Source organism: Euleptes europaea, chromosome 3, assembly GCF_029931775.1.
Source record: "Euleptes europaea isolate rEulEur1 chromosome 3, rEulEur1.hap1, whole genome shotgun sequence".
Lineage (NCBI taxonomy): Eukaryota > Metazoa > Chordata > Lepidosauria > Squamata > Sphaerodactylidae > Euleptes > Euleptes europaea.
This window is the reverse complement of record NC_079314.1, coordinates 5108342-5179067: the sequence shown is the minus strand read 5'-3', so window position 1 is coordinate 5179067 and position 70726 is coordinate 5108342. Positions and strand designations below refer to the sequence as shown.

General features: G+C 47.9%; 2 protein-coding genes and 1 non-coding gene across 3 annotated transcripts; all 3 read right to left on the bottom strand.

Moving 5' to 3' along the window:
* Window positions 1-19364: 19364 nt before the first annotated feature.
* On the bottom strand, window positions 19365-39436 carry KPTN (kaptin, actin binding protein). Its single transcript, XM_056845759.1, has 13 exons — window positions 39303-39436; window positions 39079-39203; window positions 37699-37781; window positions 36749-36833; window positions 33682-33736; window positions 31572-31647; window positions 28593-28666; window positions 27154-27263; window positions 26446-26559; window positions 25866-25938; window positions 25641-25776; window positions 22716-22877; window positions 19365-19502 (listed from the first exon to the last, which is right to left on the bottom strand). Exons 1-13 carry the CDS (start codon window positions 39428-39430, stop codon window positions 19365-19367), a joined length of 1359 nt encoding a protein of 452 aa, XP_056701737.1. The 5' UTR covers window positions 39431-39436.
* TRNAT-UGU (transfer RNA threonine (anticodon UGU)) lies at window positions 22286-22357 on the bottom strand. The gene has a single exon. It is a non-coding gene; the product is annotated as a tRNA-Thr (tRNA).
* A 3116-nt stretch (window positions 39437-42552) lies between the features above and the next one.
* NAPA (NSF attachment protein alpha) lies at window positions 42553-69184 on the bottom strand. Its single transcript, XM_056846283.1, has 11 exons — window positions 69075-69184; window positions 59522-59604; window positions 56705-56821; window positions 54147-54193; window positions 52256-52333; window positions 51362-51417; window positions 47901-47985; window positions 47462-47566; window positions 44105-44173; window positions 43635-43685; window positions 42553-42858 (listed from the first exon to the last, which is right to left on the bottom strand). The coding sequence occupies exons 1-11, from the start codon at window positions 69176-69178 to the stop codon at window positions 42757-42759; spliced, it is 897 nt and encodes a 298-aa protein (XP_056702261.1). The 5' UTR covers window positions 69179-69184; the 3' UTR covers window positions 42553-42756.
* Between the last annotated feature and the right edge of the window lie 1542 nt (window positions 69185-70726).

Sequence of the window (70726 nt, the reverse complement as noted above, 5' to 3'; positions counted from 1 at the left end):
GTAGAGGGAGCGATACCGCAGACCTCCTCAGGTGTTCCTGCGAAACCCGAGGCTCCTGTCATGGTGAGTGAAGTAGAAGAGACTGTGTATGTAGATGTGATATTACGACATTATAGAAAAAGTCCTCAATTACAAGTTAAAGCCTTAATAGACTCAGGGTGTGCCCGCTCGTTAATTAACGAAACCACCTTTAAGGCACTCCAAGTGAAGTCAGTCCCTTTATTGACACCTGTTCACTTTGCTCAAATGGGTGGCAGTGATTTCAGGGGGGGCAGTCGAACGTCGCACTGGGAATTGGCCACCATTGGGAACAAATCAACTTCACTATTGTGCCCAATGTTCGATATGCTGTGGTGTTAGGAGCAAATTGGCTCAAAGGACACAGCCCCACCATAGACTGGGAAGTTGAGACTTTAATGTTCAATAGCCTGCTATGTGAGTTACATATGAAGTGGCCGTTAAAACTGTAATCAAACCAACTCCTGCCCTGGCCTCGAATACCTCCAGTCCGACCCAATTGCCACCCGACTATCAGGACTTTGCAGACATATTTAATGTGCAGGAGTGTGATGTGTTACCCCCACCACCACCGCCGGACAGACTGTGCTATTGAGGTGGTGGGGGATGGAAAACTGCCAAAGAGTAAGATCTACCCAATGAGTCCTACGGAACGGACGGTGCTCCGTGAATTCTTAGACAAGAACTTGGCTCACGGTTTAATCCGACCCTCCACCGCACCCTATTCGGCACCGGCTTTCTTCGTGCGTAAGAAAACAGGAGATTTGCGTTTGTGTATTGACTTTCGAAAACTCAATGCTGTTACTCAAACAAATGCTTATCCCATCCCCCTCATTTCTGATCTCTTGGGACAATTGAAGGAGAGACACATTTTCACCAAATTGGACTTAGTCGAGGCTTATTACAGAGTCAGAATCCGGGAGGGGGATGAATCTCTGACAGCCTTTTCCAGTTGCTTTGGGATGTTCGAATTTATAGTGATGCCTTTTGGATTAAAAGGGGCCCCGAGGGTCTTCATGAAACTCACTAATGAGATCCTCCATGATCTACTGTTCAAAGGAGTGGTGGTTGATTTAGATGACATTCTCATTTAAAACCATGGATGAGCATGTTGCCTTGGTTCAAGAGGTGTTGCAACGTCTCAGAGACAATCAGCTGTATGCTAAAGTGTCTAAATGCGAGTTCCATAAGAAGCAATTGACTTTCCTAGGATATATTATCTCACACCAGGGACTGACTATGGATCCTGAAAAGGTGCAAGTGGTGCTCAGTTGAGAACCACCCTCTACTCGTAAACAGGTCCAAAGATTTCTTGTGTTCGCAAATTTTTACAGGGCGTTCCTCCCACATTTCGCTCAGATTGCGGTACCCATCATGAACCTCCTTAAGACTAAGGGAAAAGGGAATACCGCCACCTTACCCAATGCCCGGGTGGAGTGGACAAGTGTCAAGCCGCCTTCGATAGTCTTAAACAGCTTTTTACATCCGAGCCTGTTTTGCAGCACCCAGACTGCAATCAACCATTCATAGTGCACGTAGACACTTCCGATGTAGCTATGGGGGGTGCGCCCCTGCAGCAGCGGGAGGATGGACACCTGCATCCGTGTGCTTATTTTTCTAAAAAGTTCACTCAATCCGAACTCAATTGGGCCATTTGGGAAAAGGAAGCTGCCGTGGTAAAGCATGCCCTGACAGTGTGGAGGCAGTTTTTAGAAGGTTCCAAGGTGCCTTTTGAAGTGTGGTCCGATCACAAAAACCTAGAGACCTTAACGGGGGCTCGCAAGCTGTCCGCGAAGCACGTGCACTGTGCGGACTTCTTTGCCCAATTTCGATTCGTTCTGAAATATGTACCAGGGAAGCAAAACCTTCTGGCTGACGCTTTATCCAGACTTCCCCAATATCCCACCAAGGTTGATCAGCCCACAAAGTCGCTCTTCACCCCTGCCCGACGTCTATTGCCCACTTTGGCCATACAAACCCGTTCTCAGACCCGATCCCCACCACCGATCCCCGCTTTTGGTGGGAGGGGAAGCCCCACACCCGGCTGAGCCAGCAGCACCACCCACCTCACTTCCTCCTCCCCCTGAGCCACTGACAGCCACGGTTCCCGAGGTGCGGGGACCCGAGCGCCCCGTTCAGTCACTCCCTGCACCTGTGTCGGCTCCGTCCCTGGTCAAGCTGCCCGCCAGCACAACTTCGGAGGGGGTGGAAGGACTGACTGATTCCTTTAAGGAGACCCTCCTCCGCAGTTATCAAGTGGAACTTTCCTCGCAGGCTCTTCCAGCTACTCTAATTAAACGCGGGGAGTTTTGGTACAAAGATTCTAAATTGTATGTTCCAGAAGTGTTGCGGGGGGAGGTTTTGGGTTTGGTTCATGGTGCCAAGACCGCCGGACATTTCGGTTTTCTCAAGTCATTGCATTTTTCTATGGAGACAGTTCTGGTGGGCGGGCATGCAGTCAGATGTGGACTCCTTCATCCGCAGCTGCCCCATATGTGAAGCAGCCAAACAATCTCAGGGCAAGCCGCCCGGACTTTTACAACCATTAGAGACTCCCTTGAAACCATGGGAAGTAATTGCAATGGACTTAATGATGGACCTACCCCCTAGTGGGGGAAAGACAGTTCTTTGGGTGATTACTGATCTGTTTTCGAAACAGGTGCATCTTGTACCCTGTGCAGGTATCCCTTCTGCCCCCAAATTGGCCTGCCTCTTTGTGTCACATGTCTTCCGTCTCCATTCCTTTCCGCGCAAAATAGTCATGGACAGGGGTTCAAATTTCGTGGCCAAATTTTGGAAGGCTTTTCTCAGATTAGTCAGAGTAGAACAAGGACTGTCTAGTGCTTTCCATCCCCAAATGGATGGTCAAACCGAATGGGTGAATGTGGTGTTAGAATTCTATTTACGCTGTTACGTTAATTACCATCAAGATGATTGGGTAGACCTGTTGCCTTTTGCTGAATATGCTTATAATAATGTGGTTCACCAATCCACAGGGTTCAGTCTTTCCATGTTGTCCATGGTAAAGAGTTTGGCCCCGCTGGTCATGTTGATATTTCTGAGGAGGAGGGGGGAGCTGACATGGCCGGATGGGTCTGTTCAATTCAAACAGCCTGGCCATGGCTGGTTAAAAATCTGGAGCGAGCCAAACGGCGTTACAAGGCTCAGGCTGACAAACATTGTTCCCCCGGTAAGGAATGCAAAGTGGGGGACCTTGTCTATCTGTCCACCAAGAACCTACGATCCACCCGCCCATGCGACAAACTCAGTGCCAAGTATGTGGGTCCGTTCCCCATTTCCCGGATTATTAATCCAGTGGCTGTGGAACTCTCCTTGCCCAAGGCTCTACGAAGAATTCGTTCTGTGTTCCATGTCAGTCTTTTAAAACCGTATGTTCCTTCCCAAAAATTGCATCCTGAGCCACAACCCAAAGTGCCTGAAATGGTGGTGGTGGGGGGAGCATTTTGAAGTAGCTAAAATACTGGATTCTCGCATTCGCTATGGTTCCCTTCAGTACCTGGTCCGCTGGAAACATTTTAGTCCTGCCCAGGATGAATGGGTTCAAGCCTGTGATGTCTCCGCCCCCCGCTTAATACAAGAATTCCATGCAGCCTACCCTCACAAACCCACAGTGGGAGAGTGAAGGAGGGTCTTTAGGGGGGCAGAATGTAAGGAACAGGCCATGAGGATGGTATGCAGTAGTGCGATTGTGCTGCTTCCCGGTGCTGTTGTGCTATTCTGTCCAAGGCCAGTCTATGCCCCGTGTTTAGTCTTCATAGATTCCCATACTGTGGGAATTGCCAAGTACTCCTTCCTGCCTCCTGGAGTGGGGCGGGGGGTTGCCTGGGTAACCGGTTATCTCCTTTTGCTCTTCCATATATGCTGTATATCTTGCCTTTGATCCTTACTAGTGTCCTTTTGAATATGGCTTCTGAAACCTGTCGATTCTACCCAATAAAACTGCTTTAGTGGATTGGTTGTCTGCTGAAGTCTGTTTAATGGTGCCGCAGGACTAGAGCTTACACTCATGCAAGCTATTTACACACACAAGCAGTGTAGACTGGCACTGGTGTGAAACTGCAGCTCCTCTTTTGTGAACTGGCCAAAATCACACTATGTTGTGGCTTTCTGGATCATCGAGAAGAGGAACTGGTTGTGCTTAAGACCCCCATCCTTCTTTACTTGGAAGTAAGCCCCACTGAGTTGCAACAAGACCCACTTGTAAGTAATAGGATGGCTTAGAATTACTTAGTAAAAGAATTATATAGAACTACAGCTCTGCTCAGTCCAAAGTTGCATTGCTCGTGAAAGCAAACCATTTACATGAACAGATTCCTACCCCCCCCCCACCATTTTTTGAAATGGTAGAAGCCAGCCTCTTATTGAGCATGACCGGGGATGGACTTGGCCACTGAACTTAATGGGGAATTTCCTGGTGGGCTGCTGCTCCAGCAAGGAGCAAACACGGCCAAGGTCCCACAGCTCTGCCAGGGCCTGAGAGCCCGCTGGGCTCAGCAGCCATGATGCCGGGCAGATTCGCAGGAGGAAGCAGGGAGTGGGCGAGCCAAAGGCCGTGGCCAGCACCCCGGAGCTCAGGAGCCCCACAGTGTTGGTTGGTAGAGCGGCAAGAGCCACTGCTCTTGGCTCACTCCATTTTTACTTCCCAGTTTGCACCTGATCCCAAAGGGTTTCCTACCCTTTGCTTCTGTCTGGTCTTTTATGCCTGGCTGATTCACTCACCGTCACCCACCCACCCCCATGACTTAGGGTCTTTGTGCTGACTGCACGTGCCATTTCCGACCGTCAGAGGTCGCCTCGCTCTCCCCCTTCCTTTCCCCACATTTTGTCCATGTTTTCAAATTCGAGATAAAATAAGTTCCTGAAAACACAGGTAAAACATGGGGAAAGGCAGGCGGTCAGAAACAGCATGCATAATCGATCCAAATTCATCTGAGGGGTGACCGTATAAAAGGCCTCTCTCTCTGAACATAAGCTTCTTGGGACAGGGATCCATCTGTACTTGCTTAAGTAAAGCAACATTGATCACGAGGGTGGGTGGCCCTCAAATTCTCAACCTGTAATAGACACAAAAGAGGTGACATCCTTTGCTCGAGAGAGAGGTAAACTCAAAGCATTTCCCAGTTCCTTTAATCAACACAGGCAAGGGGCGAATTGCCTTGCAAGCCATGGGGCCACAAACCCTTCTCTGTGGCCCAGGGCCCCTCTGGTTTTGAGGTACCTTCTTAGCAGCAACCATGAGGCTGGCTGGAAGAAATTACCAAGGGGGGGATTTGAAGAGCGGTGCATTTGTGGTTTGAGGAGATGACCAGAGGAGGAGGGGCCTTGGGGTGTTGGCAATAATATAAAAGGATTGTAAAGCAGATAGAGGATCAACTTAATTTTTCGGCATGGAATTCATAGCAGACAAGGTGTAAAAAAAAAGCAATGCTCGAGGGAGGTTCTTTCTTACACACACACACACCTGCCATTCAGTAGCAGATTGGGACTTGTTACTAGGACATGCAGCATATCAGATTTGGATTTTGTTGGCAGAGAATTACACACACAATATGGCATCTATTCTGCAAAGCAACAGGCTGTACACCTGCGTATGTGTGAGTACAACTCCTGTAGCAAAACTTGCAAACCTGGTCCACTGTTATATATTCACCAACTCTGGTATACCCTCATCAGAGCCCCCTTGGAGCCTAAGAACGGCCAGGCTGACTCAGACCAAGGGCTGTCCAGTCTCTCATTTGGTCTGCCAACAGTGAGCAAGCCAAGGCCAATAATAAGCAGGACAAGAAAGCAATTTAGAGCAATCTCATAGACTGCTTCTGAACATGTAGGTTCTGTCTTGCATTCAAGCTGCTTGGACCTAATCCTGCCCATACATTTATCCAATCTTTTTCTTTCGCTCTCACCAGTATCTAAGCTGGTGGCCATGATCCCACCTTATGGGAGAGTATTCTGCAAGCTAATTAGACATTATGGGATGGGGGTACTCCCAAAAATCACAGTTGCTTTCCTGCTTTCCAAACAGCTCCTCCTTTCTTTTTTAAAGAAATCACAAGTTATCTTTCTTGAATGCATCCGCCTCTAACATGAACTCACAGATGGTTCTTTGTGTGATTTATTATCAGTCACATTGAGACTTTGAGACATTAGGCTAAAATTGCAATAAAAATTAAGTCTGGTTCTGATGCATTTTCCCTTACATTGGGGGTCTGGTGGTTGCATTGGGGAGGGGGTGAAGACCTTAATGGGTCCTTGATTATTTCAGTTACCTAGAGACTCACCCACTGGCAGAGTTGGGAGGCTAGAAAGGAAAGTGGAAAACGGCAGCACGCACTCACACACACACAACCGAGCGATGGAGCTAAAGTGGGGAAGAGAGCTTTTGCTGGTGCGTGAGCTAGCCGCAGCATGTGTGGGCAGGATGGTGGTGGAAGGAGAAGATGAAACTATGAATCCAGCATTGCTTTAACATCCTGCAGCCTTTGTGGCGCAGCAGTTAAGAGTGTCAGATTTGGATCTAGGAGACTTGAGTTCAAATCCCCTCTTTGACATAGTAGATCACCGGGCAGCCCTGAGCCAATCACCATATCTCCGCCTAACCTACCTCACTGGGTTGTTGTGAGGGCAAACTCGAGCAGGGGAGAACCACCCAGAGGTCTTAGGAAGAAGGACGGGAGACGATACCTGTGCAGACACAGCCTAGGAAAAACAGATTTCTGTCCTGGCACTATAAATACGCGAGTATTCTTAAGGTCTGCCAGAATTCCTCCCCCTAACTGGGAAAGGTGCGCATGAGGCAATGCCTATAGATAACAGGCAAATACTCCATTCTTCTTCGTGTGTGACTGATGCACAGCCTCCCTGAGTACCCTGAACATTCCACTGTTTTAAACACAGAGCTATGTTTGAAAATCTGGTTGTCCAAAAAGGGGGAGCAAAGAATCTGAATACAGCCATATGGGTAAGGTGGGTGGGTGGGTAGGGGTGGGGATACAGCACTTTATGGCTTCCAAGAGTTTTGACCCAGAAATTATTTTGAATAGCAGGATCCGGCCCTGGATTCAGTGGCATAAACGAACCATGTGCCTTACATGTGCAGATTTGTATAGCTTCTAATCCTGTATGCTTGGACTTAAATAACCCAAAATATCTGGCTTCCATTTCTCACCATTGCATAATATAAATACCACCTATGGAAGCAAAGCCCCTCTTCCGGTGACAGTTTGACACCTGTCATGTTCGCAAACATGATATGCAAATGGTACACAGCTAGAATTAGCTGAGACCCTCTGATTCATGGTCTATTTCTAACATGGCCTTTGGTGTTGAACATGACTCCTTCCTCCTCTCTCCCATCCCCATGCAATACACATCATATCGCATGCACCGTTCAGCACCACCAAGACTCTGAGCATGACTCCAAGCCCTGGATTTCTCCAAGAACCACACTCTCCGCCAGGGCAATTCTGCAACCACAAAACATGGACATCAATGTGTTTGGACTGTTACAGTACCCTTTAAAAGAGCATGGAAGAGAGAGCCAGCTAGAGATGCCACCTTTATTTTTCCTGTCAGGGCACTAGTAGTCACAGGCACAAATCCAAGAGGTACAGCACTTCTTCCCACACAGGAACTGCAATGTTGCCGGATCTGTGCCTGCTGAATGTCTGCTTATTGGTTGCTGTAACCACTTCAGTGTGCAAGAACTTTATTGTAACACATTTTTATGTTTTTAAAACACATCAACAACTGACATACTAGTTTCACCATCGCCCAATAGCCAACACATGGAGCTGCCTTAAAATGAATATGAGCATTGGTCCATCAAAGTCAGTATTGTCTACTCTGACTGGCAGCAGCTCTCCAGGGTCTTAGGCAGAGGTCTTTCCCATCACCTATTGCCTGGTCCTTCAACTCGAGATGCTGTGGATTGAATTCAGGACCTTCTGAATGCCAAGTGGATGCTCTGCCACTGAGCCACAGCCCCTCTCCTTAACATATATGCTATAATAAAACATTACATGGGCATCTTTAAAACTTCCTGCCCCCTTTCCCCTGGGCACCAAATGCTTGTCTAGACAAAAAAAGGGGGGCTTGACTGCACTCCTAGGAGACTATGCATTCATTCACACCCTGCCTTTCTTCCAAGAGAGTTTGCTGCAAAATAAATTAGGTTATCCCATTTTATCCTAACAACGAGCCTACAAAGTAGGCCTGTACCATCATCCCTATATTACAGCTCAAGAGACTTCTTAGTTTGCATCCTCACGACTTTCAGTTTAAGGGGCTTACTGAGGATGCCTTGTTTGAGGTTTCCCCCCCCCCTCAAAAAAATTGCAGAGCCAGCACCAAGACGTTTAAAGTGGTCTTCTCTAAACAGAGTTCTATCTTGACATCTCCACACTGAGTCCAAACTACACCCCTCCAGTCCCTTTTGAACTGGAATCTGTATTTCACACTTAAACCTACAAGACAAATTGCAGGCAGAAGATAACCCAATACAACAAGTTGTACTGCCTTCACTAATGCTGAGAGGACTGTGAATGGAGGGAGAGGAAAAGAGGGAAAACACTGAAATCAGAGAAGACAAAAATGTGGCACATTTTGAGAGATGCTCTGGAGACCACCCAGATCCAGCATTACTTCTAAAGTTCTTTTTATTTATTTATTTATTTATTTTTCTCCTTTGGAAAGATTTTTTAAAAGGTGTCAATTGGGAAGCCCTCTCCAGTTTTGGGCAATCCAATATTTTGCAGATACAAATTTGGGCGTATCCAAAAGCCCACTATGTGACATTTTGGTGAGGCATATTAAGAACTTCCCCACATTGGAGGGGGCACTCACCACAATTTCTGGGAAATCTAATATATTCTCCCAACTGCGTGTTTCAAAAAGTTGAAATGTGTAGGCATCTGGTAGGGAGTGGGGAGAACACTCTTAGAGCTCAACAGTGCTTTTACACTAAGGGAGTGGGAATTCATCCCTCTTGGCAATGCCCAAATTTTAAAAGTCTGTTATTATCATTAGTCAAAAAACAAACAAAAGACCTCAGACTTTTGCTGAATTCAGTTCTTGGCCAATTCCTTTTTTTTTTTTTTTTAAACCCAAACCTCTCCAATTTACTCCAACGGAATTAACCATGATCAGAAACTCAAATTTAGAGTGAATAATCAAACCAAATGATTTACTTTGGAGAAAGGCAAAGTGCACACCTTGGAGATGTTGTGTACCTTCAAAATGGGAACAGGTTCGGTCTATAGCAACTGTCCTGACTAGAAGAAGCATCTGTTAAATCTAGAAGGGGAAATTGGCAAGATGAAAAATGGCAGAATATAACTTTCCCCCTATATATCAGGGTGATTGTGAGACCATCTTGGCAGTACTGAGTTGTTCCATTTTTTTAAGTGAGTGGAGAATTCTGCCTCTCTATATTTATTGATTGTGGCTATACAAGCTTTAAATGGCAGATTTCTCAGGCAGGTTAAGCTGATCTCTTTCCCGGTGGATTTAACATGGCCCAGATTCCTGGTGGGTGGGGGGGAAATTGCCTCTGGGAGCCAGAAGCCAGACCCCCCCCCCCAAGGCGGTGTCGAGTGGCATCGCTCCGCTGGAGTGAACACTGACTGATGCGGGTTGGGGATCAAACCCTTAAATGCAAAGACCAAATAGCTAGTCAGATAACATAAGAGAGGCGAAAGGGAGCTCTGGTGGGAAGCCACAGGGAGGAAAGAGGTAAAGAGCACACACAGATCCACATGGCACAAGTGGCGACCATTCTGATCCGGATCAATGTGGAAGCTCACGTTCTCAGAATCTCACCCCCCCCCCCTTTCCCAGCTCTGTATCAATCCAAGCTGGAACGGGAGGAAAACAAGATCCTCAAGGGGGAACCACCAACGTACACCATCCGGAGTCAGCAGCCACACGAACCTGCACCCCATGAGGAGAAAAGGGCTCCAGCCCTCCTCAGCACTTACCTTTCACTGCGCCCCTCCGAGACCCCCTTCTCCGCGGCTGTGGGGAAGCCAAACAGTCACTTCCTAGCCATGGTCCCTTTGCTCAGCTGGGATCGAAGCTGGTGTGTGCGTGTGTGGGAAGGACCGGAGGAACAGCTAGAAAGGAGGCTTAGCAAGGGGGTAGAAGCCCAGGAGCCCCTGGATACCGCTCCAGCCTAAAGGCAGACAGCCCCCGACAGTCACCTCCCCTCCTTCCAGCCAGAGAGAGCTCGCCGCTGATGGGAGTGGGAGGGGACCACTGGAGAGGAGGGGCGGAGCGTGGGGGGGGGGAGAAAGGAAAGAGGAGGTCCGGACGGAGAGAAATGGGCTCTCGGGACCCACAGAAAGAAGCAGCTGGGGGTGGGGGGAGTGAAAGATTCAAGCGCTTCCAGCTTAGAGAAGCAATTCAAAAAAAGGGCCTGGCAAAGGAGTCTCGAGGCGTGGGGGAGGCCCGTTCCAGAATGCGGTCTCTGCCCCAGACTGTATACAGGTTTCCCGCTTCCCCCCCCCCCTTCCTTCGGCCAGCCCTCGGGAGAGGAAAGCTCGTCCATCTGATTCAGTCCCGCCGCCTGGCCAAATCCAGCCCTGCCTGATGGCCGGACAGCTCCCGCGGGCACAGTTCAGCACCCGGCGCCGCGGACAGCTCCCCGCGCACACGCCCGCCCGCCCGGCCGGGAAGAGCGGAGCCGCTTCAGCACCCCGGAGGAGAGGCCGGCGCCCTCAAACCTCAAACCTCAAACCAGGCATCCTCAGTAAGCCCCTTAAACTGAAAGTCGTGAGGATGCAAACTAAGAAGTCTCTTGAGCTGTAATATAGGGATGATGGTACAGGCCTACTTTGTAGGCTCGTTGTTAGGATAAAATGGGATAACCTAATTTATTTTGCAGCAAACTCTCTTGGAAGAAAGGCAGGGTGTGAATGAATGCATAGTCTCCTAGGAGTGCAGTCAAGCCCCCCTTTTTTTGTCTAGACAAGCATTTGGTGCCCAGGGGAAAGGGGGCAGGAAGTTTTAAAGATGCCCATGTAATGTTTTATTATAGCATGTATGTTAAGGAGAGGGGCTGTGGCTCAGTGGCAGAGCATCCACTTGGCATTCAGAAGGTCCTGAATTCAATCCACAGCATCTCGAGTTGAAGGACCAGGCAATAGGTGATGGGAAAGACCTCTGCCTAAGACCCTGGAGAGCTGCTGCCAGTCAGAGTAGACAATACTGACTTTGATGGACATTCAGGCTTGGTCATCGCGGCTGGTGTGGATTTGGGTTTTTATTCTGGCCTCTCAGCAGCCTTATTGGGTTCAGTTGGCTGGCATTTGACAGGGGAAACTGAAGAGGAAGAGCTGGTTTTTACACCCCACTTTTCTCTCCTGTAAGGAGTCTCAAAGCGGCTTACGATCACCTTCCCCACCCCCACAACAGGCACCTTGTGAGGTGGGTGGAACTGAGAGGGTTACGGAGAGAACTGTGACTAGCCCAAGGTCACCCAGCAGGCTTCATGTGGAGGAGTGCGGAATTGAACCCAGTTCTCCAGAGTAGAGTCCACCACTCTCAACCATGCTAGCTATAATTAAGAGTATTTCCACACTGTTATTTAATGTTCATTTAGAAAAGGGTAAGAGCAAAGGATCACAAAAAGCTATATTTTTTTTATTTTTAAAAGTGGTGCCCCGGCAGCTAAAGTGGACAGTTACATAAGAACCTGGGTCCAAGACCCAGTTTTGCCATGAGCTGAATAGTCTTGTTGGTGTGGAAGTGGAAGTAAGTACTATTTTCAGCCTCAGTTATTATCCCAGCTGTAAAATGAACACAATTAGCAGTGTATTTGCAATGGCAAATGACAAACATTTAGAATGTGCTAGACAACCAGATCTTTAAACAATTCAAGGGCCAACTATTTTATTTATTTATTTATTTATTTATTTATATTTCAATTTATACCCCACCCACAATCCCTGGCCAAAGCCGCGCTCAGGGCAGCTAACATCAACAAAAATACAGATAATAAAACCATAAGTATAACATTGTTAAAACAGTTCCTAATATCTAATCACTTAAACGGTTAAAAACAAGTGGCGTTCACCATAACACATAAAGCCACTGTGGCCTGAGGAAGGAGCTAGGGTGCCCCAATGTTAGTTGATGGCAAACATAGACAGAAGGGAGTGGGGGGTAGGGAGGCCAGCTTTGATGCCCTCAACTATAGGCCTGGCGGAATAACTCCATTTTAACTATTATATACCTGATTTCTTTATTCAAATACAACCCCTCCCCCAATAATTTAAGATCACCGGGGGCGGGGCTTGCTCAGAATGTCTCCTTCATGCAGCAGGGTTTACCTGAAGGGAGCCATTATGGTTTAGTGGTTAAGAATGGTGGACTCTAATTTGGAGAACCAGGTTTGATTCTCCACTCCTCCACATGAGTGACGGACGTGAACTGGGATGGTTTCCCCACTCCTACACATGAAGCCTACTGGGTGACTTTGGGCTAGTCACAGTTCTCTTTGAGCTCTCTCAGCCCCACCTACCTCACAAGGTGTCTGTTGTGGGGAGAGGAAGGGAAGGAGATTCTAAGCCACTGATTCTCCTTAAAAGGTAGAGAAAATCAGCATATAAAAACCAACTGTTCTTCTTCCTCCTCCACTGTGCATATGATACCTCCAGTCTCTTGATTGTTTTATGATTGCTGCCTGGGGGGTGGGAGTGGTGGAAAACATCCAGCAGGTTTTGGGGGAGGGGTGAGTCAATTGTTCTACAAAGAGTTACAACTTTCCCTTTCTTTGGCTTCTTATGGCATTTAAAATCTACCATCAAATGACAGGTAGCATTTCTACCTAACATATTTCACCTGCATGAAGATACAAGATTAATTCAGAGAGTCCTACAACAACATAAACAACTATAGGTAATGAGTCTTTGTGTACAACTACCACATTTTCTTGGGAGGGTAGAGGAGACGAGGATGGTTTTTAGCATCTCTACTGGAATGACTCTCCTTTCATTGTTTTCAATTAAGGCCAGTAAAGTCAGTGGTACAAGCAAAATTGAAATTGCATGCCCAGGTAAGCAAGTTTTGAGTAATGAAAACTGGGTTTCCGGAACCTGTATAAATTACACAAATTGAGCACATTCACTCTCTTTTGTTCTGCATAATTTATTCTGCCATTTTTTATTGTCCTGTATAATTTATTGTGGTTCTGCTCGCCCTGGGAGAAGCAAGGAGTTGCGCTCCAAACCAATTGCTAGAAATTGTACCCAGTCACTTCTCAGACTTGGAGATTTCAGCTCAGAAATCACCTGTGATTTTTCAACCACATGCCCACAATCTTAAGGAATAGAATAGGGGTCCCTAAACTTTTTGATCCTGCAGGCACCTTTGGAATTCAGACACAGGCTTGTGGACGCAACCACAGAATAGTTGCTGAAAGAGGTGGAGCCAACAACAACACATTAGGGATTAAGGTCTTGCATAACTCTAATATTAATTCTTTAACATTTCAGGCAAAAATGTTGGATTCCAGAGGGCTCTGCGGGATCCTATTGCCCCTGGTGATTCCCTTGATGTGCTTGTTGGAGACTGGCATGACCAGCTCTCCACCGCCATCGATGAAATTGCACCCCAGCGCCCTCTTCACCCCCGCCGAAATCGAGCCCCCTGGTATACCGAGGGGCTTCGAGTTATGAAGCGGGAGCTTAGATGGCTGGAGCGAGTTTGGCAGCAAACTCACGACAAAGCTATAAGAGCATCTTATAGGACGTTTATGAAAGCCTATGAGGTGGCAATGAAAGCTGCTAAGAAGGACTTCTACACAACCGAAATAGCGTCCGCTAGCTTTCACCTGGCACAATTGTTTAGAGTGATTCGGTCTTTAACGTCCCTTGATGGACATTCAAATGTAGGGATAAATTCGGCACATAGCTGTGAGGCATTTGCGAGGTATTTTGCGTATAAAGTCTTATCGCTCTGCCATGACCTTCCTGCCAATTCTGATACGGTAAATGAACTAGAGGCCCCTTGCCCGTCTTCTGGTTCAATTTTGGACCACTTCAGCCGGCTTTCAGATGCCGTTGTGGACAGGACCCTGTTGGCTGTAAGGCCTGTCACCTGCCTTCTAGACCCGTGCCCATCCTGGCTGGTTAAGGCCAGTCTGGATGTGGTACGGGCACCCCTGGGAGAGATCATCAATAGGTCCCTGTCTTCAGGGACATTCCCAGGGGATCTAAAGGAGGCAGTGGTAAGACCGCTCTTAAACAAACCATCTCTAGACCCAAAAGATCTTACCAACTACCACCCAGTATCGAACCTTCCATAGCTGGGAAAGGTAGTTGAGAGAGCGGTCATCGAGCAGCTACAGCGGTTCCTGGATGATACATCGGCTCTAGATCCCTTCCAGTCAGGCTTCCAACCCGGCCATGGGACGGAGATGGCTCTGGTTGCCCTGACAGACAATCTCCGGAGACAGCTGGATAAGGCGGGTCCGGGCTGCTGATTTTGTTAGATCTATCAGCAGCCTTTGACATGGTCGATCATGATCTTTTAGACCACCGCCTTGCCGACATGGGGATCCAGGGTACAGCCCATCAATGGCTGCGCTCCTTTCTCCAAGGTCAGGGACAGAGGGTGGCACTGGGGGAGGTGGTGTTGCAGCAGCACCCTTTGGTGTGTGGGGTGCCGCAAGGAGTGATCCGCTCCCCTATGTTATTTACATGCGTCCCCTTGCCCAGCTAGTTCGGAGTTTGGGGCTGGGGTGTCATCAATATGCTGATGACACCCAGCTTTACCTGCTCATGGACGGCCATCCGGACTCAGCCCCGGACACACTGACCGGGTGTTTGGACGCTGTGAATGGTTCTTTGAGAAAAAGCCGGCTGAAACTGAATCCAGCGAAGACGGAGGTCCTGTGGCTGGGCCGGGGTGGCTTGGGGTCAGGGTGCTGGCTCCCAGCTCTTGACGGTGTGCAACTAACATCTGCCCCCGCCGTCAAGAGTCTGGGTGTGATTCTGGATGCCTCCTTGTCTATGGAGGCCCAGGTCACAGCTGTGGTCAAGGTGGCTTTCTTCCATCTACTCCGGGCCCGGCAACTGGTGCCCTATCTTTCCCACCCTGACCTATGCGACGGTCACCTCTAGGCTAGACTACTGTAACTCACTCTACGTAGGGCTGCCCTCGAGACTGATCCGGCAGCTCCAGCTGGTACAGAATGCAGCGGCGAGACTCCTTACAGGGGTCTCGCCCCGAGAACACATAAAGTCACAAAATAAATAAATAAAAATAAACTAACACGTTGTTTTAAAATATTTTCTTGCATACATTCAGTTTATCTTAAGCCACTCAGGGAAGATCCTTCTGCTGTGGTGGCAGCTTCTGCCAAAGCGATGTGTTTTTGAACCTGCACAACTAATCAGATCTCCAATGGTCAATTGTCCCTGTGGACAAAAGCCCAACCTGGCCCTGCCCACTTTCTAAAAACACTTAACAGGTACCAGGAAAGGTGTCAGCGGGTACTGCAGTGCCACTGGGCACCACATTGGGGACCCCTGGGATATAAAACCTGTGGGGTTTTTTTTAATTGTACTAAGTTTTTTGTGTACAGTATCTTATTCTCTCTCTCCCCACACACACACTCCAGGCTCTAGTGGAATTTCAGCTGATGCAGTTTAAATGCTGTTGCTTCATCAACCTCACAAACAGGTCACTTGAATTACAGCTGCAAATCTATTCTAACACCGGCTGTTCAAGCGGCAGGCAGCAATTTCCAGCGGTGGTCTGCCTCATATTGGTGACCTGCTGCACAGCTGCAGATCATCCACCTCCACTTTAGCGTCACTAAGACAGAGGGAAGCAGAGAACGGACAGGCTGGTAAATAGGATTTTCCTGGAGGCCAGGAACTGTGAATGGGTGGGGAAACCTCCTCTTTTTTCTCCCCCAATCCTCCTGAATGGCTACCCTGAGAAAACTCCATTAAGGACCTGTGCTCTCATTAGGAGGGTGGGGGAAGAACCACCCTCTACCTAGGAGCAAATATTTATTGCTTTTCTGAGAAGCCAAGTGAGTTATTTCCTACTTATATCCCCCCCCCGGCCTTCCTCCCCCAGGTCAGATGATGAGTAACAGAATGTTCTTTTGATTCTTGGATTTAGCTTCCAAACCAACCCCTCCCTGCCAAAAACCCCTATGTCCAAGGCACCAGAAAGAATTTAAATGTCACTCTAAGTTATGTATTTCTCACACAGCAGTAGACCTTGGAAGATGTTATAAAGATGATAACACAGCTGTGAAATTAACCTGCTTTGGATAAGATGAAAAACCACCACTGCCACCCCACTAGGCCCCCCCTTTTTTTTGGAGAATTGAATTCCTCTGCTTCAGCCTTGCAATTCACAGGACTTAGCCAAGCAAAATTGTTTTTTTGGGGGGGAGGAATACAGAGAAAGGCTAAAGTAGAACCAGAGAGCACAGCACAATATCTCCTGTTGTTTTGTGGAATCAAACCGTGGTGCTTTGCTTTGGGCTTTTTACCATTAACAGTCTGGTTAAGCAGCTATTTTTTACAAGGGAGATAAAGGGGGAGGGGGGAGAGACACCCTCCAAAATAGCAGAATATGATCCCACTGTCACAGTTGCTGGTTGGTAACTTGGTTCGCAATATTATGTTTCTCAATGACGCAGCTGACTAGATTAGCAGGAAACAGGCAGGGCCCAGGAGTTGAAGTTAGAGAGGTTTTATACCCAGAACTTCTCTACCTTTAAGGAGTTTCAAACCGGCTTACAATCTCCTTCCCTTCCTCACCCCCCCCCCGACACCTTGTGAGGTAGATGGGGCTGGGGGCAGAGAACTGGAGAGGGCAGCAAATGAGTAGCCATCAACAGCAGGGGGGGGAGACGGACTGGGGGTCTTCCTCACCAGAATCTGCGGGGAACACCCACCTGAGCAAGCTGAGAGGGAAACAGGAGTCTCCCTCCGCACCGTTGCAATGGCAGGAAGGGACATGACGAAGAGGCAAGGACTGGCAGCCCCCTAGATGAGGGGGCTGAGGCCCCGTCGCAGTAAACCACGCTCACCCAGCATTACCCAGACAGCACATTTGGGCACCTGCAGCAACCCCTTTTGGAGCAGCTCTTTAGGTTTGATTGATCACACCGGTAGCAAGACATGGAGGAAATCTAATCTCTTTTTGGCCAGGCCTCCGTGCCTGCCCCAGGGAGAGAGGTGGTTCTTGAACGAGACGAGCAGGGACAGTCAACAAGGGAGGCTCCAAGCTCCTTCCAGTCATTTGCACAGTGGATTTGCAACACAAGCAGGGGGAGAGCCCGAGGCATGAGTCTGGTGAGGTGTTGGATTGGAGACTAAGGGGGAGGGCGTGGCAGCCCTACCCAGAGGGGTCAGCCTAGAGGAAGAGTCCAGTGCGAGACACGGTCTGATATCAAGAAGTCTGTCACAGCAGGAGCTGGAATACAGCAGCCAGGAAGACGGTGAAACAGTCCAGCCAAGACCGCAGAGGTGTCCAAACCCCAGGCCATGGGGCCATGCTGTCCAGGCAATGATCCGGGCAAAACGTATATACGGCCATGCTCAGAAGAACCAATGGGGTATGGGCGGGGTGTGGGTGTGTCTCATGCTGGGACCTGGGTGAAAAAGATTACCCATTTCTTCCTCCACTCCACATTCTCCAATAGCCTAACCCCACAGAGGGGGACCACAATGTTGACCAGAAAGATTCCAATTTGTCCTGGTGGATTCTGACCCTTTCCAAGCCAAACCGCCACCCCTCCCCCAACAGAGTGGGGTCCTTTGGCTCTCCTCCTGCAAAACGTACAATGCCTCTTCCTAAGCACTGACGCTCTTCCAGCATCCCCAGCAAAGAGGTCATAGACCTGTTCTCCTGCCATGAACAATCCCGAAATAGTCCTCCCTTCTAAACGGCCTAAGAGGCTGCTGTAGGTCCCAAGTGACTCTGCAGGAAAGGTGAGCCAGTTTCTCCTGAACTGCCAGATGCTGCCAATCTCTACCCCCCACCCCCCAGCACTATGGTACAGCTTGTGCTTCCTAATTATTACTGTCCACGTGGGCCATCTGCTGTGACCTGCCAGCAGCATCCAGCCTGACAAGAGGCCGTTTCGTCTTTCTGCATGCAGAGATGGAAGATACCTGCCTGGCATTGTGAGCACAAGAGCTAACTCTGTTCGTTCACCCTAGGGTGACAGACACAGCTGTCTGCTTCTCCCTCTTCAAACACCAGCCAGCTGACAGCTCAAGGCAGAATTCTTCAGAGGGGGTTCGGGGGTCGGAGCTGTGCAAAGAGCAAAGCCTCCTGGGTATTCTTCCAAGCTCCAGGTGGAGTCACGAAGTTGCCACCCAGAAATGCTGCCCAGACTTTTACAAGTTAAGCAGCTGTAGTTATATCCTAGCCTGTTCCTTCCCTTTCTGCTCTCTCTCTCTCTGGCTGCCATCGGGTAAAACTGGAGTCTAGGTTTGTACGGAGAGCTAGGGGAAGGGGAAACAAGGCAGGAGAGGTCCATGTTGCCTAACAAACCTGCTCAGGATGGAATCATGAGATTGGCTTTGGAGTGGGTGAAGGACACTCAACTTGGCTTTGCTCTGTATTTGTGCCTGACATAAACATGCATATGAAGCTGCCTTATACTAATTCAGACCCTTGGTCCATTCAGATCAGCATTGTCTACTCAGCTGCTCTCCAGGGTCTCAGGTATTGTCCACTCAGACTGACAGCAGCTGTCCAGGTCTCAGGCACAGGTCTTTCATACCACCTACTGCCTGATCTATTTAACAGGAGGTCCCGGGGATTGAACCTGGGACCTTCTGCATGTAAAGCAGAGGTTCTTCCACTGAACCACAGCCCCTTGTCTGATGGTTTTATTCCATTCACTTTAGTGTCCTGATATTAACCCTGCTGTAGCTGGGAAAGCAAACCGCAAAATGAAATTAAGAAGCATAACTTTCATCTCGTTCTAGACTTGCATCCCTCATGCAGACACACAGAATGGATAGTACTTTTAATTACAGATCTGTTTACAGATTTCTTAAGTCAGGCATTCTCCTGCCAACCTCTTTGGCAAAGAAGAACGAGAGTTCCCAGGAAGCGTTGTGACCCAGGTTTGCTTCCTGTGTCCCAGAGGTATCACCTCCAGCCTGGCTTCTCTTGGGGTTCAAGACTGAGACCAGAAAGGCAGTAGGGTACCAGGTCTGCTCTCTCCTCGCTCCCAACATGACCGTCAAATCGGAGTGCCACCGCTGTGCAGATCTTATTCCCAATTTTTCCGACCAAAGCGAAAAGACCATCTCGGAACAAACAAGCAGGCCCTGCTGAGCCCCTCACTCATTTGGCCGTTCTTCCCCATCAGCACCCTGACTCTTGGGATCCGGGGGCTGCGGGTCATGCTGGACCGCCAGGCTGGCCACTCTCAACCGAAGCCGCTCCAGGAGGCGTTGTGCGGTCTGCGTCAGGCTGTGCTGTTGGGAGGGGGGAAAGAGCAGAAACGGCAAGTTAAGTGGGATGGGTGCAAAGAGGTTGAGCCAGCCCCGAGATACTGGTTGCCTATTGGGTGTCCGGAGAGCAAGATCCGAGTCCAGGAGCACCTTAGAGACCAACAGGATTTCTCAGGGCATGAGTTTTCGAGAGTCAAAGTAAAGATTCTTGTTGGTTTCTAGGGTGCTACTGAACTCGGATCTACCTCTTCAACTGCAGGCCAACCTGGCTACCCTTTTGAAACTATTTGGGGGTTAGGACTCACATCCAGGATCACTTTGGGGTTAAAAGGGTCTCACCCACCTAGTAGAGTTGGGGAAACCCTGGGAGATGCTGCCAGATCCAGCAAAGAGGGCCCAACGCAAGGCCATCTTCTGCGTGTGTGTGGGGGGATGTAGCTGTGAATTTCCTGCATTGTGCAGGGGGTTGGACTAGATGACCCTGGTGGTACCTTCCAACTCTATGATTCTAAGATTTGGCATAAGGCAGCTTCACAGGGTCACTGCTGAGGGTGATCTCCACAGTGGCTAGAAGGAATGGAAGGAAAGAATCTGGCAATTTCAGCGGTTGTGTACTAGAGAGGGAAATGTGGCAGCCTTGAAGCCGGCACCTGGGTTCAGCACCCAAGCAGGGAAACAAGGTTCTGGAGAGGCACATTTTGCGTGCAGCAGGTCCTGGGTTCGAATCCCGCAATTTGTATTTAAAAGCTCTCCGGTGAGAATAGGGGTGGGGGAAGCCCTGCCTGAAACATTGCAGCCCCACTGCCAACCATAAAGACCCAGCACTCAGTACATGAACCAATGGGCCCAGGCAGCAGCTTTCGATGATTGTAGAAAACAGCAAGATTCCAGTAGCACCTTAAAGACTAACATTTGTGGCAGGGTGTGAGCTTCTGTGATTCACAGCTCACTTCTTCAGATACAGTATCTGATGAAGTGAGTTGTGACTTATGAAACCCTGCCAGAAATTTTGTTAGTCGTAGAATCATAGAGTTGGAAGGGACCACCAGGGTCATCTAGTCCAACCCCCTGCACAATGCAGGAAATTCACAACAACCTCCCCCCTTCCCCCAGGCTAATCTAGTGAACTGGATTTGTTTCCCCACTCCTCCACATGAAGCCTGATGGGTGACCTTGGGTGAGTCACAGCTCTCTTAGAGCTCTCTCAGCCCCACCTGCCTCACAGGGTGTCTGTTGTGGGGAGGGGAAGGGAAGGTGATTATAAGCCAGTCTGATTCTTCCTTAAGTGGTAGAGAAAGTCGGCAAGTAAAAACCAGCTCTTCTTCTCTTCCTTAAGTGGTAGAGAAAGTTGGCATATAAAAATCAACTCTTCTTCTTCTCTTAAGCAAGTGGCCATAACTTCTTACTGGCATTTGCCTCTGACTTTTGTCACAGGGAGGGGCCATAAGCACAACAACTAATGCTGCCAATGGGGGCAGGTGGGGTAGGAAAGATGTCCCATCCCTTTCACAGAGGCTTAATGTGTGGTTATCAGGCAGTTGAAGCTTTTCCTGCCATCCTGGAAAATAACATCCCATTAAGCCTTTATTAAAGAGAAGGGACATTTTTCCTCCAGTCCTGTTGGCAACCCAACCTAAAGGGCACTGAAACTCTGCCTCTGACCATTGGCAACTTCCTTTCGTAAGAAGGTCATAAAAATTCCAACGGAGATCTCGTTTACAGCTTCCCAAAGCACCGCCTTTCTGTTTCCCAAGCCCATCTTTGCCACTGCGAGTGCCACAACCTTGCTTAGGGCAAAACCCTGAGATTTCTCACAAAGCTGAATCTGGCACTCAAGGAACATCCTTTGTGGATTTTCTCTGCTTACACCAAATTTTGGCACACACAATTTTGGGGCAGGGGCTACATGGCCAAAGACAGATGCTCGCAATATATTAGATCTGGTAGAGGGCTTCTCTTAACACTGGGCTTGGGGGCAAGTTAGTTGAGTAGGAAAAAGAAAAGCAAAAAAACAGGATGCCAGAACCAAGCTGGCAGCTCTGTGTGGAACCTTTATCCCCTACAGATGGGGCACCTAGCCAGCTTATTGCGGTTAAAGCAATTATCAGTTGCTTCAGGTGACCTTTGTGGGGGGGTTTTAAAAACACTTTAATAATGTTTTTTATTCTGTCTAGGTAGTGAGCTGGGCTATTGCTATGAACCTGAAGGTCGGACCAGAACCAACAGGTTGAAATTGAATCAAAAGAGTTTTTGGGTAAACATTAGGAACAACTTTCTGACATACAGCAGTTCCTCAGTGGAACAGGCTTCCTCGGGAGGTGGTGGGCTCTCCTTCTTTGGAAGTTTTTAAGCAGAGGCTAGATGGCCATCTGTTCGCAATACTGATTCTGTGAACTTAGGCAGGTCATGAGAGGGAGGGCGGGAAGGGTTGCGTCAGTGCTTGGCTCTCGTGGCCCTTTCTTACATGCCCAGGGAAATGCCAATCACCACACTGGGGTCGGGAAGGAATTTTCTTCCAAGCCTGATTGGCCAGGGATCCTGGAGGATTTTTTTGCCATCTTCTGGGAATGGAGATGGGGGGGTCACTAAGGATGGGGGGGGGGTAGTTGTGAGTTTCCTGCATTGTGCAGGGAGTTGGACTAGATGGCCCTGGTGGTCCGACTCTATGACAACATGAAAACATGAAGCTGCCTTATACTGAGCCAGACCCTTATTCCATCAAAGTCAGTATTGTCTACTCAGACCGGCAGGAGTTTTCCAGGGTCTCAGGAGATCTTTCCCATCACCTGCTACCTGATCCTTTTAACTGGAGCTGCCAGGGATTGAACCTGGGCCCTTCTGCGCACAAAGCAGATGCTCCACCACTGAGCCACGGCCCCTCCCCATACGGAGGGGTCTGCCAGCCCTCCCACCAGGAACAACCCAGGCCACTTGCTGGAATTCCCTGTAAACAAAACAGTCTTTAACACCCCTCAATTCAGAAATGCAATGAAAACTACACAGGCGTCATTCTACCCAGTTCATAGGGAAGAAAATGAAGATGCTCTCATGTTCCACTGTTCTGGCCAACAAATGTAGAGGTCTTGCAGTGACTGATATGCACAGAATGCTTATTCAGTTCCAACACAATTATGTTACAAAAAAAGTAAGTGGAAATCAAACGCTGAGGCTTCCACCAGCAGGGGAAACTCCCTGCCATCCCCTTCGTCCCCCTGGGAATCCCACCCCACCCCATACCTGCAGAATGTGCAGCCCCTTCAGGCACACCACAGCCAGCTCACACAGTCCATCGCAGGTCAGGTCCACATACTCCATGGACAGCAGGGGACTGGGGAAACCGCGCTGCCAGAGAAGGTGGAACTCCCCGCTGGGCAGGACGTACTTGTAGCACAGCAATTCCTATGAAGGACAAGAAGCTGCCGACTGCCGTGTGAAAATGGCCTCCTCAAAACCAGTGTGGCCTTTAGTGCAGATGCCCAAAGCCCTTTGCTACCTTTCTGTCATCGAAAGCAAATTTCTATCCCCCATGACTGTAGAACAGGGATGTGTGGAGACGGATGATACTGTTGGGCCTGGTTTCAATGTAATGAGAGCCAGCGTGGTGTAGAAGTTACAGCATGGGTCCCCAATGTGGTGCCCATGGGTGCCACAGTGCCCATCAACACCTTTCCTGGCACCCACCAAGTTTTTTTAGAAAGTGAGTGGGGACAGATGCCGCTTTTGCCCAGCAGGGCTTCTGATTAGCCACTGGAGATCTGAGTGGCTGTGCAGATATTTAAAAGCATTGCTTTGGCAGCAGCTGCCACCACAGCACAAGGATCTTCAATAACATGTTCATTTTAAAAGGCATCATGTTAAAGAGAGCTTCTGGTTGAAAGGCTGAAGAGATATGAGAGTTATGCATAACCTCACTCCCTGACATTCTGCGATCGGCTCCGCCTCCTGTGTTGGCCATTTTGGGGTTGCCCCCACCACCCTATGTCAGAATTCCCAAGGTGCCCACAGGCTCTAAAAGGTTGGCGACCCCTGGGTGAGAGTGTCAAAGAAGGACTTAGGAGGCCTGGGTTGAAAACCTGATTTTGCCGTGAAGCTCTACGGCCGACCTTGGGATGGTCAGTCTTTCTCAAACCAACCTCCCACACGCATGAGAATAAAAGCAGGGGGCGGAGCCATGGACACTACCTGGGAATCCTGAGAGACAGGATGTTTTGAAACAGTGTTTTGAAAAGATGCTCCTGTTCTTGCAAACATTTTTTCACAGATTGGGGGCACACTGGGGGCCCAGCTGCTCCTTCCTCTACCCTTCCAAAAGTTGACCCCATTGCAATGCTATTCCATATTTCCTTTAAGGAACTCAAGACGGCATGCATGATTCTCCTATCTGTATTTGAATCCAGGTGGGTCAGGCTAGCCTGATTCCATCGTCCCTACCCACCTCTCCCTCCTGACTAATGTGGATACTGAACCTTGGATTAATTGATATTGTATAAACTGCTGTTTTTATCAGTTTTAATAGGAGTTATATGTATTATGTGTTTAATGTGTGTCATTGTGTTTTACCTGATTTCATAAGTTGATTATACTGATGTAAACCACCTCAAGGCCAACTTGATGGGGAGAGGCAAGATAGAAATCCAATAATAAATAAATAGATAGATAAAAAAAGTAGCCCAGGGTCACCCAATGTGGTCAAGGCACAGTGGGGATCTGAACCCAGGATCCTAGTCCAACTGTGGTAGGTCCAGTTTTTTGGCTATTTGACATCTGATGGCATTGTCGGCCCTGTGTGCAAATCGTGACATTGCAGGTTAAAGATGTTTTCGGACTCTCAGCGGAGTGAAAATTAAGTTTATGACTAATCAATCACTCTAAGATATGGATTCAAGGTGGGTAGCCATGTTGATCTGCAGTAGAAGAGCAAGACTGGAGTCCCACAGCTCCTTGGAGACCAATAAAGTTTTCCCAGGGCATAAGCTTTCAAGAACCAAAGCTCCCTTCATCAGACAGAAGTTGGAATGGAAATCTCTGAGGCCTTATATCCCAGCCAAGAAGGGAGTTGGATGCAGAGGTATGTAATCAGCTTCATTACAGCAGGGGAAAATTGCTTGGGGGTTCAAGCTTAGCTCCATTCAGGAGGAAGAAATAAGCCAGAAAACCTGGAGGAAGAGAGACAGATTTTGGGGAACTGTGAACTTGGGGCACAAGAACCTGGAGGGAAATGAAATCTGCTTGAAAGTTATGCTGCTGTTACAGTTTAAGAAATGCTTCAAAGACCTGCTTTCCGGTGCATACGCTAAAAGAAAGAGTGACTCCTCTTCCAGGCTGCCATGGTCTGTGTAGGATGTTCAGCTCTGGCCGAGCCCTTACTCTGGACCGCTGGCCTTCCATAGAAGGACAATCTGTGACAAGAACACTGTCACTCCTATGCCACACTGGGTCTCCCCTCACTTCCCTGCTTCTCTCTGTCCTGTTTTGAAAGCAGAGTTACAAGCCTGAACTCTGTAATAACTTCCTTTTAAAACTTGTTTTGTGAAAAATGCCAAGAGAATTTCACAGGGGAAACAATGCTACCCCCACCCTGCCTGCAGTCTTTCATTGGAGGAAGGTCCTCGAGACTGGAGAAAGGCTTCAAATTTGGCTGAGCAAGCGAGTGACAGTAAGTGTGAGTGGATGGGGAACCACAAAATGAAATGTCACATATACATGTGAAGCAGCCTTCTATGCCCACCGGGCTATCAAGGTTTGCCTTTTCCCCTCTAGTTGGCAAGGGCTCTCCAGAGTTTCAGAGTTGCTTCATTTAAAAAGCAAGTGTGCAGTAGCACCTTAAAGACTAACAAAATTTCTGTCAGGGTAGGAGCTTTCCTGAGTCACAGATATCTGAAGAAGTGAGCTGTGACTCACAAAAGCTCATACCCTGCCAGAAATTTTGTTAGTCTTTAAGGTGCTACTGGACCCTTGCTCTCTTCTACTGCTACAGACAGATTAACATTGCTACCCATCATGTTCTTCACGTGTGTGTGTTCTTCCCAAGGCTTTCACATCCAAGTCTTACCCAATACTTCAGACTGAAGATACTGGTGGGGATCAAACCCAGGACCTTCTGCATTGCAATGCAGATACTCTGTCACTGAACCATGACCCCTCCCCTGTCACATTACTCACCTGCCCGTACGTCCCCAGCAGGATCTCAGGCTCACGATCAAAGTCGATGTCCGTCACTAGGGCGCAGATCACGCTGTCATACTGGTCACTCAACGGCAGGACCAGCTGGTCCTCGAGGCCGTTCTGCAGGACGTTCCTGGAAGAGAAGCAGGAGACACTCACCTAAAGAGCAGGCAGCCCATCAGGTGCTCCAAAACACCTTCTGCTCTACTTTCTCCCCCTCACCTGTACACGACGGAGAGCTCAATAGTGCTGGTGATCAGGATGTTATAGCTCTGGTTGCAGTTTCCGGCAGTACCTGGGGAGAAGATGTAAAACCAAGCAGACTGGTCACATGAACACACATGAAGCTGCCTTATGCTGAATCAGACCCTTGATCCATTAAGGTCAGCCTTGATTACTCAGGCTGGCAGAAGCTCTCAATGGTCTCAGGTACTGGGTAGACTGGCAGCAGCTCTCCAGGCTCTCAGGTATTGTCTAAGACTGGCAGCAGCTCTCCAGGCTGTCGAGTACTATCTACTCAGATTGGCATTGGCTCTCCAGGGTCACAGGTGGTGGTCTTCGACATCACTTCCTACCAGGAGTTTTTTTTAAACTGGAGACGCCAGGGCATGAACTTGGGGCCTTCTGCATGCCAAGCAGATGCTCTACCATTGAGCCACAGCCCTTCCTTATTTATACTCTGCTTCTGAGCACACTGCTCATCTCAGAAAGACAGCAGTCCTCTCATACCTGACAGCTTTCAAGCTACTGTGTATGGCACCCCCACACCCGTGAGGCCTTGGGTCCCTTTCTTGTTTCTTACCGCTTGCAGCTGTGGTCCCCACGAGGTTATCTGGATAGCAGGGAGCCGGTAAGGTAAACACCAGGACTTTGGAGATGGGCCCATCTTGCAAGATGCTCCAGCTCTGCAGCACCTCTAACACAGGGAGGGGCTGAGATCAGCCATCTCCGCAGCCGCAGAGGCTCCAAAGAAGGCCCAGTTCAGCGGCTGCTGCATTTTCATCCCTCCTCTCCTCCCAAAGGCGCTCTGGGCAGCATGTCATGTGTGGTTCTCCCCTCCTCTGTAACAAGAGGGTTTGGATGCTGCAGCGAGTGCAGAACGCTGCAGCCAGAGTAGCGGGCAGGACCAGTTACCAGGATCACGTACCCCAATCCTACAGCAATTACACTGGCTTCCGATTCGCTCCTGAGCCCAATCCAAGGTGTTGATTTTGAATGGCCCAAGGTAATCCAGCAGGCTTCATGTGGAGGAGTGGAGAATCAAACCCGGTTCTCCAGATCAGAGTCCGCCGCTTTTAATTACTACACCACGCTGGCTGGTCCCAAAGTCCCCTAGTGAGCTCCAGGGCAGAGCAGAGATGTGCTCTCAAGACATCTTGGTCCAAAAGCTCTAACCACTACATCATACTTTTGTGCTCTTCATAGAAGGCTGCCGCAGATGCACAGCTGGGTCTCCCCACCCAGTTGCAAGCAAAGGGCTCCAGGCTCGGGGGTTTAAGGGTGGTCTTACCTCTGCTGTCCGGATCGACGTGGGCCACACGGATGTAGCCGCTCTGGCAGCCAAAGGCAGTGATGCGTCGCCTTGAGTCGGGAATGTTGAACACATCCAACCAAAGTACGCTGAGAGGGAGGAGAAGGCATGGAAGAGGATGATTAGCAGCATCCTGAGCAAGACAGACAGATGGAAGGGAAGGCATGGGACAGGAGAGGCATTTCTCAGAGGGTGGCGATGGAAAGTGCCGTCAAGTCGCAGCCGACTTGATGGCAACCCTGTAGGGTTTTCACAGCAAGACACATCCAGAGGGGGCTTGCCACTGGCTGCCTCTGGTTAGTGACCCTGGACTTCTGTAGGGGTCTCCCATCCAAGGACTAACCAGGGCTGACCCTACGTAGCTTCCAAGATCGGGCTAACCTGGGCCACCCAGGTCAGAGCAGAGGCAGATAGAAGTGGTTTGCCATTGCCTGTCTCCGCGTAGCAACCCTGGACTTCCTTGGTGGTCTCCCATCCAAATACCAACCAGGGCTGACCCTGCTTAGCTTCTGAGATCTGATGCGATCGGGCTAGCCTTGGCCACCCAGGTCCAGGCATTCTCCAGGGGGAAAGAATGCAAAATCAGCATTTTGTAAGAGTGAGAAAGCCTTTGTATGCTACATGTGCTCAGACTTTTAGGGGAACCACTATACCCACAAACACACACACGCTACGTCGCACTGTTTCGAAGTCCCCCTGCCTCTCCCCAGCCTCTTTCAGCGTACTTTACAAGTTTAAGGAACTGCAAGTACAGAAATGCCTTCACCAGAGCATGCTTAGATATTTTACCATTCACAATCTTAGAAGACTGTTTTAATAGGATCCCATATAGGAAAAGTCTGCCTCTGTGATCAAGTGTCTATTGAAGATCTATCCCACGTCACATTCCAATGTCCAAGGAAGTGATGTAGATCTCCACCTGTGACCCTGGAGAGCCACTGCGAGTCTGAGTAGACAAGGTCATGAATTTTTGTGGACCATAATATCTCGCTTCCCAGGAAGGCCAGAGCAGGAGAAATTAGTTAGATTACTGAAAGACAGAGACAAATTCATCACTTTCCAAATGGCAAGATTTGCTGCCACCATCACAAAGGATAAAAAGACGACTGGGCATGCTGACCATAATGTGTCTGACCTGTGACTGCTCCTCTCTGGGTCATTTGTCATCTTTGATTTGTCTCTGGACTGTATGGTCCTTTTTTCCTATTAGATATATATTTTAATGATGAATTTGTATTTTAATACTCTCCAGAAAATGCCTAGTTCTTTAAACTATTTTACTATTTTAAATTTTATTTTGGTGAAATTTCCACCTTATTCTGTATTCTTGCTATGGCTTGTTTTGGGCTAATGCAATAAAGACTTGATGATGATGAAATCTCCCTGCCCAGCTGTTGGGGGGGGGGTATGTTGCTTACTTGCTTGGAAGCTCTTTGAGTTCAGGAAAGAGATCCTCCACTGGCTGCTCCTCAAACTGGTGCAGTTCTTCATTCTGCGAGGAAGGGGAGGAGACACTTGGAAGCCCTGGCATTAGTCAGAGCCAACCCCAGCTCTGTAATGAGGGGAGGGAAGAAGGGAAACGGAGGAGAGAGCCGTCTGGCTCTACGCAAGCAGTGTGCATCCCTCCGTGGCCCACATTTGCTTCTGGCATTCACCTGCAGAACCCTGGCTTTCAAGTAGGGCCCTTGGTTACAGTATTCCAAGTGTGGTCTCACCATATATTTGTACAAGGGCAGTATGATAGCAGCAGTTTTATTCTCTATTCCTCATCTAATTATGGCCAGGATGGAATTTGCCTTTTTCACAGCAGGCCCCAGACTGGGTTGACATCTTCATTGAGTGATCCACTACCACTCCAAGATCCCTTTCTAGGTCTGTCGCTGCCAGCACAGATTCCATCAGTGTATATGTGAAGTTGGGAATTTTTTTTGCCCCAATATGCATCACTTTACACTTGCTCACATTGAATCTCATTTGCCATTTTAATGCCCATTCTTCCAGTTTGTAGAGATCCTTTTGGAGCTTTTCACAGTTTGATTTTGTTTTAACCAACCTAAATAATTTGGTATCATCTGCAAACTTGGCCACCTTGCTGCTCACCCCCAACTTCAGGTCACTGATGACCAGGTGAAAAGCACCGGTCCCAGCACAGATCCCTGAGGGACACCACTGCTCACATCCCTCCACTGGGAGAACTGACTATTGATTCCTACTCTCTGCTTCCTATTTTTCAGCCAGCTCTCAATCCATAAGAGGACTTGTCCTCTTACCCCATGACTATGAAGTTTGCTTAGCAGTCTTTGGTGAGAGACTTTGTCAAAAGCCTTTTGGAAATCCAAATACACAATGTCCACAGGTTCCTTCCTGTACCTCACATCTTGTGAGGTAGGTGGGGCTGAGAGAGTTTGGACAGAACTGTGACTAGCCCAAGGTCACCCTGCAGGTTGCATGTGGAGGAGCGGGGAATCGAACCTGCTTCTCCAGACAGGAGTCTGCTGATCTTAATGACCCCATACTAGCTCTCAAAAGGCTCACAGAATCATAGAGTTGGAAGTGACCACCAGGGTCATCTAGTCCAACCCCCTGCACAATGCAGAAAATTTACAACTATCTCCCCCACACACACCCAGTGACTCCTCCATGCCCAGAAGATGGCCAAGATACCCTCCTTCTCATGATCTGCCTAAGGTCATAGAATCAGCACTGCTGACAGATGGCCATCTAGCCTCTGCTTAAAAACCTCAAGGGAAGGAGCGCTTGCCAACTCCCGAGGAAGCCTGTTCCACTGAGGAACCGCTCTGTTAGAAAATTCCTCCTAATGTCTAGATGGAAACTCTTTTGATTTAATTTCAATTCGTTGGTTCTGGTCCGACCTTCTGGGGCAGCAGAAAACAACTCGGCACCATCCTCTATATGACAGCCCTTCAAGTACTTGAAGATGGTTATTATATCCCCTCTCAGGCTAAATATGCCCAACTCCTTCAACCTTTCCTCATAGGACTGGGTCTCCAGACCCCTCACCATCTTTGTTGCCCTCCTCTGGACACGTTCCAGCTTGTCTACATTCTTCTTAAATTGTGGTGCCCAAAACTGAAAACAGTACTCTAGGTGAGGTCTAACCAGAGTAGAGTAAAGCAATAACATCACTTCGCGTGATCTGGACACTATACTTCTGTTGATACAGGCCAAGATCGCCTTTGCCTTTTTAGCTACCACATCACACTGCTGACTCATGTTGTGTTCAGTCTACTAAGACCCCAAGATCCTTTTTGCACACACTACTACTAAGACAAGTCTCCTCCATCCTAGTTTTCTACAGTATTTGCTAGCCCTCTCAATTTAGTATCATCTGCAAATTTAATAAGCATCCCTTCTATCCCTTCATCCAAATCATTTTTAAAGTTATTGAACAACACAGGGCCCAGGACAGATCCCTGAGGCACTCTACTAGTCACTTCTCTCCACGTGGATGAGGAACCATTAACAAGCACTTTTTGGGTGCGATCTGTCAACCAATTACAGATCCACCTAACAGGATCTAAATCACATTTTCCCAATTTGTCAACAAGAATATTATGGAGAACCTTATCAAAAGCCCTTATCATGTTAACCCACAATCAGAATCAATGCTCTAAAACAAAAACATTCAATTGAATCATGTCCATCAAACTCATCAAGTCAATCCTTCAAGAGTCTTAGCTTGCACACGGAAGGAACAAGCCAAGGTCTCTAATTTGTGACAAGGAGGGGAGGGGGTTGGATCCTGGAATCAGAGGTTAGGCTGAGAGACTTACAGGATGCCCGGAGGGCAGGGGGGAGCCTCTGGGCTGCTTGCAGCCTCAACCCTGACCCAGACTTGATAATAAAGGTGCTTCAAAGTACAGAGAGGAAGCAAAGTCCAGCACCGGATTTTCCAAAGGAAAACCAAGGAAATGGGAGTGCTCAGGATGGAACATCAGAGTTCAAACTAAAGGAGATGATAATTATTTATTTACTTCACTAGTGGCTTATAATGTTGTGAGGATAAAGCGGAGGAGGAGGAACAACCCTGTGAGGTAGGTTAGGCTGAGGGAGTGTGATTGGCCCAAGGTCACCCAGCAAGTGCCCATGGTAGAATCAAAGAATCATAGAGTTGGAAGGGACCACCAAGCTCATCTAGTCCAACCCCCTACACAGTGCAGGAAATTCACAACTACCTCCCCCCTGATACACCCCCAGTGACCCCTACTCCATGCCCAGAAGTTGGCCAAAAGAAAAAAAGTGGGGAGTTGAACCAGGGGTCTCCCAGATCCTAGTCCGACACTAACCACCACACCGGCTCTCAAAATGTAAAGGAGCACTGATCAGACAGGGGAGGGAGCCCAAAAAGGCAAAGTTAACTCTCTTGATGGTCTTACCTCTTTGTACAGGTGAATTGCAGGATCATTACCACTCAGCAAGAAGACCGTCTCGGGCTGGCCGGCAACCTGGACTCTGCCAGACAGAGGAAAAAAAACTGTCAAGGATTAAAAAAGCCTCTACAAAACTACATTTGCGGGCTGTCCTGGAAAAAAAAATCCCAGTTGTGCAATCGCAAACACCCTCTCCCAGAATAGAAAAATGTTGGAAATGTCAAAGTGAAGTGGGAACCTTTTTCCACCAATGGTGGGGTTGTAGCAAAGCGAAAAATGTTTGGAAAAGTATTCATGAAGAAATTTCTAACGTTATTGGAGTAAAAATCCCACTCAAACCGAAAATATATGTAAGCCTTGTAAAAATTGTATTTATGTTGGAAAGTGTATTGCCTTGTTTCACTTGCAAAGTTATGCAACTCTAGCCTGGAAACACTTGCCCTCTAGAGGGAGGGGCTTATGACAGGGTGGGGGTTTTCTCGCCTGGCAACAGGCAGTGGGAGAAGAGGGAGGGGCTTATTACAAGGGAGGCTGGAAAAGAGGTTTTGGGGGCCTGGCCCGAGGGAGACTCAGCTAGAGGAGAAGCGGAGGGTTTCCCTCCTGATGTGGTGGGGAATTTAAGAAGACTCTCCAGAGAACACAGCCGGGGACACAGGGGACGCCAGCTGGCAGAAGAGTGGCCACTTTCTGGACTGAGCCTTTGGTCGGGAGTGTCACGGGGACTTTGTTGTGCCTGGGAGGAAAAGGGAACTGGGAGGAGAAGCTGGAACCTGTCTGCAGCTGGTGAGCCAGAACCCAGAGACCAAAGAGACTTCCTCCCTTTTGCCCACTGACTTTGGGACGGGTTAATATAATTGTTATTCTCACTGTTTCACACTCCTGGCTTGGCTTATTTGTTCCCCTCCCCCTTCCAATACATGTTATTTGTTTAAGGTTAAAGTGTTCCAGGTGTTGAATGGGGCATCTACAAATCCTGTGGTCACTAACCTGGCCCTTTCAAAAAGGGTTACATATATTTACTGGGTGTTTTAGATAAGACATTAGAAAAACAGTTGGGAGATATCTTTAGATATTTAACAACAGCGGCAAGAATCATATGGGCGAAAAAATGGAGAACAGAAGAAGTACCCACATTGCATGAATGGCATCAGAAAGTTATGGAGTTGGCCAAGATAGCCAAGTTAAGTAAATATATAGAAGATAGCTGGGTTTCCGACTTTAATATAGACTAGAAGGTATGGTCAATACATATGAATCAGTATTTTAGAGACAGAGAAATGACCCTAGGTTTTAGAACCTAAACTTACTAAATTGTGGACTAAGATGAAAATAGCTAAATAATAACTAAAGTAAAAACAGAAAAATTAAAGTGTTCACAAAAATATAATATATATAATATTCTGTTCTGTATGAGGAGAATTGGAAGTCGATTTCTGTATTGTTGTGTATTTCACCTTTTCTTTCTTATTTTCACTTTCTCTTATTTTGTGTACTTTTTTGTATATTTTGGTATATTCTGTAATATTTTGCATACTTCAATAAAACTATAAAATATTTTTTTAAAGCAAACCCCCTCTCCCAAATAAGTGACACAAATCAGAGGTTCAGCAGAGACAGCTGCCATGCTGAACAGACACAGCTTCTGCCCACGTTTGGTTCCTTCTAGTCCAGCTCCAAGAATGGAGGGCCATTCGGCATCTTTGCACTGGGGGCAGCTGGAGCTATCGAGTATCTACCTTGCACATTTGAAGGCTGCTGGAAGCTTCTACTGGCTTTTTAATGACTGCTATTTTAACACTTGGATAGTTTAGGCAGCCTCTCTGGAAAGGCATCAGGGAAAATTTCCAAAATAAATAAAAAATACGGAGGGGGGTTTGTAACTGGTAAAAAAAATGTTTCACTAATTCGTTGTTTTAAATGCATGCTATTAATTAGTTTAGATTTAATTTTTTTTCCTGTGACTCTCCTCAGGCTGATATCTGGGCAGAAGAGATATAAATGTGCCGATTGAGATCAAGAAAAAGTAAAAGCCAGGAGGGCAGAAGCATATCAGGCTTCCGCAAAAACAGGGATGAGAAAACACCTGGGAATGGGGAGAGAGAGACTGTACACTTACTCTGCATGGTAGAGCTGGAAAGGGGTAAACTGTAGTTCTAAGTTCAAACAGCTCTCTGGAGAAAAAGAAAGGAAGAGCTTCTGAAACAAACAAACAATCATGTTCCTTTCCTCACCTAGAGCAGAACAGAAAGCGCTCCAAACATTCTCTGTGATGCTGATGGAGCAAATCATTCTTTATTGCATGGCAAAATGCATCTAAATACTAAACCAATGAATCAGCCAAGATGTATTTAAGACCACCATCTATTCTGCTCATTGCCTGCAGCAGCTCACTGCTCACAATCTGAGAATGATGCATTCGCTGCAAATCAGGCAAGTCACCCCTATTGATGTCATTCAGCCCTCTTGCTAAATTTGGATAGCTGTCCTACCACACTTGATGAGACTTCCACATGCTGTCTTAGAGAAAGGACAATAACAGAAAGCAGGTGAAACCTTCAATTCTTCCAAATCCACAGGGGCAGGGCTGTTCTTCACTGAGATATTAAGGGCTTCATTCTTACTGAGAAGAATCCCACTGATTGAGGTGGGATTTACTGCCGAGTACACAGAAAGAAGGATTGCTACGCACGTCTATTCTATGACTGATCAACAGGCAAACCAGAGAGGCATTGTGCAAATGCAACACCTGGCTGTGTCTTTTCGCCACTCAGCCACCAGTGTCTGACTTCCAGAATCAGCTGTGCTTTCAGTTAGGGGTGAGCACTTAACCAGACTGAAAGGGGGGGTCAAGAATTTCAAAAATATTAGCTTTATTAGAGCCACTAAAAAGTTACTTTACTAATCAATGGGTCAGCTACTGATGCTAATGCAAAAAAAAAAAGTTAACCGTGAAACATTAAAACTAATGTTGGAAAATGAATTATTAGAAGCCTCTAACAATTTGTGGTAAAGTTTCTATTGTCAAGTGCTGGTGGTGAACCCAGAGCTGGCAGCTTTGAAGCCTCGTCCTGTGCTCCAGTAGAACTGCCTTGGTGGCCCCAAGGCGCCCTCCTTGAGATGGCCAGCAGAGGAAGCACGTCCTGTCCAAAAGGGCACAACGAGAGTTGCTGAGGTCAGCTGACTGGAGGGTCCAATCCTGTCCCACCTGGAGGTATAAAGCTACTCCCTCCCAGTGCTAAGTCTTTCAATCTGAACAACTTGTGCACACCAAAGGACTCCATTAGTTCTGCCTATCCTGGTATCTGCCTATTCGATCTCATGTGATGTCCGTGTCCTGGGTTGGTGACTTATTTCCTGATTATGACTGTGCTTCAGCCACACTTGCACACTGGTTGTCTCCAAGACTCTGGAGTTAACTTGGGGCTCTTCCATCCTGCCTGACCCAGTACCAACCCCTAAGCCTGGTATCAACTGATACGAATCGTTCCCTAAACTATTCTTCTCTTTGGCTTTTATCTTCGAACATGACAGTTAGCCTATGGTTACAAAATTATTTTTAAAAAATGAAATTAAAATAGAAACAAAGCAAAATAACACAGCCTTAAAAAAAAAAAGTCAGTCTTTAAAGGCTGCTGTGCTTGGAAGTGCTTGCCATGATCATTAGCTCATAAGAGCGTGCTATTAGGTTTGCCCTTTAATGCCCCAAGGTTAAGGGCTGAGGAGCCCGGCTTCTGCCCTTGGTAAGAAATGACACCATCATGAAATAACAAGAATCAACTGCCACCTACACTTGTGAACAAACATGAAGCTGTCTTATACTAAATCAGAGCGTTGGTCCATAGAGGTCATTGTCTACTCAGACTGGCAGTGGCTCTCCAGTGTAGTGTTGTGGCTAAGAACAGTGGACTCTAACAGGGTTTGATTCACCACTCCTCCACATGAGCAGCGGACTCTAATCTGGTGAATCGGGTGTGATTCCCCACTCTTACACATGAAGCTTGCTGGGAGACCTTGGGCCAGCTGCAGTTCTCTCCAAACAATCTCAGCCTCACCTACCTCACAAGGTGCCTGTTGGTGGGGGTGGGTGGGGGAAGGGAAGGTGATTGTAAGCTGGGTTTTTTTAGACTCCTTAAAAGGCAGAGAAAATCAGGGTATAAAACCCAACACTACTTCTTCCAGAGTCTCAGGCAGAGGTCTTTTGCATCACCTACTGCCTGATTCTTTTAACTGGAGGTGCCGGGGATTGAACCTGGGACCTTCTCCATGCCAAGTAGAGGCTCTACCATTGAGCAACAGCCCCTCCACAGTGGAGTTCTTGGCTTTGTGGGATCGCTGACAATGGACAACACCAGGCAATTGACTGTGTTTATCTAACCATTCTTGTCATAATTCCGGAGGAGCATCTGTGTTAGGCTGTTGCAATAGAAAGAAAAACAGGCACAATCAGACTCCTATTTATGTTTGCATAGATTTTGGAACAGCATAGAGATCACTTTATAGGAGACAGGTTTGCAGTCTATTGCAATGGTTATCATATGTAACACCTTGCATTTGCTGCATTGTCTTCTAGCATTGTTACTGGCTTTTTGTATTATGGGATGTCATGCCTTAAACAGTTCTTTTTGGATGGCTGTCCAAGGCTGTACTCTTACTCCTACTGCACTGTGAATTGGATCTCTCTGCTGTCTGATTTTTCTGCTATTCTGCCTTGAGTCTCAACAAGAAAGGTGGTCTAAAAATGAAGTAAATAAAACCATAAAACCTTTTGACTCTCTTTCTGGAGAATTTTTGTTTTCAAAGTTCTTTTATGCATGGCTATTTCACTCGCCATAACCTCTCCGACGACTTTGGGTCTTTGTTTGGATTATGCATGCTGGTTCCCACCCTCAGAAGTAAAGCCTCGCTCTCCTCATGTTTCTCCACACTTTGCCTGTGTTTTCAAATTTGAGATAAAACAGGTCCCTCAAAACGCGGGCAAAACGTGAGGAAATGCAGGGGGAGAGTGAGGCAACAGCTGATGGTCAGAAACGGCATGCATAATCCAAACAAAGACCCGAAGTTGTTGGAGGGGTGACGGTGAGTGAAACAGCCATGCATAAAAGATCAAATATTAAGGTAGCCTAAGACACTGACAGTGCACAGAGACTGGGATTAGACAAAAAAGGGAGGTCTTGAAAACTCACGTGCGATGGACTCCAGATTGTATTCTGAACCTGGTTCATAGTCACAGTAGATGTTAAGGAAAGGGCTAGCTTTATCTCCAGAATCCTGGAGAGAAGAAAAGAAAGCCAGGGTGATCAGGAACCATTTCATGATGAGTGGGGGTGATTTTTTTGGCCAATTCCCTCCTCCTGCTACAGACTTCCAACTCCTCTCCTGCCTCCCAAATTATTCGGGGAAGGGAGTGAAATCTCCTGTCTCACAAGAATAACATTTCAAGGGGGGGAATCTGTGGCTGCAGCAGAAGGGTAAGTGAAAAAGTCCTGCTCCACGAAAGAAAATCTTTTCTATCAGTATTATACGGGATTCAACCCCATATTTTGCAGTTCAGACATAATGACAGTTTATGCTTCGCCATGAAAATGGAAACGTTTAATTATCAAGCCACGTGCAAGAACAGGGTTTCCCCAGGAACCGTTGTTACGTCTGAGTCGTGCATCTAACTGTGGATCGGCCTGTGTCCCGTCACGAGGGGGAAACATTGTGACTAAGCCAGCAGACTAAGGACCCTGGATCATGCTGATGTGCCTTCTTTTCCAGCTGGCTTACTTCCAAGAAAACATGTAAGGATCAAAGCATAAGTTAGCAACAACCTGGGAAAAGCAGGCCATTCTTGAGTACATTTTGCAGCCTTACTTTTGAGTAACCTAACTGTGAAAGTTATTAACTTTATCTGGGGAATTTCATTTTTACAGGCAGCTAGTGCCAAGTTCACCTTAGATACCAACAAGACTTTCGGGGTATGAGCTTTCAAGAGTCAAAGCTCCCTTCATCATCAATATCAGATGGAGGAAGCTTGGACTCTCAAAAGCTCGTACCCCGGAAATCTTGTTGGTCTCTAAGATGCTATAGGACTTGAAACTAACTGCAGACAAACAGCAATTTTTACAAGCAGAAATCAAGAGCTACATACCTTAATGAAGGTGATCCCCACCACCAGGCCCCGTTTGGGAGGGGACTTGTTGAACGTGTCAATGGACACAATCTCAGCATCAACTGGAAAGGGACAAGAGATTTGTAAAGGCTGCAAGTGATACAAAGGCAGTGAATACTGAGATGAGCTATCACCAATACGACACAACTATCAAAGAAAAATAAAACAGAGCTTCCTGTTACAATTCTTGTGTTTTGCAAGTCCTCTTTTAAGACTCTTTACGTACATAGGCGTACAGCAAAGATACTTCAGCATACACTGAAGACCCAAAAGAATACAAATAAGAAATGTCGGCAAACATGAATACTGCAAAGGAATCAGGATGCATGCACCTCTCACACACACCCCCATGTCAGTCCTGCACAATTGTGTGATGCAGTCATTGGACAACTGTACAGTTCCATATGATCAAAAGGAAAAAGTTTGTCAGGCTGTAACTGTACATAGGTATGGAGCCAAAACCAAAATTTAAAAAATGAATTGCTCTCCCCACCCATGGCATGGCAGGCAAAAAACAACTTCTCATGTCAGCTATCACTGGGGTACTATAAGCAAGCCACAGCCTTTTCTTCTCACCTCTCCACTGTCAACAATAGCGGGATAATAATACCAGCCTACCTTGCAAGGTCATCAGAAAGATTACACCAACATAAAAAGCTTGGCCCTTGGAGACCTGTGTGTGTGTGGGGGGGGGGGGTCCCTTCTGTGGCCTTGCCCTCCCACCTCAGCCCCACCACTAGGGCTGCTAACTGTGGGTTGAGAAATTCATGGAGATTTTTGTGGGGGGAGACCATAGGTGGGAATGGTGCATGTGGAGACCATAGCTGGGAATATAGGTGGAGACTGTATGTGGCAACCATAGGTGACCGCAGGTGGGGATCATAGATGGAGACCACAGGTGGAGATGGCAAGTAGAGACTATATGTGGTGACTATTGGTGTAGACTGCAAGTAGAGACCATAGGTGGAGACCACAAGTAGAGACCATAGGTGGAGACCACAGGTAGAGACTATATGTAGCGACCATAGGCGTAGACTGCATGTGGAGACCATAGGTGGAAACCACAGGTGGAGACTACATGTAGGTGGAGATCACAGGTGGGGAACAGGGCTTCTTGGGGGACGGGTGGGACAAACAATGCAGATTACTGGCAGAAGGCTTTTGTTGAGCAAGGAGGGCAGGGTTTTTGGAAGGGGAGGGCAGGGTAGAATGGCATTGAGTCCACCCTCCCAAAAAATCCATTTTTTCAGGTGAACTGAACTTGGAGATCAGATGTAACTCTGGGAGATCTCCATCCACCCCCCGGAGACTGCCAGCCCCACCCCCATGTGCCCAAACAGTGACCTCCGGCCCGCTCACCTGGGATGTAGGTGAAGGGGAGCTCCCTGGCCACGGGGCGCAGCTTCTGCCGCAGGTCCTGGTAGCGGAAATAAACGACCTTGCCCTTGAGGGTGGCGGCCAGCAGCCCCCCCGGCCCCCCCGCCCTCGCCCTCGCCCCGCCTGCCCGCGGGGCCCCTTCCGCGGGGGTCTCCGGGCCCCACGGCGCCCCCTCAGGGCCCCCCTGGGCAAGCTCGGGCGGCGGCCCTTCCTCCGGCCCCGCCCGGCCCCCCCGCGCCGCCCCCGGCAAGGCGGCCAGCCCGTAGACGTTGCTTTGGGAGGAGAAGCGGGTGAAGCTGTCCTCCACCAACGGGCAGCCCGCGCAGGGCTCCATGCCGGCTCAGGCGCCGAGGAGGGCAGCCCTCGCGTTGCTTGACCCCCCCCCAGGGAGCTCGAGGGGCCTCCCACGGCTTGCGCGCGATACGTGACGTCACAGGGAGCTGCGCGCGGAAGCGGGACGACGGCGCCTTCTTTCCCCCGCCCAAGTTCAAGATGGCCGACAAGGAGCCCGGCTGTGCAGTTCCCGGCGACGCGTGGGGGGGGCGTGATGTCAGAGCTGGGCGGGGCAGCCGGAGCGCGTCATGCGGAGCCCCGCAGTGCTTCTGAGAGTCGCCCGCGGGGGGGGGGCAGTTGCTGGATTAGAATGGAGCAGTAGAATGGGTCGGTTTTGCTCGGTTGTCTTTGATTTTTAGTGTGGCATTTCCCATACCCTTGGCGGGATGTGTTACATATCCTGAGGTTTCACTTCATGCATCCGATGAAGTGGGCTGACTCCTATATTGCAGCCTTAGGCTTAGTTTTTCAAGGTGCCAAGTGTTCTCTTTGCCTCTGGCAACCCACCCTCTTTCTCCTGCAGCTCTTAACATCATACGAATCTCACAAATGTATCATGGGCTTCATCAAACGTACAGAACACGCGTGAAGCGTGGCTGTGGCGAAGTGTGTAAAGCCACGGACCATTGCAATGCAGGTATCTCTAGGGAGTTCAGAGTTCCAGGATAAACTGAGAAAGGAAAGGACACAGGCACCAAATCAAAGAACTCCGCTTCCACTTGGCCACTGCTAGGACAGCCTCGTTCCTCAACCCTTCCCCATTGTGCAAGTTAAAAGCAGATCTTAAAATAGTTCTGAAGACCGCTGAGGCCTGCTTTTTACCCTGTAACTCCCTTATCTGTCTTTATCTCCAGCATGCAGCCATTTTGAAAGAAAACAAAAGACCCAAAACTCCAGTACAGGTCATGCGCAAGTTTAGCAGTGCCCCCTTGCACAGGAAAAAAAAAGCATCTGTAGCAACAAGAAAGTTAAGATTTTAAAAGCACCGCTTGTGGAACTCGCTATTTGGGTCAAGTACCAGCAACAAGACTCTGCAGCTCTAAGCAAACTAAATCCCATTGAACTGTGAAACCATTTCTGAGCGTAGGAGGGGCAACTTGTGTTTCGAAGTTAAACCACCTCTTTACAATTAGGGCACAGTTCTGATGCAATACTGACAGCCAATTATTTAATCACAATACCACTTGAGCTTTCACAGCTCAAAATCCATCCCCCCAAATTTAAACAAAGCATGCTGAGATAATTTTTATCCCCCCAAATCAAAAATATTTGCCTCTGCTTTCGAATGAGACTCCAAGTCGCAAGAAAGCAACCTGCTGCCTCGTGGTACAAACTGAAATATGCTTAAGGATGTATGTATTCTGCAATAGGAGGCCATGAGAAAAAGAGCCTAATTGGGTGCAGAATGCAGAATCCTGAGAACACACGACTTGCACTGGTTATAAACCAAGTTGCTGTCATTATTGTGAAAATAAAACTTCAAGCACATCTCAGCCTAGTGAAATTTGCAAACATATGCAAATTAAATTTGTTTCAGTGAAAAACTACAGTCCTGCTTTGCTTGAGGCTAGATTGTAAGGGGTGGACATTCCTAACCCTGCCAAAGCTCAGTGGTGGAAGGAGACTGCGATTAGCACAGGAGAGGTGGTGGAGACTCGATGCAACCCTCCATCAACCTAAAGACAACACACACACCCAGATTCAAGCATACAATTGTGTTTTTATAGACGTATATAGAGAATCACAGCCAGTGTTCAGAAATGGAACCACAACTTAGAGGGGCAATGGGGAAAGAGGTGCCAGAATTAGTTCTCAAACACTGGGGGAAAGAACAGCAAGGTACATTTGAAGACATGCAAGTCATAGAAGCTCAGAGAAACAGCAGGAACTTAAGCTAGAGAGGCTACCATTAAGATGTTATTGTGGTTTCTTTTTCCACCCATGCAAAGTTGTTTAAGTTACTGTTCTGTTGCTGTTTGCAAGCTGTTCACTATAATCAGCAGAGTCACTTGCGGGTGGAGGTTAAACTCATGCAGGGTCCTTCCAAGTCCCCCCACTCCCCCCCTTTCAATAATAAAAACTTAAAATGAGAGAATTACTGAAGGCCAAAATCCTGAGGTACCAACCCCTTTTTACTCCCAGCTACATGATACTGTTTTGTTTTTGAATGCCAAACACAAGAGGAAACACGGGTGGGAGGGCTAGAAAGGACAGAGCTTTATGGCAATGAACATGGAACACTTGGCAGAAGGAATGCTCCTCTTAAACTAAGCCCAAAGCAGAGGGCGAGATGGCAGCTCTCGAGACAGCCACCGCCCAGAGTCACTATCACAGAAGGTGCACTGGTTGCTCCCTGCCCCACAGGCGACAGAAGGAACATCTTGCTTAGTGCCTCCAGGGACTAGCTATGAATATGCAGAACCACCATATGTTGTATAGGTGGGCGTTGCCAGCTTATAAAGAAAGAAGAAGAGCTGGCATGGAGGCATTACTGTCTAGAACAGTACACTTTGGGAACAAGAAAATCCTGTACACCAGTAGAAGCCAAGTTAGCTCATATAGTGTGTAAGAAAACCTAGAAGTTCTGTGATTTCTCAGACCTCTGCTAGTATGTGTAAAATTGGGGAGGGGGGACCATCCTCCACACAAGATTTGGCTCAGGTGGAAAGCTGCAGCGGGAGAGACTGACTCAGTGTTGACCTCGAGAACAGAAAGCAACTCCGTTTCTGGGAGAGGATATCAGACAAGAGCCTGGGTATCCAACTCTGCCCAAAAACCTACTTCATGGAGGGAGGCTGGAACTGCTCAAGACAGGGGGGTGAGTCAGAGGTGTGATGAGATGAAGCAGTTGGGATCTGGTGTCCCATCTGCTGTAGGGAAGAGGCTACTTTCTATCCCTGGGGGTCCGCTTCTTCAAACAAGTTTTCTAGGCGAGAGGAAAGGAAGCTGGTACCTCCAGCTGGGACTGCTGGAGAGATTTTAAATATTAAACCCTATACGTTATTTTTAGCCATCAGAAAGAAATCCAGGCTGGCTCGGAAGAGAGACACTCTCAGGCCTGGGAAAGGAAGGAATGAAAATGGGAGAACTTCCTATTACGGCTTGCGTTTCTCTCTGGCTGGAGCCAATCCACAGGCAATACTCCCTGGTCTTGTTTCGGCCGTATGAAGAGACAGTGGCAAGGAGAGGGATGACGAGAAAGGGATTAAATAAACCATTTGCCATCGGAGTCCAGTTCCTTTAGCTAAGACCCTCCCCCCTCTCTCCCCCACCGCTGATCCATGCAGAGTCCCGCAGAGAAGGAGCAGCGGATTGCAGGGCAGCCGCTTAACGTAGGTCCTCCTCTTCACCCTGTATGGTTTTCTTGATGCGCAGCAGCATGGTGGTGAGCCACTGGTCCAGGCGGGAAATCGAGTCATACTCCTTGACCTAACGGACAGACAAAAAACGCAACACGATAGTACCCGGTCTCCAATAGCCAAACCATTTCCTAAAAAGGCAGCCGCAACACATCCCCAAAACGGATCCACGTTCAGTACAAGCTTGCAGGACTTTTGTTTGCTCTAATAAAAGTGGACTGGGCTCTCTACAGCGGCTTTTCGGTCACACCATCAATGAACACCCAAGCTGGATTTGAAACTAGGAATTGCCAGCTCTGCTAGGAATTGACGCTGGTTTGCGCTCGGAGAACAAACAGTTCCTAAAAATGGTTGAATTGGATATCTAACTCTGGGGCACTTAAGGATATTCATCTCTAAATCGACTATGGTTACTCCACAACCAGGGAGTCCGCATTTGAGAGCTGACACCACAATCCCCAACATTGCTCCTGTTATGAAAACACTCACTTCTAGTCTTTCTTTTTAGTAGGCAGCTGGGATTTGGCCCAGGCACTCCAACTAACAAGTCTGCCTCAAATGGCAGCCCCCTGCCCATCTCCCCCACTCCAAAGTGGGCTTCTTTCACTGAAGACAAACCTAAAGCTTGTCTGTCTTTGTATAAAGAGAGAAACACACAAAGGAAGGAAGGATTTGGCAGCCTGAGAAACACCCCCCCCAAAAAAAAGTTAAAAGAAAGGCCACCCCCTCCAACCCCAAACAGATGTCAGTCTTCTCAACCCAGCAGACTTGTCGGAACCCAGGTTAATGAGAAATTATGCCCCCACCCCACCGGTCACTGTTCAAGGAGGAGAGCAGAGGCCGTACCGATTCAGTGTAGCTGTCGATATTCTGTTCTTCATGAGCATCCAGCAATTTCTGTTGGGGAGATGGGAGATTAGTGCGCCTTTTGGATCCGTTCAAATGTAATGTGACAAACAGCATCCAATTCTCTGATGGCAGGCTTATTTGGCTGCCCATTTGAGCTTTTTTCTCCTTTAAATAAGTTTCTGGCCCGGAGCTGCCTTTAAGCAAGGCTGGCTGGCCTGGTGTAACCTCTCTCTTCTCCATTCCCAGCCTTCATGCACTCACACCACCCCTGCTAGTGGTTTGCAGAGATTTAAGTCTGGTTTACAGACACTCCACCATGAAACTGGCACATCTGCTACCAAGTGCAGAAGTCGGGTTCTCTTGTGCAGGTCTGTTCCTAATGGATACCTTCTGTCAAAGAGCAGGACCCAAACATGCTTAGCCAGTGTGAAAGACCAGATTAAAAGAGAGGCAGACAGAGGACTTACTTTAACCAATTTGCACTCCCTGGAGTCTGAAAAAGCCGGAAACATTTCTTCATATTTCTGTACAGCCAGCTGATTTAAAAACATAAAAGGGAAAGGGGACAGAAACCCAGCAGTTAGTTATTGGGCATTTCATCTATTTGGTGGAATAGTTGCTCAAATTTTAGAGACCAATGCACCCAAGGCAGCCTGAGTTCCTTCCTACTCCATGCTACAGAATACCATAATCTGCAGTCAGATGACATCACAGTAGAATCATACAGCTGGAAGGGGCCAGACAGGCCATCTACACCCTCAATGCAGGATCAGCCTACAGCAGACCCTCTCAAACTGTGGGTTGTGACCCCATTTAGGGTCACTTGATTGAATTTTGGGGTCACGAAAAAGCCCTCCCAGGAGACAGCGAAGAGGGAAGCGCCAACAAAGAGGAGGAGAAGTGGGGGTGGAGAAAAGAAAAGGACGGGTGGAAGGGGGAGGAACAACCTGCCCAGCGCCCAACTCCTTCACAGCGTGCACAACAAGCTGCTTTGCCCGCTCACGGATAAAACGCGCCCAGATTGGTCGGGGGAAACACAAGGGTGCCTTCCTATTGGCTCTATGGCTGAGAGGAAAGGCGCGTAGGCTCCCATCTCAATTGGAGCTTTGCACAATCTCTGATCGTGCAGTTTAGGTGGGAGTGAAGGCTGTGCCGTAAGTCCAGATCCAGCCTCTTGAGAGCTCCTATCCAGCCCACGAGCCAGCCAAGTGCCTCTCCTCAGCGTGGGACTAGCAGAAGTGTTCTGGGGTTGGAATGACAGCCACTGTGACTAGCAGAAGTGTTATGGGGCTGGAATGACAGCCCCCAGATCAGAATGACAGACCTTAGGACTACAAACTCTTCCATGGTTCCCAAGAGCTTGAGATCGCACCTTTGCCTGACTTAACTGCCCTCAGCGATGTCAGATGGGAGAGGGGAGTCTTGCTCCTTTTAGAGAATCATCTTTGGGGTCATGTTCTTGATTGACATATACTGGTCAGGGATCAGTGGTCCAGTTTCCTACAAAGTTAGTCTATAACCATCTGGCACAAGTTTTTTTCCATGCATGGCCCAACAGCACGACCAGTAATGGGCCAGGGACCATCTTGCTGAATCTCCTACCTGCTGATTTGAAGATGCTGTAACCTGTATAAGCCAGGAAGTTAGATTTTGTTATTTTATTGCACCTGCTTATCCTTCCCCTTATGCTTAAGCCTGAACCTTTTCATTAATCTTTTCAGTTATGCCTGTTGCTTTTATTGGTGTGCTCCACTGTGTGTGAGAGCCCAAATCCAGGTTTGATCAACCCATCAGAAGAGGATTTATTCCAGGGTCCCGGGAAAGGGGAATCAAATCACCCTTGCAAGGGTGTGGTGGGTTGGAAATTCCCATCTTTGACACTACTAAAGCCTGTTATTTTATGTTGTCAGTAGTCTGTTTTTATAGCCTATATTTCTAAGCCGAGCTGGGTTGTTAAATGCTGGATTTTAATAAATACCTTTTTACTGTTTTGTTTTTATTTTTTAAGCCACCTCAGACAGGTTCCTGGAGAGGTGGCATAATTTTTTTTCTAAATAAATAATCAATTGTCTTGGTCTCACTGCACTGTGTTTCTACTTACATAACACCATTTTCTGCTTGCTTAACATGGCATGTTTAATGCTTAGGCTTTGTTCAGATTTCTGACATCCTATTCTAGTTACTCTGCTTATCAGACATCCTATTGACTTATACTGCATAATGAGCTTTGCTCATTTCAGCAGGGCCTTCTGCAGGTGCCAACCTGCAAACAGGAAAAATCAACAACTGCTCATACATGGGCCTTCTCTGCTGTGGCTCCCACCTTATGGAATGATCTGCCTGAGGTGGTCAGGATAGCCCTCGCTCTCCTGGCTTTCCACAAACTTTGCAAAAGTGAATAATTCTAGAGGGTTTTTCTACGCAGGCAATAGAGTTGTACTGTACTAAATTATTCTCAAAGTTAACCTGGATAAGTTATTAGGGAATATGGTCTATACCACTTGCATACCTTGGTGTAAGTAGGATCCTACTGTGTAATTTGTTGCACTGCTTAATGTGTCATGTTAACACTTACACTATGCTTCAGCAAGGTCACAACCAAGTTCTGTCATCAACCAAACCATTACTGTTGTCCCTCAAGCTTTCTGAAATTATGCAGAATACTGGGCAGATTTAAGAATACTTATGCAAAATGATAATGTACCAATGCCCAAAGCTTGGGCAATAAGAAAGAAGAGCTTCAGCTTCTAATGCAGTCAGAGAGATATGATTTAGCAGGCATTACAGAGACTTGGTGGGATGATTCCCATGACTGGAATGTAGTAGTGTAGATACACTTTGGGGCAGCAGTATGTGTGAACAAGATCTTGGGGTACAGGTTGACCACAAATATGAGCAGCCATAGAGGCATAACATCCAAATTGCACAATGTCATAGTTCTGCTGTACACTGTATTGGTCAGGCTGCACCTGGAGTATTGTGTGCAGTTCTGGAAGCCTCACTTCAAAAAGGATGTGGACAGAATCGAGCGGGTGCAGAGGAGAGCAACGAGGATGATCAGGGGTCTGGAGACCAAGCCCTATGAGGAAAGGCTGAGGGAGTTGGGAATGTTTAGTATGGAGAAGAGGAGCTTGAGGGGGGACTTGATTGCTCTCTAAGTATTTGAAGGGCTGTCACTTAGAGGAGGGCAGGGAGCTGTTCCTGTTGAAAGCAGAGGACAAAACTCACAATAATGGGTTTAAATTGCGGGCGGAAAGGTACCAGCTGGATATTAGGGAAAAAATGTTTTATGGTAAGTTGTTCGACAGTGGAATCAGCTCCCTAGGGAGGTGGTGAGCTCCCCCTCACTGGCAGTCTTTAAGCAGAGGCTGGACAAGAACTTGTCAGGGATGCTCTAGGCTGATCCTGCATTAAGCAGGGGGTTGGACTAGATGGCCTGTATGGCCCCTTCCAACTCTGATTCTATGATAATTAAATGATTCTCAAAATAAATCTAAAAGAAGAAAGCTATATAGGATTTTTTTATCACTATGCTTCAGTTTCTACCCTTTAGATTTGTGGCTGGTTCCAGGCTTCTACAAACCTAATCCTATTGCATTGGTTACTGAATGTTCCTTCCTGTTGACTGTATTGACTGTGTAATCCGCCTCGAGCCCCAGTGAAAAGGTGGACTATGAGTAACGTACATAAAACAAATAAATACAGTAATCCACCTTGAGCTTCAGCAAGAAAGGTGGACTATGAACAATGTAAACAAATCTCTGTAATGCACATACAATACTTAGCACCTTCTCCCGCTAGGAAGACAAAATGGATGCCCAAACCTTGGCGTTGAGCATGTCGATGCAGAAGTGGCACAGGGCCGCCTTGAAGAAGTACTCCTTGGCGCTGTACTTCAGGAGGGGGCTGTCCATTGCGCTGGTGCCCACCTAGATGCCAAAGAGGAAAAGGAGCGCTGCTGAGGCAAAGCACAGAGGCAGGGGACTTGGTCGATGAACCCCAAGAGAGTTAAAGGGAACCCTGCAGCGCTCACAGGAAGTTAAGCGACAGCAGGTGAGGTCACTGCCATCATGGGGCTTCCAAGGGTATCTGGCTGCCCTCCCTCCTGTTTCCCACAAAGGGCCAGGTGGGCATGCAGCCTGACTCTGCAGGGCGCTCTCGTTCACACATTGTGTTGAGGCTATGCTGTACTTCTGCTGTGTTCAAGAGTCTAACAGAGATGGTCATTGCCTGGGAGGACAAAGAGAATCCTAGAAAACAGACCTGCTCGTAGATCTCAATGGCCTTCTGGTATTGCTCCAGCTGAGCTGCGTAGGTGGCCACTTTCAGCAAACATTTGTTAGCAGAGCTGCAAGGAGAGGAGAAGCTAAAGGCTTTTGTCTGGAGAAGCGGAAGCAATTCCCCACCCCTTCTCCCTCTGCTCACATACACCCCCCAACACACAACCTGTTGGAGACACTGCCCCAGAAAGAGGAGCAGCACAAGAAAGGATGACCCGGACCAAAATGCAGGAACTTCTCCCGGCAAGAGATGCACCTTTAAGGAAAAAGGCTGACCCTCCCAACAGGAATGGAGAGGGAGAAGGGAACAGATCCTGCGGCTAAAGCCAGACCCCTATTGCTTGGCAACATGGTATGGTATATTGTCGAAGGCTTTCACGGTCAGAGTTCATTGGTTCTTGTAGGTTATCCGGGCTGTGTAACCGTGGTCTTGGAATTTTCTTTCCTGACGTTTCGCCAGCAACTTTGGCAGGCATCTTCAGAGTAGTAACACTGAAGGACAGTGTTACTCTGAAGATGCCTGCCACAGTTGCTGGCGAAACGTCAGGAAAGAAAATTCCAAGACCACGGTTACACAGCCCGGATAACCTACAAGAACCAATGGAATGGTATGTTACAGAATAAATGTGTATCTTCTCAGCCCTCTGCTACAGTGGGAAGAGAATTTGCAAAGGAGAATGGCCAGGTGTGTGTATGGGGGGGGGGGGGTTAATCTAACCGATACTTTTCTCCAAAGACCTCATCCTTCCCCTATGCTTTTAACATTTTAACCATACATGCAGTTTTTTCTCAGAGGAAGTGATCTGCTTGGGGGGCATTTACAGGGAGGGATCAACAGGCCTACGAAGATTTCAGCACACGTGCACACCTTGGTAGTAAAACATGCCGCTAGGCAATAATTGTCTGTGTAATATGGAGCTCCACCCGCAGACAAGCAGGAAGGGGAGGTCCTATCTCACAGTTTTCTGCCGAATGTAGGTTGTTCTTAGCCCACGGCAATGCTCAGTATCTTGCTTATCATTAAGCTTTCCCTCATGCTTCCTCTTCCCAGTTTTTTCAGATAAACCGAGTGGTCTGACTACATCACGAGCCTGGTATTCCTTGGAGGTTGCCCATCCAAATACTAATGAGGGCCGACTCTGCTTAGCTTCTGTGATCTGAGATGAGGCTAAGCGGGGGCTCTATCCAGGTCAGGGTTTGGTCTTCTTAGCTCACTTAAATGCACAGTTTCCTGCTTATCGTAGGTTGTCCTAAGCACACTTCAAGGCAGGGTTTCCTGCTTATCATAATTTGTTCTCCCTAGTCTACTTCCAAGCATGGTTTCCTGCTTATCGGAAGTTGTTCTCCCTAGTCTACTTCCAGGCAGTTTCTTGCTTATTGTAGGCTCCTTAGCCCACATCAACACACGTTTTCCTGTTTATCCTAGGTTGTTCTCCTAAGTGCACTTCAAGGCATGGTTTCCTGCTTATTGTAGGCTGTTCTCCTTAGCCCTCATCAACACAGTTTCCTGCTTATCCTAGGTTGTTCACCTTAGCCCATGCTAAGGCACGGTTTCTTGGTTATCCTAGGTTGTTCTCGAGCACACTTCAAGGCAGGGTTTCCTGCTGATCATAGGCTGTTCTCCTAAGCCCACGTCAATGTACAGTTTCCTGCTTATCATGTTGTTCTCTCCCTAGTCTACTTCCAGGCATGGTTTCCTGCTTATCGTAGGTTGTTCTCCTTAGCCCACATCAACACACGGTTTCCTGCTTATCCTAGGTTGTTCTTCTGAGCAAGAAACCCTGCCTTGAAGTACGCTTAGGTGAACAACCTAGGACACTGATGGCGAACCTTTTAGAGACCGAGTGCCCAAACTGCAACCCAAAACCCACTTATTTATCGCAAAGTGCCAACACGGCAATTTAACCTGAATACTGAGGTTTTAGTTTAGAAAAAAACAACACGTACATTAACATATTTTGCCTTAAAAAGAAAAACACAATAACAGAACTTTCAATGATACAAACAACTTTTTATTGAAAGGTAAAAGTTTGCATTTGGCATGCTTTTGAACAATTAATGTTTGTTCAAAGCCCCTAAGCTGGGCAGCGGGGAGTCCAGGGAAGGGGGGGAGTCCAGGGAAGGGAGGGGCTTTGAACTGTTCCGCGCTTCAAAGCCGGGCGGCGGGGAGTCCAGGGAAGGCAGACGAGACAGCTGCTCAACTTACCCGCGCGTGCCCACAGAGAGGGCTCGGTGTGCCAAGTGCGGCAAGCGTGCCATAGGTTCGCCAACACGGACCTAGGATAAGCAGGAAACCCTGCCTGGAAGTGCGCTTATCATCGGTTGTTCTCCTAGGCCCACTTTAATGTGTTCCCTTTTAGACTCAGGAGAATCTCACAAAATTACTGTGGAGCTCAGGTTGTTGAATCTATTACACATTTTGTTTTTCTGTTAAGATGTTTTGCAAAGAGCTAAGACATTATCGACATTCATGGTTACTGTCCCAGCCCACTCTGTGGATTACTGTTTGTTAAATTTCCTTTCAGGACTGACCAGAGGACTACGGAAACAGCGGCAAAATTCATCTCATGGGCACTAAAATATCATGACCAAGTCCTGGAATGATCCTGATAGAAATGTGTTCAGAGAACTGACCTAATTCTGACAGTAGCCTTACTGATATTTTAAGTTAACCAGACATCAAAAAGGGTCATAAAAGGGGGGCAAGATGGATGCAGGCAGCCCCCGGGCTAGCCATCTTATTTCCAAACTTGCTGGACGGACTTTGGAAAAGTCAATTAATTGATCAACAAGTTTTTACCCCCTACAAACCTGCTGAAGCTGGTTATAACCAGGCTTCTAGAAGGCAAAGGAGCTCCACAATGAGGGTGCCACTACAAAACGGGCCCTGCTGTGTAGGGATGCCTATTATCAGCCTAGCCTTCAACCAAGAGGGACTTGAGATTACTTGAGTGTATGGGGGCTCAAATGTGACGTCACATTGCTCAAATTAAAATTGGCCGTGGCCCCGTTTAAGGCTTCAGAAGTTAAAACAAGCCTTTGATTATACTCCAAAGAAAATGGGACTGCTGCGTTTTGAATGACACTCCCAGGTGGCCGTCCAAGGCAGCATCACATAAGACTGGCTAGATGCGAGTCCATAAGCACCTTAGACCAACGAGCTTTTCAGGGTATAAGCTGTCAAGTCAAAGCTCCATTGATCAGATACAAGCTTCCGACTTGTACCTGACCAACGGAGCTTTGACAGTCAACAGCCTTTCTCAGCAGTTGCATGCCGCTTCAGCGAAGTGACAGGAGCTTACTGCACCTCTTATGATAGATTCCCTTGGGACAGAGCAGCAGCAGGCCAAGGTCTATCCAAATGGGAGGCATGGAAGCACTGGTGCCCCAGTAGAAGAGGCCCTGCTGCAGAAAATTAAATCGATATGGAAGGCTTCCAGTTACCTGTTAGATTCTTCACCTTTATAATAATCTGCAGCTTGCTCATAATGGGCTATTGCCTGGAAAGGAAGCAAACAAAAGATCAGGCCAGGCATATACATTTGTGCTGGACTGACAACTTTGCCTCCGAGATCAGTCACAAGGTCACCAGTGAGTTCATAAGCAAGACCGAGTGGCAAAACTTTACATCTTGCATGCATGGTAGCTGTAGGTGGTAGGGAGGCCAATAAATGAGGCATGATAGACTGAATCCCACCTACATTCTTCTGCAGGTAAACCCCAGTGAGCAATGCGGCCGTCGAGAGTGAGGCAGCCAGCCTGCCCTCTGGAAACTCTCTCCCCCTCCCCACCATCCCCAAGATTTTGGTAATGTCCCTGCTAATCCCAGACTAGAAAAGTATAAACCCTCCCACACTTCAAGGATTTGAACTAGCTTAATATAATGTTGCACAGCCTGAACACATAGAAAGGTGATCCCTCAGACACACTAAGAGACGAGAGAAAGCCTATTTGTAATGAACGGAGTGACAAAAAGCACATGTGACCTGAAGAGTCTGGCTTGAAACGAGACTTATGCAGACGTCTTCCACATTGTTTTAAATATGTCTAAACCTCTGATTTGCGAAGGGATTGGTTTAGCCTCCTTACCAGCAAGACACTCCCAGTCCACACCCACCCCTAAATTCCTTGGGCACAGCCCCCTACTTCTAGTGCCTATGTTTCAAATACGCATACTCGTCAAACTTCACTCAGGCTCCGATACCACCCTGCGCTCCTTTGGGGAGAAAACTCCTTAAGGAAAACAGGGCAAAGAGATCCTGCCTAGTCAGTCTGTTCAGAGAAATGAAATTTCCTTCCTTGCCACCCCACTCCTTGGCGGATCCTCTCGCCTCATACCTTTTCAATATCCACCAGCTCCATTTCGTAGATTTCTGCTATCGTTATGTGGTGCTTGGCTGCAATGGTGAAGCGGCCCTGGCAGGAGAACAAAGACACACTAATGAGAAAGATGGTCCAGCATTCTGGGATATGTAAGTAGTTCTGTGCACCTTCCAGGACCCTAAAGCAGCATGATTTGGGTCAACAGGGGGTGGGAAACTGGCCATTTATTCAGTGCTTAGGCCTTTTTTGTTTCAAAGATGCAGCTGCATTAACTTAATTGTCCTCTTGCCAGTGTTTGGAAGAAAAATACATTCAAACCCCTTTTTCTTTAATAAGCCCAACAAGAAGCTAGCCTTACCCATGCTATTTTCATCTATGGGATGGCATCGTGCATGCCTGTAAAGGTTCACGCACTGCTTTCAATTAACTTATTTTAAGGATGTCCAGAGATTAGCTTTGCCAGCTTTGAGACGTTCTTTGATTGACTTGGAAAAGAAATCTGCATTACGTTTTAAGTACCATCCACATTGGGATATTGCATCAACTGAAAGCACCAGGCCTCCACTCAGACAATCCCCATTGAAGATTTACTGCCAATCCTTTGGCAGAGAGTACAAGCTACTTGTTCAGCCAGCAAACATTACTTTCAGGATGCTATTAATAAATCTCTACACCCCTCCCCCAGTGGCAACAACCTTCCCTTACGTTGTTTGCTTGGACCTTGCGAAGTTGTAAGATGATTGAGAACTGGGGGGAGAAAATAAAACCTGCCTCACCCCTCACAGTTTTAAATCCCCCTCATAAGAATTAAGAAAAGCCATGCTGGATCAGACCAAGGCCCATCAAGTCCAGCAGTCTGTCCACACAGTGGCCAACCAGGTGCCTGTAGGAAGCCCACAAACAAAATAACTGCAGCAGCATTATACCGCCTGTGTTCCACAGCACCTAATATATTCGGCATGCTCCTCTGATCCTGGAGAGAATAGGTATGCATCATGACTAGTATCAATTTTCACTAGTAGCCATGGATGGCCCTCTCCTGCATGAACATGTCCACTTCCCTCTTAAAGCCTTCCAAGTTGGCAGACATCACCACATCCTGGGGCAGGGAGTTTCACAATTTAACTACGCGTTGTGTGAAGAAATACTTCCCTTTATCAGTTTTGAATCTCTCACCCTCCAGCTTCAACAGATGCCCCCGTGTTCTAGTATTATGAGAGAGGGAGGAAAGCTTCTCCCTGTCCACTCTCTCCAAACTATGCATAATTTTATAGACCTCTATCATGTCTCCCCTTAACCACCTTCTTTCCAAGCTAAACAGCCCTAAGTGTTTTATCCATTCCTCATAGGGCAGTTGCTCTAGTCCCCTAATCACGTTGGTTGCTCTTTTCTGCACCCCTCATACATTCCTACCCAAGAATGAAGATCACAGGGGAAGGCCCTCCTGACTATCCCCACCAATCAACGAAGTTCGTTCGATGGGCACACAAGAGAGGGCCTTTTCGATGGCAGCTCCACAATTACGGAACCACCACCCCAGGGAGATCCGCCTGGCCCCTTCACTTTCAATCTTCAGAAGACAGCTGATAACAGTTTTATTTAGGACTGAATTTATTTAGGACTAATTGAGCTTTTTAATTATTGATAGTCCTGATTGAGATTTTAAATTCATAATCTTTTATGTACTTTATTTATATTGTAATTAATGTTAAATAAATAATAAACTGAGCCACTCTGGATACACAGCAGACTGTAGCTTCTTGCAAGTGAGAGTCACATCTGAACCACCGCAAGAAAACAAAGACCACTCTTCTGCTGGACTCACAGCCACCCTCTTCCTTCACAAAACATCCCAAGTCAATCAACTACAGAATCACAAAACAGAGACCTCTCCAGACTGGCTTACCATATCCGTGTAGATCTCAATTGCTCTGAGGAGACAGTTAATGGCCTCTGTTGAGAGAGGAGAGTTTGCAGTTTTAACACAATGTGGAGAAATAATAAAGCCATTCGCCAACTCTGCTGACCTTAAAAGGGACAAAGCCAGGAGTTTATTCATAGCACACTCCCCTCCCTGGAGGAAATCAATAGCCACTTAGGGAAAATCTGCTGAGGCCTGCAGATCTTACAGGCACTGGAAGTGTTCTCCAGTTCCAGTGGCTGCTTTGATGAGAGTTGTTTATTTTTAATCTGGGTGTTCTGAATTCTCTTCCAGGGGAGAATGGGTGCTGTAAGCTCTCTCACACACACCCTCATGGAAGGAACATTAGGGTTGCCAACCTCCAGGTGGGGGCCTGGAGATCTCCCAGAATTGAACCTGATCTCCAGACTACAGAGATCAGTTTCCCTGAAGAAAATGGCTGCTTTGGAGTGTGAACTCTATTGTACCGCTGAGGTGCTACGCCTCCCCAAACATCACCTTCCCCAGGCTCCACCCCCAAATCTCCAGGGATTTCACAACCCAGAGTTGGCAGCCCAAGGGAACATTATAAGCCTGTGTGGTACAATCGGCTACTCAAAGAAAAACCACAGCCGGCGCTCTAGCATCAACAATGAGAGCTCCTGGCTGCCCTTTGGTGACCGGCTGAGGAATTGCAGAAATGAACACACTGAAGTTAGAAGGGTATGCCTATCTGTTTGTACGTGGAATTAATGAGGATGTCAATTTTGTTCAACAAAGCAACCGTTTTAAATTACCAAAAGGTTTATCATTTAAACACTGTGACCTCGTTAATCTAGCACACACATATATTCTTATATATTAATCTAGCACACACATATATTCTTATATATTATCAGATCTGCTGCTGTTTCTCGTTAAAAAAATTAACATGTTAATGTGTTTCGCTGTCAGTCTGGTGTGCAAATGATTAACAGTTAGGCCTGCATTGGAAAAACATGTGCTGCTGGCCCAAGCAATCCTCTGCCAGTTTTCTACACCTTTGAAAATACAGCAATACATGAAGGGTAAAGGAATGCTCATCTTTAATGTTTACATTTCTAGGAATTACTTGTTCCAGACTTTTAAAAAGCTGGTTTCCAGCCCTCGTGGTTTCAGCTGAAAGTTATTCCCACCATGGCAGTAATATCTGCTGAACGCTTGCCCAACTAGGAGTCGGATGGCACTCCCAGGGCCTGAACACTACCCTCTGCACTACCCCATCCAAACACACAGCTCACAACCCTGCAACACACCACAATCGGCAGGCAGAATTTTCCGCTCCCGTGTTCACTCTGGAAAAAAAGGAAGCTTGGTCTGAAGAGCAGAAGATCCAGACTGATTGAAACAGGAGGAGAACACGGAAGTCAGTACGCCCCCCTTAGAAGCTACATGAAGACCCTCGGGTGAGTCGGTGCAAGCTTCCAGGGCAGCTACATTTCCCTCAGTGCAGGGACTCTTGGTCCCCTTTGCTCCGGCTGCCACTGCAATAATCACCAAGCAAATCTCCAAAGATTAAGCAAAATCCACAAGAGGATTAAATTCTGTTTTCTCCTCAGGTTACTTCATTATTTACCCCCCCCCCAAGGCTGTCTGATGCAGAAGTGGGTGCCCACGTCTTCCTGGTTAATGACTGCCTGCCAAACAGGCAGAGGGACCCTCCGCCTGGAGAGGCAGAGAAGCCTTTTGACCTAAAAAGAGCACTGCAAGGGGAAATCAAAGTATGTTGTCCTAGTTGCTGTGCAGAGAGGCAATGTACTAGGAGAACAAAGAAACGCCCCCCCAAAGGTAAAAGATGCTTTTAACCTGCCAGGAAACCATAATACAGACATGTGGCAGCCAGAGCTGAAGGAATGACTTACTGCTCTATGCTCAGGGGCACTCTTGCTTTTTCATAAAGGTCCTGCTCCGCTCTTGCGCAGAAGGCTGACACAGAAGAAGGGAGGGCATCCAAGACCCTCTTCAAAAGCCATAATGTTCAGACAATTGCACAGTGGAGTGCATTTGCCCATCAGTGAGAGGTTCCCACCAACAGGGGGTGAGGCCAAAGAACTGTTAACTTGCAGCACTGATGTAGCGCCAGGGGGTGACCAAGGAGTCCAGATATAACCGGACATCTCGGCACGCAATGCTCAAGGCGGCCATCTGGCACAGCAGCTTCTGCTGTTCAACAGCCTGTGTGACTCACCGCTTCGGAGAGAAGAGTTTGGCAAGTAACATTTGGCAGCCCCCAAGAATGCCTGACCTGGGATATATAATGAAAATGACTGCATGCATATGCAGACTTCTTCAGTAAAGAGTTATTGATTCAGTTAACTCCTGGGGCTCTGCGTACTCTGCCCCACAAAAGTCCAGATTGCACATTTTTAAAGAGTTCACGGATTTAATTAGGTGAAACAAAGAACTTCGCATCTGGCTGCTCAGAGTACTGGGATCAGAGATCAATGCTCCCCGCTTCTCCCAAATTCCACCCTCCTGCTTCAGCAGCCTGGATTTCACCACTGCACCAATAAGCGCACACCTACCTTGTGGATCAGCTTTCTTGAAAGCATTGCCGGCATCTACGAAGCTGGTGGCCGCATCATGTTTGTTCTGCAACTGGAGGTGCAGCTGAGCAGCCTGGCAGAAAGCGTTCCCTGCAGCTGAGGGAGAAAGAGCAGAAGGACATGCAGTGCTAGGAAGGGAAGTTCTTATATGGGTACGCTGCCTTCTACAGCCAGCATTCACTGAGCCGTGCCAGAGACCTTAAGTTGGAGCCCCTCACAGTGTTATCCTATCGCTCTGAAACCAAGGGGAGAAAAGAAATGACTTTGCATCCACCCCTGCCCCGGGCCCTTCTGCGGATGATAGCCAGTGACTGACTGTAGAGTTCTCATCTGACATCTGTAACCTGCACTCGACAACCATCTGTTCTTGAAACAGAAACTGATGGGTGTGGAACCCAGGAAGGGAAGCAGTGAGGATTCTCCCTCGCCCACCCATCCTTCCTATGGCGAGACTGGATGGAAAACCATAAAAAACTGGACAGGACACAGCAGAGGCACATGCTAGTCCCAGGGGGTTAGTTTAGGCTCTCTCTTCCTCTGTGCATTTGACATGGCCCTTCACCACTCTGGCTGGGTTCTCCATACGCACGTGTTGAAATGCAAGTTAGAGGGATCCCCCCAGAACTAAATGAAGCGTGTCTGAATCACTCAGGTGCAGGGTGGATTTGATTTAAATCAAGTCGATTTAAATCATAATTTAAATCACTAGTCAGTAAGACTAGATTTAAATCATTTTTCTCTCTCCTCACACTTAGCTCCTTGTGCAGATCTATTCCACTCCAAACAATCTTCTATTCCAGTGGTCGGCAAACCGCGGCTCGTGAGCCGCATGCGACTCTTTCACCCCTTGAGTGTGGCTCTGGAAAGCGCCCTCCTCCTCCCCTTTCCCTCCCCTGCAGGCCAGGTTTTGCACGCGGCGCTCGAGGGCCGGCGGCGCCAAGGCGGGCTGCGGCAGCCAATTAGCGGGCGGGATTTTTCCCGCTGGTTTTGGCTGGTGGAGGAGGCTGAGGCGCTGAGGAGGGGCGGACGGGATGCCGGCTGGGGACGGAAGGAGCCCAGGCGGCGAGGAGGAGGAGGAGTCTGATATCCAGAGCTCCTGCTCCTAGGGGAAAGAGTGGAGGAGGAAAGAAGCCGGGGACGCCGATGTGCTGGAGAAGGTCGGCCCGGTGTGGCCAGCTGAAGCGTTTTTGCCGGGGGAGGATGAGGCAGGTGCCACAGCGGTGCGGTCGAGCCGTGCGCGGGGAAGGGGAGCCGCTGAGCCCCCGGGGGGAAAGGAGGGCGGCGAAGAAGAGCTGGCTTTGTCCGCCCGTTGCCCCCCCCCCGAAGGTTTTCCTGGGTGGGGCTGCAGAAACCGAGGTGGCCTCCCTCTCCCCGTCCTAGTTTGCTTTATCCGGGCTCCTCTGGAGCCTTCGGCGGGGCTCCTCGAGGTGCAGGGGTGCGCCTTTCCACCCTCGGAGCGACTCCTCAGTTTGTCGGTGAGCCTCCATTAGGCTTACTCCTGAGTAAGCAGGCGCAGGATCTTAGTCTGCGAGAGGCAGTCACGCTAGGAAGGCGAGGGGTTCATTCCAAACGCTTAAGTGTCTGTTTTTATAATAGTTATGACTGGGGAGGGACCGTGTCTCAGCGGTAGAGCATCTGCTTGCCATACAAAAGGTCCCAGGTTCAATCCCCGGCATCTCCAGTTAAAGGGTCAAGTAGGAGATGTGAAAGACCCTCTGCCTGAGACCCTGGAGAGCCGCTGCCTGTCTTGAGTAGACAAGACTGACTTTGATGGACCAAGGGTCTGATTCAGTATAAGGCAGCTTCGTGTGTGTTCATCAGGAGGAGGTCGGGGCCGGGGGGGGGGGGTGCGAAGACATGTTTGATTCATTTGTACTCTTTTTGGGATTTGTACTCTACATGCACATTTTCCCCATCCAGATTCTCAAAACTCTGCATGGGGGGTTATTGGTCATTTATGAATGGAAGGTTTTGCCTTGGATTTGCCACTCAGATGCACATTTTCCCCATCCAGATTCTCAAAACTCAACAATAAGCCCACTGCAGAGTTTTGAGAATGCAGATGGGGAAAATGTACATCCAGAGAGCGGCAAATCCAAGGCAAAACCTCCCGTGCAGGAATGGTTGTTAAAAGGTGTTTTGGCTCTCAAAAGAAATCTCAGTTGTTGTACTGTTGATATTTGGCTCTGTTGACTAATGAGTTTGCCGACCACTGTTCTATTCATTGAACTTCTTGAAACTTAGCACTTAAAGAGGTAAGTTTACATAGATTTGCAAAGGAACAATGGGATTAAGGACTTTTTCTCAACTCTGTTTATTTTATAACACTTTTGCTGCAAAGTAGAGGCTTGTTATCTGTGCAGACACCAATTCTCAGTTTTGAGAACTGCAAAACCAAGCATCTGTGATAATATCTTCTAGATTGAAAAACTGCCCAAAATAATCTTACAGAAACCTCTAGACGAGCATGACATTGAGAATGGATTAATGGAATTCATTTACCAAAAAATTAAACATTGGATGAATATACAGCCTCATGCTAAATAATTAAAAACTAATCCTTATTTCACGATGAATAACCTTTGGACTATTATGTATCTTAAATAGATTTTTCCTCAAAAAGCATTTTATTTTTAAAAAATCTGATTTATATTTTTAAAAATCTGATTTAAATTTTTAAAAATATGATTAAAAAACATTTTTTAATCATTGATTTTTATCTAGCCTACTTAAGTGTCTAGCCCTGAGAAAGGCAAACACAGTTTAATACAGAGAAAAGATCAAGGTGCTGCATACCACTCCAATTCTTGGCCATTTTGAACATGTTGGCGGCTCTCGCGTAGATGTCGCACGCTTCTTCAACCCTGGAGGAGCCGCCCCTAGAAACAGAACAACACCCAATGCATCAGCCTGCAGCGCCGGCTGACAAGCACATTGAAAGGGCCAGGGAAGGAAGCTGGAACTAGGCCAATGGTGTGTGGGGTGGGGGGGAAGTGCCATTTGGCCTGGGCAGCAAACCCCAAGGCACCTTCTAGGTGACAGAAGTCCAGACGTCAGTGTGCGGTTCTCGAGCAACGCAAAAAAAAGATGGGGAGAAAAAACATCCTTCCAGAATGCGTTCCAGAAGGCGTTATGCTGAATTTAGCAAAGTAATGGAAGCAAAGAGACAAAGCCTCCCTTTGCGGCACGGCAGCAGCAGAATCGGACAAGGATTCTGGATTCTCATGTTGGCCACTCAGACTACTGAAGTCCTGCCAAACCAGCCAATTCAGAAGATGCTCCAAGAGCTCCAAGTGCTGGCACAGAGGGCACCTTGGCAGAGGCTGGTGTGTGGTAAGTGCTGCCAAGTCGTTTCTGACCTATGGCACCCCTATGAATCAATGACCTCCAGAACATCCTATCGTTAATAGCCTTGCTTGGGTCTTGCAGACTGAGGGCCTGTTAGCTACCTCTAAATCTGTGGCTGTGATGAAAAACACAGGAGTCAAACTGGTATAGACCTGAGTATATGAATGGCCTTTGGGTTCAAGACCATCCCATATTACAGCAATTTAAATTGAATGCTTGCATTCTGTTGTATTTTCATTATAAGTGTTAATGATGCAAGCTTATTTGAGTTCTTCGGGGGGAGAACAGGGCCAAGTAAATTTACTACGTAAGTCAGGTGGAGATTTGGTTGTATGTCAACATGAACTCAAGCAAAGTTCTGCCTTGTGCAGACTACTGAAGCTGGGCTGGCAACCTCAGTCTAACTCCCTCCCCCAATAATGGATTTATAACCTACTTTTTAATGGAGTAGAATATCACCGTATACAGTTGCTGCGGGACAGTGCAAAGGCTATTTATTGCATTTTCAGCCTGCTTGTGGACTTCCTAGGAACATTTGTTTAGCTAGTGTGGGAAACAGGATGCTGAATTCGAGACCACCACTGATCTGATCTCACAAAACTTTAGTTTCTACCACTGTCAAAAGCAGGAAGCGACCACAGAACAACATACAATTCAAACAATAAAATTAATACTCAATACAGGGAAGGAGCCCTGTGGCACAGAGTGGTAACCTGCAGTACTGCAGTTAAAAGCTCTACTCATGACCGGAGTTTGATCCCGATGGAAAGTGATTTCCGGTAGCTGGCTCAAGGTTGACTCAGCCATCCTTCCAAGGTCGGTAAAATGAGTACCTGGCTTGCTGGAGGTATAGATGCCACATGGGTCAGTAATGATCCAGTGCTTGCACAGGGGACGACTACCTTTACAATGCAGGGATATTAATATAAAACAGATAAAATCAACAGATTATGTATTAAAAGCCTGCCTCAACTGAAATGTCTTCTCTGCACATCTAAGCATCCCCAAGTACACCTTTCCTCAGTCATCCTGACAGCACCTGAAGCAAAAGTGAGAACAGCTGTTTGGCCCAATTCAACCCTAATAATTTGAAGAGTGCTTGTTCCCACTTTGATCCGGAAGACAAATACCACTGGAAGCAAGTCCTAGCACACTCCTGCACCTCTATAAAACCAAGACTGGTTTTTGTCCTGCACTACCAAAACCCCAGACATTCTGCAATATTCTCTCCACCCACCCAGTACAGGCAGAGACTTTAGAAGGAGAGCATTCCTTCAGAGGAAGAATCATTCCCTTCGAAAATTGCTTAGAGATGGCCAACTGGACTGACCTTTCAGCTTCAACAAAATTAATCCCAGGGTTTGAAGAACAAGCTTTACTAGCCCTGTCTTGAAAAGGGAAGAGGCCCAGAACATGGAGGGAGGGGACAGCTATACTCCAATGTACAGAATCCAGTTTGGAAAGTTTCCAAGTTATCAGCAGCTAGAAAAGCTGAATCTCATCAGCCTTCAGCCTCCAAGCAATAGCAAGATGTCAGTTATGGTTTCGTTCACTCTTTGTTGGGTGAAAGATTCCCAGGCCAGAGGCATCGAGCGGGTTGCACATGGCACAGTGAAGGGGTGCTGAACCTAGACTGAGTGGGTTCAGCAGCTGCTTCAGCTACAGAATTTGCCTTAGGAAAGCTGCAGCAACCAGAGACCCTTTGCTGGGAAAAGCAGGCATATAGTGATCCAATGCATATGGCCGAAAGCCAAAATATTAAACATACTAGGGTGAGGCTTACACACATGGACTGAACATTAAGATCTTCAGAGATCCTGTTGCACATTTCCATTTCCTACGGTGAGGAGACTGACTTAAAGGCTTGGATCCAGGGGTAATTTCTGCTGACAAAAGGATTCCCCTCTGCCCAACCTGTCTCGCAGGGTTATTGTGAAGACAAAATGTGTTGGGAGAGGGGAGAGCACGTTAATTGCCCCCAGCTCCTTGGATTTTTATGCTGCCTGGCCTCTACTGAACAAGGCTGAAAATATGACCAACTTTACAGGGCTGTAGGGTTGCCAACTCTGGGATGGGAAATTCCTGGAGATTTTGGAGTGGAGACTGGGGAGGGGGAACCTCAGCAAGTAATAATGCCACAGAGTCCACCCCCCTCCAAATAATCCATTTTCTCCAGGGGAACTGATCTGTTGGCTGGAGGCCAGTTGCAATTCCAGGGAATCTCCAGGCCACACCTGGATGTTGGCAACCCTACAGGGCTGTTAGGACACCCGAGAGAGCATTAAAGCATTGGCAGAGAGAAAATAATCACTTGGCAATGCTTTAATCCTCAAGATGCAGCTCAACTGAAGTCATCTCTGAGCTTAACTACTCAGTGCAGCGTGAAACCTTTAAAATCAGTTAGGGAGAAGCCATGCGTACTTCAATTTCAGTCTTTGGTAAAGAAAGTATTCATAATGCTTCTCAAAGAGATCTTTCAAGACTTTGTGACTTAGGTTCCCTTCCTCCGTTACAATGAAGGACTGTCTACTTGACCAAGCTAAGCCACCATATGCCCCTACCCAATCCTGGGCTAGGAAGTTAGATGGACAACCACCTTCAGATAACTACAGTCCCCAGAGCTCCCTGTATTTCTCCCATGATGCTTGCAGCCTGAACTTGCTGCATGTTTACTTGTGTGTGGGTAAAGTGCCGTCAAGTTGCAGCCGACTTATGGCGACCCCTTTTGGGGTTTTCATGGCAAGAGACTAACAGAGGTGGTTTGCCAGTGCCTTCCTCTGCACAGCAACCCTGGTATTCCTTGGTGGTCTCCCATCCACTAACCAGGGCTGACCCTGCTTAGAAGACCCAAATTACTCCAAAGTAGGTGTGCATTAAAGACAGATTAGTAGCCAGTTGAGCCTTAATCCTACCTAGGAACCTTAGTAGTTACTTAACAAGCCCCCATCTCCTAACACCAAGGAATGGAAGTCTGAAAGGGAATCAGACAGATCCATGTAGGACAGGTCTATCAGTGGCTACCAGCCATAGTGACTCAAGGGAATGTCCACATTCAGAGGCAGTCAACCTCTGAATTCCAGTGCCAGGAGGCAACCACAGGGGAAAGCCTGGGCCTCTATGCCCTGTGGTTGGATCTCCAGAGAAACTGATTGGTCTTGGCCACTACGTAAGACAGGATGTTGGACTAGATGGACCGCTAATCTGATCCAGCGGAGCGCTTCTTGTGTTCTCATTATGTGATTACCTCAAAGTGCAGATAATCTTTAGTGAATGGAGCTGCTGCCACGGTGATTATAAAGGAAGAATTCTGGGTAGCAGAAGCAAGGGCTTAGTGTTCAAGCTCTCCTCTGTTTTATTGTCTTTTTTCTGATTACATTCAACCCCACGCAAACACCCATCCCAAGCAATTGGCTCCCTCCCACTCATCAGACACCAAAGCACCAGGCTCTTATTGCCAGCCTCCAAGAAAACCTCCTCTCTTTCAGCTCCTGGGTGCAGAGGTGTTCAGCCTTTCTGGGCCCAGATGCTTGCGATGTGCAAGACAGGAAAAGCAACCCTGAATCACCCGCTTCATCAGATGTCCTCTGTTCCCTAACTCACCCCGCCCACACACACACAGGGCAGCAGTGGAGGCTGCTCCAGTAACAGACACCGCTTGCAGGAGAAAACAGATTTGCTGCTAGGAAGTACTACGGGTAAAAAGCTGGCTCTCTCCTTCCCCACCCACAGGTTACATCCACTGGCTACAGCGGGTTCCATTTGCAAGATGGGGGGGGGGGGAGATGAGGAACAATAAAAGCATTTCACAGTCGTTCCATTGTTTCCTACCACAGATGGCTCAAGGGTAACTGACCCCCTCCACGAGAAAGACAGAAAAGGAGAAGGTTATCTTCGGCAAACAAGACAAGGCAGGACAGCTTCCTAGAACGTTTTCAGCAGATGCTTCCGCAGTTCCACGAAAAAAAGCTGCAGCTCCACTGCTGTGATTTTCCACTGCGCTAACGCGAATGGCTCTCCCTTCCGTTTAATTCACCTGGAACCCAGGTGAAATTATGCTTCCTTTAACCAGCAGGACAGAATTGATTGGACAATTAAAAGGAGTGGGTTTGGACTGAGGTCAGGCAGAGCTTGAAGGAGCTGGCTGCCCATCAGGGATGCGATACAGGAGAAAGATTTTCCTACACAACTTTCAGAGCTTCAGGGGCTCAGCAAACTCTGGACTCCCCTTCCCAACAACAAACCTGCTTTACTGGCTTTTATTTAGAGCCAAATCACCTTAATGCTTCCCAGCAGTCAGTCAACCAAAGGGACATCCAATTTCCTCTTAAGAAATTCTCCCATTCTGCTCTTCCAATCTTTCAAGTTCAGCCACTTTCCCCACTAGCACCTGCCATCTATGGCTCTTTCAAGGCCTTCTTTTATTTTCTCTTCCTCCAATATCATTTTTTCAAGGCATCTAATAGTAAAATAGATGGCTTGTGCCAATGATAAAATCAGGCCACCCACATACAAGACAGGGTTCTGTGTATGTTTCTGCCGCCACACCAGGGTGGATTTGATTTACATTAAAACAATTTAAAGCACCATTTAAATCACTAGTTAGTAAGACTAGATTTAAATCATGGTTTGCTACATGAAGACTCATTCTTGCTTAATCTTTACAACCAGATTAGGGTTTCATTTCTAGAATAATAGCTTTTCAGATCAGTTTTACAGTTTTATTTAAAAATTACTGATTTGGTTATACTATTAGAAATGAACAGATAGATAATTGTGACATAATTGCGAGCTAAACTACCTCCAGATTCATTCAGGGCACCAGGCCTTGCATTTGCAGTGTTTGACTTTTGCATGCACTAAAGAGGAACTTTATTAAATTATTCCCAAACTGGGCCTTTTACATCCTGCTGCCATTACAGATTATCTCCCCCAGGGAGAGAATAATGTGATAACCTCAGGCAATACTCACAAAAATCCCAAAACATATGGAGTATTCTGCTCAAAAGGTTTCACTTTCATTTTTAATGCTTGAGCCCCCCACCCTCCACACACACACTGCTCCTTGTGCATATCTATTCCACCCCAATCAATCTTCTAGTCATTGAACTTCTTGAAATTTAGCACTTAAGAGGTAAGGGGTTGATTCTGTGTACACAGATTTGCAAAGGAACAATGGGATTAAGGTCTTTTTCTCAGCCCTGTATGTGTATTTTATAACATTTTCACGTGAAAAAGAGGCATATCTCGGCAGACACCAATTCAGTTTTGAGAACTGCAAAACCAAGCATCTGTGATAATATCTTCTAGATTGAAAAAGTGTCCAAAATTTTACAGAAACCTCTGGAAGAGCATAACGTTGTGAATGGATTAATGGAATTCATTTACCAAAAAATTAGAACATTGCATGAATACACCACCTCATGCCACATAATTAAAAACTAATCCTTATTTCATGATAAATAACCTTTGAACCATAATGTTTCTTAAACAGAAAACTATTTAAACTATCTTTAGGTATGCTTTCCCCCCCTCAAAAAGCAGCTTATTTAAAAAACCTGATTAAAAATTTTAAAATTGGATGAAAAAATTAAATCACTGATTTTTAATTACCCTGCACCACGCAAAATTCAGTCTCCCCATTCAGCAAACAGCGCCTCCCTCAGTTATTTGCATTTCATACCAGCCCCATCCACATGTTTTCAGCCAGGTTCGTGATAATCCAAGATGGGCAAATGGCTGTAAACTTATTCTTGCTCATCAAGCATACACACTCAAACCTCTCCCCACACAGGCAACTGTCCTTCGCCACATTCTTCAACTACCTAAACCGCACTGCTCCTCCAAAGAACACTGCCTCCCCACAACAAAGCAGCTGGGGCCCACTTCTATACAGGCTTATTCAGGAAAGTCCCACTGAGTTCAACGGGAACCAGCGTCCATAACAGTACAGGCTCAGTCACATTCAGCAATCAGCTAGGTGCAGGGTGAAACCAGGGGAACACTCCACGATGACAACGCTACAAGAGACTTGCCAACCACCATCCATTTCCTACCCAAACTCTTAATCCTAGCACATTACTATGTTTGCCTTGCAGGAGACCTTCTCAACATTCGGCGCCTTGCTGCCCTATGTACATGAAACTGGGACTAACCGCTCTTCTGCTTCCTGGCAACTGATAATGAACAAGAAGCCAACACCTGGCTTCTCAAAGGCCTCATCCTTCCAAGGCAGCAGCTTGACCCGAGTTACCCCACCTGGGCCCAGCAAGAGAAGATGAGGGAACAGGAGAAACAAGCAGGACACTAGATTTGAGTCGAGAAGCACCTTAGAGACCAAAAAGATTTTGGGGGGTATAATCATTAAAGAGTCAAAACTCCTTTGGTCAGACAAACACTGCGAGCTTTTGAGACAGGACTTGACACTGTCTAGCCCATAACCAAACTTCTTTGACACAATTGGTACGTCATGAAGACTTTCGATGCAAAAGGTGGTTTGGACTCTTCAGGAGTCAGCAACAGCTGACACAAAGTTCGGGGTAATTTGGGATTTCACATGTCAGTCTCAGGAGGAGTTGTCGTCTTTGGATTGCTTCTACAATGAAGCTTGTCCCAGATACTCCCCCCCACACACACTTATTTTCCACAACAATAATGGAAGGAAAGAACTCAGAGAAGACTCTTATTGCTCCCATCCATGGTGCTTCCATTGGCCACGTCCAGGCAGCAAATCATACATGTAGAAGATTCCAGGTTCCACTCCCAGTCATCCGCTCTCAGGCGGGGAGTGTTGGGAAAGACCTTTCTCTGTCTGAGAGACCCTGGAAAGACACTGCCAGCCAAAGGAAGCAATACTGAACAAGATGGACCTGTAACTTAACTCTGCCCAAGACAGCTTTATTAGCATATCCAGCACCTTCTTCCCCTACCTCTCATTCTACCTCCTAAGCCAGGGGTGGGGAACGTCAGGCCCAGGGGCCGTTTAAGGCCCGCGAAGTCATTTTGTCTGGCCCTTCATGGGTCCTGGCAGATCTCTAGCTCAGAAGGACCTAAGACTGGCCCCCTCCTACAGACAGGAATAGCCTCTATTCAAGGCAGATGTGAGTTTGTTTTGCCAAGAAAAGGAACCTTTCCCCCCCTTTCAGAAGAGTCGTTAGCTATGGAGCTGCTAGGACCACCCAAGATGCCACTGGTTGGATGCCTGTCTGCTTGCCCGCATTGGGGGGGGGGTCATCTAGGGCAGCTGCCTGCTTGGGGCTTGGTCAGCCAATTTTTAATTTTGTATGGCCCGCAAATGATGTTATAAATATCCAAATGGCCCTTGGCGGGAAAAAGGTTCCCCACCCCTGTCCTAAACAGTAAGCCCACTGGGCTGGCTCCTGCCCCCACAAGCCTGCCCCATTTCACCTGCCAAGTGTTCATTTGACTGAACAAACCACAGTATGCTATGAAGAGTCTCCCAATTAATCAATGTCACTAGGAAGTCGAGCTGGATCCAGTAGTACTTTGAATTTTCAGGATGTAAGCTTTTGAGAGTCAAAGATCCCTTTGTTCGAGCTTTGGTTCTCGAAAGTCCATACTTGGAAAATCTGGCTGGTCTCTAAGGTGCTCCTGGACTCAAATCCAGCTCTTCTACTGAAGACCAACAGGGCTACCCTCTGAAACGAAGAAGTCAGTGGTGGAAATCCACTCCATGCACAGCCCTTGAAGCTGTCTTATGTACCATGACAGGTGCTTCCGCCAAATGAGCCCCTTTACTTGCAAATGGAACATCCACCAGCTGCCAAACTCTACCCTCTTATCTTCCAACTCCTCCTGTTCTGTACCTCATTACTATCACTTTCTACACCAACTTTCTGAATCTCCAGCTTCCGTCCTGATACACCTCCCCTAGCATCACACCCTTTTGCTACTCACCTCTCCTTGACTGCCAAACCCCAAAATGGAGGCATTAGCACCAAATACATCCCACTCCCCAGAGCTTTGCTTGGCCATTATTGGAACCAGCTGACCCTCCCAGGAAACCCTCCCCTTCCTTCTAGGCAGTTTTCCAAATTGCTCTCTTCTTCCTAATGCCCCCTCCACGATTTATCCATCAGAACTTCAGCCCCTACCTTTCCATGCTTCTTTATGCCCACCCGTCCCCTTGCTGAAATCCCCCTGCCCCAAACGCTACTCTCTCCAAGACTCCTCCACCTCCATCCTTAGAACCCCTCTCACCTCAACCTACACTCTCCTCTCACAATGAACCCCTCCCCTCCAAGCCTCGACTGCCAGCTTATCCACACCTTCAGACCAGTTCACCCCTTTCCCAACCTCCCACAGTATTGCCAGACTTCCTCTCTGCCGCTCCACCCCACGGATGACTCTATTTCCCCCGCTCCTTTCACCCCTCCCCACCAGAAGCCCACCCCTCCCACAACTCCCTGATGCACAGCCCCCCCCCTCCACAACCTTGAAACTGCCACCCTAAGCAGAGGGACACCCACGGACTTCAACAGGAGAGGGGGACACCGGCTTAGGGCCACGCAGTCAGCCCCTCTCCCCCCCCCTTAGAGGCCCCTTAGAGGCCACAGAGACGGTGCTGCGGGACTCAAATCTACCTGTTCTCCTGCAGGCCGAAAGTCTCCCCTTCAGGGTTCCTCCAATGATCGACTCGCCTCCCTCCAAAACTCAGCGATGGTGCACCGGTAGCGCGTCGGAGCAGGATCTGGCAGGCCCGGGTTCAAATCCCCACTGACCCATGCCAGCTCGCTGGGTGACCTTGGGCCAGGCAGCCACGCAATTCCGCCTACCTTCCCTACCTACCTCACCGGGCTGTTGTTGGGAGGCTCAAACGGGGGTGAGAACTATGTGGGCCACTTGGGGGGGGGGAGAAAAGCGGGTTATAAACAGACCCTCCGACCGCCTCCTCTCCCAGCGCCGCTTGCAGGCCCCCTTCCCGCCTTCAGAGACACCCCCCCCCCAGCTCTGGGCTGCCGCCGCCGCCGCGGGCCCCGCTCACCCGAACAGGCCTGAGAAAAAGCCTTGGGAGCCGCGCACTTTCTTGTCAGCCTCCGCCAGCAGCTGCAGCGCCTCCTTCTCCTTGCCGCTCGTATCCATGGCCATGGCCGGCTGAGCCCTGAGGGAGGGACGGAAGGCAGAGCAGACGCGGCCTCCCTTCTCCCGTCTTCGCCCCGACAGAGCCGCCGTATGACGTCGCCGCGTACACGCCCCACCCCTCGGCGACACCGCGCACGGACGGTCCTCACGTGACAGGGGGACGCCTTCCGGCCCGCCCTCCCGCCCTCACGTGATCGCCGCCTTGCTGACTCATCCGGCCGAGTCACGTGACGGTGAGCGGCTGCCCGCTGCGTGGGAGGCGGGGGCTGGCTCCAAAGGGCCATGGCGCTCGGCTCCCCGGGAGGGCAGGGCCGCTTCGGAGGGTGGGCCGTGTGCGGGGCCGTGCCCCTGCTGAGCTCTCGCCCCTCCCTAGCCTTAGCCCCCACATTTCCAGGAATTTCCCAACCCACATGTGACAGCAGGTAGACTTCCCCTCACTATGGAAGATCCACTGATTTAGCAATTTGTAATAATCTCTTTTCCTTTCTGTAAAATGTATTAGGGCAACCAGGGAATAGCTTGTTGCTGGGCAGAATCTCCCTGTGTGTCTGTGAGCTAGTAACTGGGGTAAGAGTCATGGAGGGTTACAGTAAACCATAACAAGAACTGGGTGAAACTATTACTCCACTGCCGCCTCGATGTCTGGAGTGTTATCAGCCTACCCTGAATGTTGATGGGTTGTCATATCTTGAATTTGGATAAATATCCCTTCCTCAGTATGATCGGGGCTCAGAGATTTTTACTCGGTAGAGTGCTCTGGGTCGCAGCTGCCAGAATAAACTGTTTTCTTGAATAACGATCTGCAGGTCTCTCTCTCCCCCCACGAACCCCCGTTTGCCGTATCACACAGTTGGCAACCCCATAACAGGGTTCAGGGGCAGAGTGGATGACAACCAGTTTTAATTGAATATGGATCTTTAAAAATAAAATGCTTTTTGAAGGGTTAACAAAAGATCTAAGTTTTAATTCAGATCGCTGTAGTGAACTAGAGATGCCAACCTCCAGGTGGGACCTGGGGATCTTCCAAAATGATCTCCGGACTACAGAGGTCAGTTCCCCTGAAGAACAGGGATGCTTTGGAAGGTGTGGGGCTCTGTGGCATTGTGCCCCACTGAGGTCCCTGTCCTTTCCAGGCTCCACCCCCAAATCTCGAGGAGTTGCCCATTCTGGATCTGGCAACCCTACCCCCCCCCAATCCCCTGCCAGTGGCTGGGGGTACTGACAACCCTATCCCAGGAGGCTGGCTGATCAACTGGCCATTTCTTCAATTAGTGTTAATAGTGCATAGCTGGTCTTGTGTAATAAATGGAAAGCTTCTCTGCATTTCTGCATGAGGTGCATTTCAGAGTTTGGAGCAGGGTTTCCATATCTGTGTAAGGAAAATCCCAGAGATTTGGGGTTGGAGCCTGGGGAGGGTGGAGTTTGGGGAGGGAGGTCAGCAGGGATGCAATGTCCAAGAGTCCACCCTGGAAGCTACCATGTTCTCCAGGGCAACTGAGCTCTTGTACTCTGGAGATCAATCATCAATCCAGGAGAACTCCAGGCCCCACAGGG

What these genes read in the sequence shown, in the direction of transcription:
- KPTN (XM_056845759.1), bottom strand. Translation starts at nt 39,430, where the DNA reads ATGGAGCCCTGCGCGGGCTGCCCGTTGGTGGAGGACAGCTTCACCCGC. An exon ending in CAATTCACCTGTACAAAGAG is followed by an intron (nt 28,667 to 31,571) that starts GTAAGACCATCA and finishes CCTTCCTCGCAG; the next exon opens with AATGAAGAACTGCACCAGTT. An exon ending in CTCAAAGAGCTTCCAAGCAA is followed by an intron (nt 27,264 to 28,592) that starts GTAAGCAACATA and finishes CCTCCCTCTCAG; the next exon opens with CGTACTTTGGTTGGATGTGT.
- NAPA (XM_056846283.1), bottom strand. Translation starts at nt 69,178, where the DNA reads ATGGCCATGGATACGAGCGGCAAGGAGAAGGAGGCGCTGCAGCTGCTG. An exon ending in CCATTGAGATCTACGAGCAG is followed by an intron (nt 47,567 to 47,900) that starts GTCTGTTTTCTA and finishes TTTGGCATCTAG; the next exon opens with GTGGGCACCAGCGCAATGGA. An exon ending in GGGAGTGCAAATTGGTTAAA is followed by an intron (nt 43,686 to 44,104) that starts GTAAGTCCTCTG and finishes TCTCCCCAACAG; the next exon opens with AAATTGCTGGATGCTCATGA.